Below are 72089 nucleotides of genomic sequence, written 5' to 3'. Positions count from 1 at the left end.
CCCCCCCTTTCAGCATAAGTCCGGTGTGTCAAGTCAATACGGGTAGACATTTTTCTTTTGTTATACGAGTCTTTTCAGCACCCATCCCCCACCCCCCCCCCCCCTTTTCAGCTTAAGTCTGGTGTGTCAAGTCAATACGGGTAGACCTTTTTCTTTTGTTGCGAGCCGGAGAGTTTGAGAACACGCATGTGGTCCCTACGTTCCCGGAGTAGGAGGTCGGGGATGACATGCACCCAATGTCTACGAAGAAAATAGGAGGACATTTCCCAAGCTGTTTCCAGCTGCGAGTATAGGCATTATTTCTTCCACCACGAGCGACGGCGACGACGACGACGACGACGACGACGTCGCCTGAATGTCGACGGTAGGGATGACGTTGAAGAGGACGTTCGGGCTGAGGAATCCTCTTCTTTATGTTCATGCTCTGGGTTGATCCATGGGGCAGTATTGGAAACATGGACCCTTTTTAGGGAGGGAGCAGTTTGAATACATTGACCAATTTAAATAAAGGGACTAATTGGCGTATAAGGGCCCATTAGAATACATGGACAGGTGGGGAAATATTGGTATCCCATTCTTTAGGATGGTCATGAAGTGTCGTATGAAGAACCGTCTGAAGAATCAGATTGGTGAAAGGAATCAGAGGAAGAATCATTGACAAAAGAGGGAGATGGGTAAGAAGATGAAGATTGGGGAGTATTGCTCGATTCAAGAGGAGGAGCAGCAGATGGAGAATGTGAGGAAGATGATGACGATGATGGAGAGGAGAGATAGCTAGGGAATAGAATAGAAGGGGAACGTGTTAGAGATGATGAAGAGGGTGAGATGGGAGAGGTGAGTGGAAGAGAAAAAGAAGGAGAGTGTGAAGGTTTAGACGATGTTAAACGAACTGTAGAGGGCGTTACAAGATATGTCGCAGGAGATGATGATGGTGGTGGTGATGGTGATGGTGATGCTGATGATGAAGAGGGTGAGATGGGAGAGGCGAGTGGAAGAGAAAAAGAAGGAGAGTATGAAGGATCAGACGATGTTAAACGATCCGTAGAGGGCGTTACAAGATATGTCGCAAAAGATGATGATGGTGGTGGTGATGGTGATGATGATGATGAAGAGGGTGAGATGCGAGAGGCGAGTGGAAGAGAAAAAGAAGGAGAGTATGAAGGATCAGACGATGTTAAACGATCCGTAGAGGGCGTTACAAGATATGTCGCAAAAGATGATGATGGTGGTGGTGATGGTGATGATGATGATGAAGAGGGTGAGATGGGAGAGGCAAGTGGAAGAGAAAAAGAAGGAGAATAAGAAGGATTAGACGATGTTAAACTACCTGTAGAGGGCGTTACAAGATATGTCGCAAGAGAAGATGATGGTAATGGTGATGGTGATGGTGATGGTGGTGGTGATGGTGATGGTGATGATGATGGTGATGGTGATGGTGATGCTGATAATGAAGAGGGTGGGATGATCGAGGCGAGTGGAAGAGAAAAAGAAGGAGAGTATGAAGTATTAGACAATGTTAAACGATCTGTAGAGGGCGTTACAAGATATGTCGCAAGAGAAGATGATGGTAATGGTGATGGTGATGGTGATGGTGATGGTGGTGGTGATGGTGATGGTGATGCTGATGCTGATGCTGATGATGAATAGGGTGAGATGATCGAGGCGAGTGGAAGAGAAAAAGAAGGAGAGTATGAAGTATTAGACGATGTTAAACGATCTGTAGAGGGCGTTACAAGATATGTCGCAGGAGATGATGATGGTGGTGGTGATGCTGATGTTGATGATGAAGAGGGTGAGATGCGAGAGGCTAGTGGAAGAGAATAAGAAGGAGAGTATGAAGGATTAGATGATGTTAAACGATCTGTAGAGGGCGTTACAAGATATGTCGCAGGAGATGATGATGGTGGTGGTGATGCTGATGTTGATGATGAAGAGGGTGAGATGCGAGAGGCGAGTGGAAGAGAATAAGAAGGAGAGTATGAAGGATTAGACGATGTTAAACGATCCGTAGAGGGCGTTACAAGATATGTCGCAAAAGATGATGATGGTGGTGGTGATGGTGATGATGATGATGAAGAGGGTGAGATGGGAGAGGCAAGTGGAAGAGAAAAAGAAGGAGAGTATGAAGGATTAGACGATGTTAAACGATCCGTAGAGGGCGTTACAAGATATGTCGCAAAAGATGATGATGGTGGTGGTGATGGTGATGATGATGATGAAGAGGGTGAGATGGGAGAGGCAAGTGGAAGAGAAAAAGAAGGAGAATAAGAAGTATTAGACGATGTTAAACTACCTGTAGAGGGCGTTACAAGATATGTCGCAAGAGAAGATGATGGTAATGGTGATGGTGATGGTGGTGGTGATGGTGATGGTGATGATGATGGTGATGGTGATAGTGATGCTGATAATGAAGAGGGTGGGATGATCGAGGCGAGTGGAAGAGAAAAAGAAGGAGAGTATGAAGTATTAGACAATGTTAAACGATCTGTAGAGGGCGTTACAAGATATGTCGCAAGGGAGGATGATGGTGGTGGTGATGGTGATGGTGGTGGTGATGGTGATGGTGATGGTGATGGTGGTGGTGATGATGATGGTGGTGGTGATGCTGATGCTGATGATGGAGAGGGTGAGATGCGAGAGGCGGGTGGAAGAGAAAAAGAAGGAGAGTAAGAAGGATTAGACGATGTTAAACTAACTGTAGAGGGCGTTACAAGATATGTCGCAAGAGAAGATGATGGTAATGGTGATGGTGATGGTGGTGGTGATGGTGATGCTGATGCTGATGCTGATGCTGATGATGAATAGGGTGGGATGATCGAGGCGAGTGGAAGAGAAAAAGAAGGAGAGTATGAAGTATTAGACGATGTTAAACGATCTGTAGAGGGCGTTACAAGATATGTCGCAAGAGATGAGGATGGTGGTGATGATGCTGATGAAGAGGGTGAAGAGGGTGAGATGCGAGAGGCGAGTGGAAGAGAATAAGAAGGAGAGTATGAAGGATCAGACGATGTTAAACTAACTGTAGAGGGCGTTACAAGATATGTCGCAAAAGATGATGATGGTAATGGTGATGGTGATGGTGGTGGTGATGGTGATGCTGATGCTGATGCTGATGCTGATGATGAATAGGGTGAGATGATCGAGGCGAGTGGAAGAGAAAAAGAAGGAGAGTATGAAGTATTAGACGATGTTAAACGATCTGTAGAGGGCGTTGCAAGATATGTCGCAAGAGATGAGGATGGTGGTGATGATGCTGATGAAGAGGGTGAAGAGGGTGAGATGCGAGAGGCGAGTGGAAGAGAATAAGAAGGAGAGTATGAAGGATCAGATGATGTTAAACGGACTGTAGGGGGCGTTACAAGATATGTCGCAAGAGATGATGATGGTGGTGGTGATGCTGATGCTGATGATGAAGAGGGTGAGATGGGAGAGGCGAGTGGAAGAGAAAAAGAAGGAGAGTGTGAAGGATTAGACGATGTTAAACGAATTGTGGAGGGCGTTACAAGATATGTCGCAAGAGAAGATGATGGTGGTGGTGATGGTGATGGTGATGGTGATGCTGGTGTTGATGATAAAGAGGGTGAGATGGGAGAGGCGAGTGGAAGAGAATAAGAAGGAGAGTATGAAGGATCAGATGATGTTAAACGGACTGTAGGGGGCGTTACAAGATATGTCGCAAGAGATGATAATGATGATGGTGGTGGTGGTGATGGTGATGCTGATGGTGGTGGTGATGATGATGGTGGTGGTGATGCTGATGGTGATGCTGATGATGAAGAGGGTGAGATGGGAGAGGCAAGTGGAAGAGAAAAAGAAGGAGAGTATGAAGGATTAGACGATGTTAAACGAACTGTAGAGGGCGTTACAAGATATGTCGCAAGAGAAGATGATGGTGGTGGTGATGGTGATGGTGATGCTGATGATGAAGAGGGTGAGATGGGAGAGGCGAGTGGAAGAGAAAAAGAAGGAGAGTATGAAGGATTAGACGATGTTAAACGAACTGTAGAGGGCGTTACAAGATATGTCGCAAGAGATGATGATGGTGGTGGTGATGCTGATGCTGATGATGAAGAGGGTGAGATGGGAGAGGCGAGTGGAAGAGAAAAAGAAGGAGAGTATGAAGAATTAGACGATGTTAAACGATCTTTAGAGGGCGTTACAAGATATGTCGCAAGAGATGATGATGGTGGTGGTGATGCTGATGGTGGTGGTGGTGGGGTAGGAGTGTTCCAAGGACCGTTAGTCGAATGCGGTTGAGTTGTTAGTCTTTCGTCCACCTGCATTGTACCTGTAACCAATAATGATAATAATAACAATAATTACAGTGCTTATATAGCGCCTAACACTTACTTTGTCAGAAGTCTCTAAGCGCTCTACAATAATGCAGCATAATTACCCTGGCTTTAGCAGTGCAGCTGGTACGCGCGCTGCGTTTCAAGGAATAAATTCCTACCAGGTACCCATTTACTTCACCTGGGTGGAGTGTGGCAAAAGTAGATCAATGTCTTGCCAAAGGACATTAGTGCAGCGGCGGGAGTCGAACCGCGGACCTTGTGATCGACAGTCCGGCGACGTATCCATAATCCACTCGATATCCACCAATACGATAACATGGTAAAACAGAGGTGATAGGTATGGTAATAGTACATCGCTCACATTTAAGGTGTCTCAGTTTTAGAGAAGGTTCATTAGGACACGTTTAACTTCTTCAAATTTTCATTTCGCGGTGAGCAGCGATTTATATTTTATTCTAATTTCATTTGTCTAATTTCCGCCTTTCAACACAATTTTATGGCCTCTGCCTTAAAATTAAAAAGAGAAACTCAAAGGAGGCACATAGTGAGCTTTAAAAAAGCTTATCTTGAGACACACTTCCTTGGTCTATACGTTGGTCTGTCATATTTGAAATTGCGATATTTTTATCTTCCTGATGAGATGCTTTTTAGTATTTCTTAAATGCAAATCTATTTGTGATACGGTATATTTACCTGTATCCGGACACCTACCCCCTAGATATCCACCCGCCGGAGAACCACCCCCAGTGAACTACCCGGCTAGGACAACTACCCTCTAAGGCAACCACCCTCTAGGACGACTATCCCCGGGACAACTACCCCGGACAACTAACCCCCAGACAGCTACCCCCTAGGACAACTACTCCCTATGACAACTACCCCCCCCCCCCGGGCAACTACCACAGACAACTACCCCCTATTTTACGACAACCATCCTCTAGGATAACTACCCCCGGAAAGCTATATCCTAGGGGATAGTTGTCCGGGCGTAGTTGACTGGGGTGGTTATCCGTGGGTGGATGTCCAGGGGGTAGGTGTCCTAGAACCATGTATTTACCAATTTCGCAGTTTTCTCCCTTGAAACCCGGTGAACAATCGCACATGTACCCGTCAACTGTTTCTTCACATTTTCCATTCGTGCATGGTTTCTTGTAGCAATCTACAGAACAAGAAATATATGTATCATCACTTGCACCAGTACCGCCCTGGGCATTCCGTCACACTCACACTCACTCATGTGTGTGTTTTAAAGGGAGGGAAGGAGAGAAGTGTAGGGAGAGACAATGAGAAAGAAGAGAAAAGGAGAGAAGAGAAGAAAAGAGAAGAGAGAAAGAGAGAGAAAGAGGGGGAGAGAGAGAGAGAAAGAATAACATCCAACCTGGTAACCGGCATAGGAGATGTCGGTCGATGTTGTCCAAAACAGGTAGACAAAGCGGTTGTTTGAAGATCCGTTTTGGCAGGAGTTTTATCACGGTTCCGTCCGGGCTGATAATTGACTGGCATGAAATGTGTTGCGTTAGGGTCTTGGTAGTCTTCATCTGCGAAGTCAACGATGATGAAACCTCGCGTCGGGGTCTTGTTTCGATGTTTAAACCCCACATTCCAGCTGTTTGAAATAGAAGAAGTTATAGGCAGGATATGAGACCAATATTTTATATTTTTGCTACAATCATGATAAGAATACGTGTCTGAGCATAATCATTTGAGAATGCAGCATTGGAGGGGATGATTTACTCTTTCTCGAAATAAATTCCAACCAAGACAAAAATAATGATGACGCTAATGTTGATGATACGGTGGGTAATGTTGAGGATCAGAATGATTTTAATGAAGATGATGATGATGATGGTGATGATGATGATGATGGTGATGATGATGATGATGATGATGGTGATGATGATGATGATGATGGTGATGATGATGATGATGATGGTGATGATGATGATGATGGTGATGATGATGATGATGATGGTGATGATGATGGTGATGATGATGTTGATGATGGTGATGATGATGTTGATGATGGTGATGATGATGATGATGATGAAGATAATGATGATGATGACGATGATGAGAATGATGATGAAATGATGATGGCAATTGATATTATGGATTTAGGGGTTGGATCACGCTGCTAATCAATTCGAATTCGTGTCTTACCTGTCAAGGATACCGATAGCATGATACATGACGATAGCAGTATGATGCGTACATATTGAGCAGGTTGCTGAATGTGCTGGAAAAAAACGTGTTGCATGAAAAATTAAGAAATCATCTCCTTTGTAGACTAGTAGAATACACTTGGAAAAAAAATGGTGGCCAGGAATAGTAAATTTTGATATTATATTTCGATCAATTGTTTATGGATCAGAATAGATGGATAGATAGAAACGGTTTTTATCAAAAAGATCATCGCAGCCTATGGCTAAATTACGATCCTATACACAAAGATACAATACAATTGCAATTCAAAGTTGAAATAACACAAAATATTACATAAATCAAAATCAATTTTTTTTTTTTTTTTTTTTTAAATAAGATAGAGAAAGGGAGAGGTGTAGGAGAGGGACCCCGAAAGATGGTGGTATATTTAATGATATTAATATATAATATTTGTAAGGGGCTAAATCCACTTGAGATCAAGGCTAAAGGCACCCTAGTGACAAAATATAACAAATACATAACACAAAATGAAATCATATATAAAGCATCTGCATTATAAACATAATAACAGGGGTAGTGTTGCGTACCGACTACGCCGAGCTTACGCTGCCCTACGCTGGCCTACGTAACTATACGCTAAAGGGGCTTTCACACCGGGCCTTGCGTAGAGTTGCGTAGTGTTGCGTACCGACTACGCCGAGCTTACGCTATCCTACGCCGGCCTACGTAACTGTACGCTGAGGGACGCAAATGGGTACGCGAGATGGACGCACAAAATTAAACATGTTTAATTTTTTTCGCGTACTTTCTGTGTAGACACTAGACGCAGAAAGTAAGCATTTTTACGCAAGTCTACGCAACAGTACGCTATTGTACGCCATGCCTACGCAATAGCACGCAACCTTACGCCTGCTATACGCAATCGTTCGCGTAGGTACGCCACTTGCATACGCCGTTTGTACGCGGTGCCTATGCCCAGGGTACGTAACCATATGCATGTACGCCAGCCTACGCATAACCTACGCAGAGACCAGGCCGAAGTAACATGTTGTTCATGAATACGCAGCTTAATTTCGACGTACTCGGTACGCCACACTATGCAACCCTACGCAGATCCAGAACAAGGAATGCGTTGTTTTAGAGCATAAAGATCTAGACGCAATGTAAAGATTTATTGAAGTAATATTGTACAATACCAGCGAAACAAAAAAAAATCATTGTAATAAAGTGATAAATATTTGTTTTTCTTAAAATGAGAGCATGTTACACATTACACAAGTTTATGATTTAATTTTTGATATAATTATAAATTATAGGCCTATACCTATTTTGTTTTCAGACAACATGTCTCGTGGTATAATGTTTAATGTTGGGTATATAGAAATACTCACACAGTCATAAATATGTATCTTATTGAGAAGAAGAATAAATCAGAAAATATTGCACGCTTTTACAAAATTAATACATGATTTTGTTTCCTTCTTCAACGAGACGAGTTAACGATGTTGTTGACAAAGTTTTGATAAAATCAAGCAGTAGGTTTCAAAAATTTCATACTCACCTTATTTCTGTTATTAGCTGTATCCTTCCGCTTTATCCCCATCTCAAAGAGTTAGCCTATGCAATTTTGGTTTCTTCAGAAACTAAAGATTTTGTAAAACAACGACGTAAACACGGAGACAGTTTTCTCTGTCCTTTAAATCAGGTGAAACCTTTCAATTCTAGTCTTATCCTTCGATTCACTGGTGTCAACAGCAATACCAAGCTTAGTCTTCTTCACATGTCTGTGGTGTAATCATGACTGTCAAAACGTAGCTTTACTCTGTAGTTTCGGGTGAAAACGAAAAGTAATCATGATTTTTTTTTGCCATTAGTCACTGTTCCTAAATCAATATATTGATGGAAAATAATTATCCACACCATCCATTGGGTCGATTAGATATTCTTTAATAAATTGTAATAGTTCTCAATTTGATCATTAATTTCTGTTTGTTGATGCTGTCTATTTGGTGATATATCTTTCAAAGACCTACGACTTAATTGGCATAATCATGCCCGTATACGAGAATTAAACACACTTCACTTTATGAAAACCGCCTAGATAGAGTTGCACTAACTTCAGACACTCATCTACACACATTTCTCCCATTCAGGGTCTCTTGGAAGACGGCCCTCTGTCAGGCTCTTTAAATATTCAAAACGAACAGGTTTAGACGAGGAATTATGTTCCTATGTCGGGAAAATCTCTCACAAAGTCCACTGTTTGATAGTACAAAAAGTTATGGGTTAATATATTGTTTCTTGATGTTATTGTCAGCCTGCCGAAAGCTCTTCATTTCCAAATCTAAATAGCACTCTCAAAATAAGTAGATATATTCCAATTCAACCTCTGAAACAAAAAAATTCCATGACAAATTTTCCTAACAACACGCGATTCAACAACAAAAACTAAATAATTCGTATAGCAATATGACGCTCGACTTGCACATCATTGGCATGGAAGAAGAAAAAGACAATTCTTCACTCAAATAGTTTTGACTGTATACCGTGAAAGTTAAGATGATTAGCCGGAGCAGACGTGTTCTCTGAATGGCGGATTGAGGGAAAATGAAGATTTGTTGTAATCTCTAGTATACTGTGTATTTCATAGTTTTATTATTTAATCGCTTTTTGTACAGATATTATTGCCACTTATGAGACGATAACGATTGTACTCGAATCGACCAAGCAAAGACAGTGTATACTAATTATTGTAATGACAATGGCCATGATGGATGTCGGGATAACTATTAAACAGATTACTTGATATGGATTCTGGGTTTGATAATTTATAGACCGTCACTGTTTTACATCGCTTCACACGCTTTTGCATTTAATTACATCGATTAACAACTGGGCAATTATTGTGTTGGGCTTATTATTGCCACACCTTAATGGAATTTAGGAGAGTGGATAATTATGATGACAATAGACATGATGGGTGTCGAGGTACCCATTTAACAGATTACTTGATACCGATGCTGATATTCTAGACGAAGGGGATACAAATTATTTAGGGGAAATAATAAGATATTATGGTCTTTGAGCAGCGTATATCATTCTATTCCGCGAGAGAGTACACAATTTTCCCCACATACACTCATTTAACCATTAACCATTACAACACAAGACTCCAAGTATTCGAGTCGTTTACTTGAATTTCAAACTTCATAAAATGCCGTCCTTCTTCTTAATGTAGCTTATCTTGTAGGAAATAAATTCTTAAAATAATTATCATAGAGAACACTGGTGATATGAACACTGGTCTCCTGCGTTCCAAATTACCTCTCTAATTTATTGAAAATATTTCATTTTTCTTATGTTATTGTATGCTTCGTACATGTTTATCGAATGATATAATTGTACATGATTTTTCATTCAATTACTTTTGTAAATATTGTATTCATTGTATTTGTTATTGTTCGAAATTTTGTACTTTGACTTTGAATTTGTATATTTTTGAACGCAGAAATAAAATCAATCAAACAAACAAACAAATATGCAAGAATTGACATCATTGATGACAAATTACCATCAAGTACTGGCTTGTTGATAAAAGGAGGGGGAGGGGGAGGGGGTGGGCATGCACATGTCGAGGGAAAATATCATGTTATACCGGTAATATTGACATTATTTGCTTTTACAATTTCAGATGAACAATACTGGGTACATAATGAATGAGCTGACAGAGGTTCCTAAACTTTTTAAACAAAAAAGGGGGTTCGTAATCATTTCGATTTACCGAAAATACTCAATAAATTCTTAAATGTATAGATGGATAATTTTGGGATTCCATGCACACGTCATCCTTCCCCCATTCAAGCGGTGCCCATGTTATCATCGTTGAAGGTGGAAACTAGATTCTGCACAATGGAACAATGGAACATCTATTACCATGGTAAATACAAAATAAAAACATAATAACTCAGAAAAGAAAAATGGTAATAAATTAATGGGGACGCTTTTTCAGGCGCCAATGATGGGTTTGACAGACCATCACTGTTTCACATCACTTCACATGATTTCGATCGATTAGCCACTATGGGCAAATATTGCGTTGGGCTTATTATTGTCACGACTTAATGGAATTTAGAGGTCAAATAGAGTTTGATTAAAGGGATAGTTGAGTTCTGTTGCAGAGGGCGCTACACAAAATATTTTTTTGTGAGATAATGAAAAACTGAGTGTCAAATTTGAAAGAAAATACAATTTAAATGACAAAATCATCTTTGTTTGATCTAAATCGGTACAGATACGGCTGAAATATCCATAAATATAACGATTTCTTATTGTGTACCACCACAAATATTAGATAATTTTAAAAAGTCGTTGAAAAAACGAAATAGCGCCTTTTACGTCATATTTCAGCCAGTGCCGGTGTTGGCTTTTTTGTTGGCATTTTCGTGTTAGTTATTTTACGCACAACCAGCCGACCCATGTATTGTTATTTTTAATTAAATAATAAATTAACGGTCGCCGTATTTTTTTTAAAGTGGAGCTGAATTGGTATGATCGTATCGGCTAAAATTTCACACATTTTGGGGTCTAAAAATTACCTTCATAGCAATTTTAGGTTCTAAAAGGGCACTAGAAATGTCATAGATAAGAATAAGAGCAATAACCAGGCGCGGATCCAGGGGGGGGCCGAGCGGGCCTTGGCCCCCCCCCCCCCCCGCAAAAAAAAAAAAAAAAAAAAAAAAAGAGAGAAAAAGGAAAAGAAGGGAAAGGGAAAGGGGAGAGAAAGGGAAAGAAAGAAGAGGAAGAAGAAAAGAAAAGGGGGAAGAAGGAGATCGGGGGCCGAAAGGGCCTTGCCTCCAAAGCTGTTGACCCCCCCCCCCCCCATCAAAAAATAAGAGAGAAGGAAGGAAAGGGAAAGAAAAAGGAAAAGAGGAGATACTGGCGTACTGATACTGATTGCTCATCTGACCGTGATTAAATGCCTAAAACCCCAAAGCTTTCGGGGCTCTGCCCCCTGGATTCCACCTAGGGCCCTACGGCGGGCCCTTAGATGCTCATCTGACGGTAATTTAATGCCTAAAACCCCTCTTTTGGAGGGCTCCGCCCCCTGGACCCTACGCCAAATAGTGACCTTCCAGTGTCACAAAATAATAGGTATTTTAAAAAAATGCTCATCTGACCTTAATTAAACGCCTAAAACCCCTGAGTTTCCGGGGCCGGCTCCGCCGCCTCGACCCCATCAGGGCCCTAAGGCGGGCCCCTGAATGCTTATCTGACCGCGGTCCCCCCAAATCGGAAGAGGACATAGGAAGAAAAAGTAGCAGACAAAGAACATCTTTGAAATTCAGACAAGGATTAAGAGTATAGAGAACGGTACAGCGAATCGTCTTCTTTCTCTCATAATCTTATGAAACGTCAAAGCTTCCGCGCTTTGCGCGGGAGGGGGATTCTGAATTAAGACGAGGATTCAGAGGCGAGAACGGTAATACGAATCTTTAATGATTTAATGAAACGTAAAAGCTTCCGCGCTTCGCGCGGGATGGGGGGAAACTAAATTCCGACGAGGATTATTTTCGAGAACGGTACAACGAATCGTCTTCTTTCTCTAATGATTTAATGAAAATTAAAAGCTTGAATTAAGACGAGGATTTATAGTCGAGAACTGTACAGCCAATCGTCTTCTTTCTCTCATAATCTTATGAAACTTAAAAACTTCCGCGCTTCGCGCGGGAGGGGGGGAGACCTGAATTCAGACGAGGATTAAGAGTCGAGAACTGTACAGCCAATCGTCTTCTTTCTCTCATAATCTTATGGAACTTAAAAGCTTCCGCGCTTCGCGTGGGAGGGGGAGGGGGGGGGACCTGAATTCAGACGAGGATTAAGAGTCGAGAACTGTACAGCCAATCGTCTTCTTTCTCTCATAATCTTATGAAACTTAAAAACTTCCGCGCTTCGCGCGGGAGGGGGGGGGAGACCTGAATTCAGACGAGGATTAAGAGTCGAGAACTGTACAGCCAATCGTCTTCTTTCTCTCATAATCTTATGGAACTTAAAAGCTTCCGCGCTTCGCGTGGGAGGGGGAGGGGGGGACCTGAATTCAGACGAGGATTAAGAGTCGAGAACTGTACAGCCAATCGTCTTCTTTCTCTCACAATCTTATCAAACTTAAAAGCTTCCGCGCTTCGCACGGGAAGAGAGGGGGGGGACCTGAATTCAGACAAGGATTAAGAGTCGAGAACTCTATAACGAATCGTCTTCTTTCTTTAATAGTTTAATGAAACGTCAAAGCTTCCGCGCTTCGCGCAGGAGGGAGAGGGGGTGACTGAATTTAGACGAGGATTAAGAGTCGAGAACTGTACAGCCAATCGTCTTCTTTCTCTCACAATCTTATGAAACTTAAAAGCTTCCGCGCTTCGCACGGGAAGAGAGGGGGGGGGACCTGAATTCAGACAAGGATTAAGAGTCGAGAACTCTATAACGAATCGTCTTCTTTCTTTAATAGTTTAATGAAACGTCAAAGCTTCCGCGCTTCGCGCAGGAGGGAGAGGGGGTGACTGAATTTAGACGAGGATTAAGAGTCGAGAACTTTACAACGAATCGTCTTCTTTCTCTAATAATTTAATAAATCGTAAAATTTTCCGCGCTTCGCGCGGGAGGGGAAAAACTAAATTCATACGAGGATTAAGAGTCGAGAACGGTACAACGAATCGTCTTCTTTCTTCAATAGTTTAATGGGGAAAAACTAAATTCATACGAGGATTAAGAGTCGAGAACGGTACAACGAATCGTCTTCTTTCTTCAATAGTTTAATTGGGAAAAACTAAATTCATACGAGGATTAAGAGTCGAGAACTGTACAGCCAATCGTCTTCTTTCTCTCACAATCTTATGAAACTTAAAAGCTTCCGCGCTTCGCACGGGAAGAGAGGGGGGGGACCTGAATTCAGACAAGGATTAAGAGTCGAGAACTCTATAACGAATCGTCTTCTTTCTTTAATAGTTTAATGAAACGTCAAAGCTTCCGCGCTTCGCGCAGGAGGGAGAGGGGGTGACTGAATTTAGACGAGGATTAAGAGTCGAGAACTTTACAACGAATCGTCTTCTTTCTCTAATAATTTAATAAATCGTAAAATTTTCCGCGCTTCGCGCGGGAGGGGAAAAACTAAATTCAGACGAAGATTAATAGTCGAGAACGGTACAACGAATCGTCTTCTTTCTTTAATAGTTTAATGAAACGTCAAAGCTTCCGCGCTTTGCGCAGGAGGGGAGAGGGGCTGAATTTAGACAAGGATTAAGAGTCAAGAACTTTACAACGAATCGTCTTCTTTCTCTAATAATTTAATAAATCGTAAAATTTTCCGCGCTTCGCGCGGGAGGGGAAAAACTTAATTCAGACGAAGATTAAGAGTCGAGAACGGTACAACGAGTCGTCTTCTTTCTCGAATAATTTAATAAAACGTCAAAGCTTCCGCGTTTCGCGTTTGCACCGACCCCCCCCCCCCCCCCCCCCCCCCGCATTACGCCACTGTTGGTCACCATTACGTACCAATATTTGGCTCGCATAATTTGAAATTTGGGCCCCCCCCCCTAAGAAATCCTGGATCCGCGCCTGGCAATAACCATGCACTTTGAAGACATTTGCGGTCTGAAAACAGAACTCAACTATCCCTTTAAATTGATATATTGACCTGGATCTTTATTTCACTTTACCCCTTCACTTTTAGCTGCAATATTCGTGGAAGTTCTGATAATGATGTGAACAAACTTTCTCTCATAGCAGAAATAATAATTATTGAGCAATTTAATGTTAATTGACCCTTCATAAAAAGATGACTTGATATTCTTTATTCGATTTATGTAACTTTCACTTATATAATCTTTTTATTTTCTCTCCTTCGGGTCATGTTTCTATGAAAGGGTCAACATTCCTTTCAGTATTATTCTTTGATTTTATTTTTTTGATTGATTTAGTCAATACTCATGGGTTAGATTGCCTTTGTCAGCTAATATCTGTCTTCAAAGGGAGAGCTGTGTATTTCCGCTCTAATTTCAGGATGCATCCAGGAATATCTCTAGATCATTTTTGAATGGGGGTTTCGGACCTAATTTACTGACTAGAGTAGCCGAAAATGTTCAAATGAGCCACCCCCCATGGGGGCCCTGGGAACGATTTTTTTTCACCGGGGGTGCTGAGATATATATACGTATATATATATATTCTTCTTCTTTTTCTTCTCCTTCTTTCTTTCTTTTTCTAAGTCACTATGTCAAGGTGCATTTTCCGTCTGGTGCTAATATGTTCGTCTGAGTTATTGATCTTTGTGAAGATTAAATAGTTTACAGAATTATCATTTGGTCGTACAGAGGATTTTTTAATGTTGGGGGCCGGGGTAAAATGCAATGAATTATTGAAAATTTATTGCATTTTCTTTTTTCTTTTTTTAATTTGTGGGAAGTGCCCCTACCCTAGCCCCCGTTGCGTACAGTCATGGTTAAGTGGCCAAGCAATGGCCTCGTAACTGTGAGGCCCCAGGATCAAAACCGTGTCGATGTGCTATGCGCTTTTGTGGGGCATTAATCCTCATTACTGTCATCAAGGGCGTAGGTCCCCTAGTTGATAAGCATAGTAGCATACACATGCTTTAGCAGTCACGCAAAACAAACACTTGCAATTTATTTTTCAATAAAATCTGAGAATGTATTCTATTATCTAGATCTATTAGGAATAAATCATCGTCAAAAATTAATAATTCCATAAATTGGGGTAAAAAAATATATGAGCGACAGTGTATAATCACGAGAATTTCGATTTTTTTTTTTTTTTTTTTTTTTTTTTTTTTCTTCTTTCTTCTGTTTCTTTTTCTTCAAACTTAAAAATATCATCCCCAACATCAACGCCAAAACCCTGTTTCTAAATTGGTTATACTTTCACACAGTTTAATTTGTCACGGTCAGAGGCTCAACGCGAGTCCTTCTATTTGTTTGTTTGTTTGTTTGTTTTATTTCCACTTTTTCATATCAATACAAAGAAACATACAAATGAATATAATGAATAACATGTAAGTTTGACAAAGTTTGTTTCTAGTTTAAATAAAAGTTTCATACTGTTACAAAAGGAGGGAGTGGCACCGGTCTTTCTCGGAAACTGTATATGATCATGAGCAACCAGGTGTCCGAACTTTATATCTTTTATATATCGAAATCACATTTTTACCACACCCGTTCGCTCCACTCGTTCGCAACATTTAGAACAGGATAATTCTTACTTCTGAGCCATTATGAGATGCCAGAATCTCCTTTTATTAGTGCATCGAATTTATCGCACATGATGATTGTTGTATTCATGTATTCGACAGCGAGCTGCCAGCACGCTTTTATCTGGTGTGTTGATCATAAATAATTTTAAAAAATCATATTACTAGTGTCTTTATTTTGCTCACTCGATTTGCTCGCGCGCAAAATTTAGAAACCAATGTGCGTGTGTGTACAGGCACTACGAGTGTGAGTAAGAGTGATGCAAAATGAATCTTGTTGTAAATGGATTTAATTGGGGTGACGCGAAACTTGTTATTTCTGAAAAGGGTACCGTCACTAAAATAAAGGTTGAAAACGCTGCCTTAGACTCCTGAAAATAAAATAAAATACAAAAATAGTAATCAAATTTTATATTACAAAAAGGAGTTTATATACTTGGAGAATGTTTTTTTCTCTCCAATATTTCAATATTGATAAGTAAATCAATCTCCTACAGACGAAGGCAGGACAAAAATCCGGGGAAAATGGTTATTGAAAACAAAACTTGATCTGGAAAACTAGATCTGTTATAATAAAAAGTAACGATTTTCCAATTCATGAAGATCTCTTTCTACTGTGGAGACAAATGAACCTCTCAGCCAGATTAACTCTGTGCCTTATTAGGAGCTGGATTGGGATCTTCGCACTTCCTTTTCTTTTTGGGGGTGATTAATTGACCAACTGCTTGCATTTGCTGTTTTTTTTAATCCAATTACAAGTTGGACTCTTTCTACTTCACCCCAACAAGAAGTACTCCATGCACAAAGCCGTTGGGGTCGACTTCGACAAGCTTTCGTGAGTTTTGGTTGGTTGAGTTGGTAACGGTGCCACGTTAATAAAATTCAAGATGCCTCCTCAAAATCAACCGAGTGAACCAGCTCGTAGTCGATATGATATTTCGATCAAATCACTTCTTACGGACAGAAAGTACCTGTGGTTTTCTGCAACCGTCTTATTCATTACAGAGTTGTTTATGAATGTCACTGTGATCGAAAAAGTAAAGTGTAAGTTCAGTCATTTTCTCCTTCAGTCCCATTCATTGAGAAATTTGTTATCAGAAATAGACATGAGTTTTCATGCGTGCATTTGAGTGTTATGTATCATAATTACCCTACTATCAATCAAAAATGAGTATTTACGCCTGGGACAGAGTTTTATTATCATTGAGATCCGCAAGACATGACTCGCCAATTCCATTTGCTGATCAGTACTACAGTAGAGGCGCGAAAGGCGGACAAACCGCGTCCTAAAAATAGTAACAAATAAGGTCAAGGTAGGCACATTCATGGGGCACTAGAGGGCGCTTTGCGCGCGTACGAAAATCTGAATGGCCTTGCTGCGGTGGGTCGGCAATAATCAGCCCAAAACTTGGATATTGTTATCTGGTCTTACCCTTAACCATCCTATGTTATGTAGAAATAACATGCGAGTACGATAAGAGAAACATCGCGCCCATTACTGATGCAACTTTTAAAATATTAGCCTAGAAATGACCACCAAACGGAAAAAAAAATTTCCCGACAAATCTTCATAAAATCTGATTTATAAACAAGTCACATCTAGGTACACTAATACAAATACGATTTTCTGAAAATTCAGGTATTATTTTTTAAGTTTCTTTCAAGTATATTTCTGCGCATTGCAGCGCCAATGTTCTTCACTGCTTCAAAATCACCCTTGAAATTTTTTTTTTGCAACAAATTTGTTACGAGGTCCGCGAGTGTTCCCCATTCCTTGCGTGTTGAAAGTTTGACTCGCGCACGAAAAAATGGTCGAAAACAAAATGTCAAATGAAGAAATAAACAAGCTTTTGTATAGTTATAAGAGTTCTACCGAGGTTTCTTTGTCGATTTAATTTATTATATAGTCTCAATTAGAATTCAGAATTATCTCACTGAAAAGTTAAGAAACCGACGATGTTCTCAATCGTAGTTATTTTCATTTTGCCAGCAGCCGATCTAGCGTTGTTTGGGCAAAAAGCTAGGCTGCTGCCTTCCCATCGCAAACCTTTCCGAGTCCCGCTAAAATGGCGCGCTGCGGAGCTCCGAAGCTGCGTTGGTATCGCTGCAAACTCTCAGCTAGCCGGCTAGCTCCCCAAGACGGACCATTCGCGGTATGGCGAGATTGTGTGTGTGAGGTACGATTTTGGATTCGAGAAGGCACGTAATGCAACCGTGCGCGTCATATTCAGCTGTCGAATGTCTACGACCAATTTTACATGTACGATTTTTAGTACAGATACTTGGTCAGTTTTCTTCTTATATCTTTGGTTTTACAACATTTAAAAATATAATTTCTTCAAATTTGCTCCTGACTCGGTTCAGACTAATTGTGTGATGTGTTTTCAAGTCAATTTTTTTAATATATTTTTTTGCATGAATTTGCCTAGTCAAGGACAAGGATGATTTTTTTACCGTTGGGGCTCTGCAGGTGTTGGGCTCCGCAGGTGTTGGGCTCCCAATCTTTGTGCTGGCAATGCAAAAAAACGGATTCTGCGTAATAAAATACCCCCACTTCACCGTTTACTTTTATGGGTTGTCCGTCTTACCGAGGATTTATCATAACATGAAAGTATCTTTGCAAAGTAAGTGTGAAATAAATCTAGGAGCACCATCGCGGAATACGTTTTTCGCATCGCCATTGCGCGGATTGGAAATAAGAATCGTCCGCGAAATACGTTTTTCGCATCGCCATTGCGCGGATTGGAAATAAGAATCGTCCGCGAAATTGTGGACGATCCTTAGTGTGAACATAAAACATAGAACACAAAGTCACTGAGTGTGAACATAAAACACAAAGTCACCAAGTGTAAACATAAAATTTGTTTCATGACCATAGCCAGTGATGATGACATTGTGTCTTTATATCACAGATACTGAGATAGACTGGAAGGCGTACATGCAAGAAGTAGAAGGAGTCATCAATGGCACTTATGACTATATGGAACTCAAGGGTGATACAGGACCTCTGGTGTAAGTCAAAATCTAGTGAACTATCTTAACCCCTTCAGTGCAACCAAGCTTTTGATCCATTGTCTGAATTGTCATAGATAAACTTTGAACTTTGAAGTGCTCCAAATGTGATTCTAACCTGTTGACTACTGAACTTTCTAATTCCCATAGGCTTAAAGATAAAGACCAGTTATGGTCATGTGATTGCATTGTGAAAGAAACGTTGTGGAATCAATCAGAAACGGTTGACGATCTAGCATATAAGTATTGGTGTGTACTGCAAGGTTCTGGAATCATCAAAATGATAAGAAATTTGGCCCAGTCTTTGTAAAGTTACAAGCACTGTACACAGAAAGATGTATATGGGACTACGCACATGTGTGCGAGACATGCATTTATCTCTCACAGTCCAATAGATAAACTAATTTACCAAATATATCAATTAGTAGGCGGTTTCCCGGCAAATTTTTTATCATCATGTATTAGACATATTCTTTCACATGATTGGTAATAAAGAGCTTCCATTCCTTTTTTTGAAATTGGGGCGTTTTCAATACTGGTCTTTACCTTTAATACAAGGACCACACAGTTTCAGTAGGCAATGGGTTAAAAGGCTTGTTTAATCGGTATAAAACTTTATACTACTCCGTATCACAATGAGGCTTCCTGAAGTTCCTGTTCCTGTTGTAGGGGATTCAGATGTAGTGATTCTTTATTTAAAAAAATTGTACACACTGTAATTGATGGATAGGGTTTGATGTTAACAGCTCTGAATGGGTAAAAACCAGCAATAAGATGCTAATCTGCGTTATCATGAACCGACAAATCCGTCATGTATATCACTGTACAGATTGTTGGCACGACTGAGGGGAAAATGTGAATTCCTTCCTCAGCTCACTAACTAACAATATGTTCATAGTAAATAAGGATAGATAAAGCAACTGAAGGTGAAGATGTGATCATGAAGTCGAATTCAAATGTAGCATGCTTTTTGACTTTTGAGACACCAGAATTCACTCTTTTCTTTTTTACTTCTTAACTGAGGGCATATATTTGTTTCCCTTTTACTGAAAACCCATGTTTCTTTTTTTCCTTGTACATAAAAGGCAGTCATTTTTTAATATATTTTTGCAAGCTTGAGCATCAAAGAACCTTATTTTTGTAATAATGTTCTCCTGTAAATGACCATTTATGAACATTTCCTTCCAGTATATTTTCTTTCTTCTTTCCTTATCTGAAGGTACCCAGCTGGTTTTGTATACATCTTTATGGCTCTGTACTATGCTACTGAAGCAGGTACAAACATCAAGTTAGCCCAGTATATCTTCATGGCTCTCTACCTCATGAACCTAATCATGGTCTTCAAGATCTACATGAGGACAAAAAAGGTTGGTCCAGTAAAATACCGAAAAGCCACAAACTTTTGCTTATTCTGTGAATGGTCGAGATGATTCATGAAAGCTTCAAGCTGGAAAATGATAGACTTACAAAACTGATTTATTTCCAGTTCACAATGCATGTAGCTTTGGGTTTTATAATACCGGTACTACAATGCCTCTCAAGTTATGATCGCAAGAGACTTGCAAGGCAAGGTGCAATTTCCTAACCTATTCACTTATCGGTATTAATGTGTCAAGTGAAGTAAGCTCAAATTTGCTTAAAGGTAAAGACCAGTTATGGTCATGCGATTGCATTGTTAAAGAAACGTTGTGGAATCGATCAGAAAAGGTTGATCATCTAGCATCTAGCATCTGCAAGGTTCTGGAATCATCAAAATGATAAGAAATTTGACCCATTCTTCGTAAAGTTACAAGCACTATACACAGAAAGATGTATATGGGACTACCCTATATCTCTCACAGACCATGAGAGAAACAAATTTACCAAATATATGAATTATTAGGCGGTTTCCCGGCAAATTTTTTCATCATGTATTAGTCAAAACATATTCTTTCACATGATTGGTAATGAGAGCTTCCATTTCATTTTTTGAAATTGGGGCGTTTCCAATACTGGTCTTTACCTTTAAAAGATTCCTGCAGGAAACCAAAACGTATTACTGTGCTACATGAACAAGCCTTTATGGAATCTGAACAGAGTTTCTTCCTTTCTATTATTTGAAAACTGCCATGTAAAAGTCATGAATAAACACATTACTAAATTTCTTTTACATTCTTCCTTGCAGATACCACCGTATGTGTTTTTCTTCATGTGCTGTGCCTCCTACCGAGTTCATTCCATTTATGTGCTACGTCTCTTCAATGACCCAGTAGCCATGTACTTCCTCTATGTAGCCATCTGTTTGTTCATGGATAGACGCTGGACCATAGGGTGCTTTTTCTTCAGGTAGGAATATGGTTTGAATAACTTAGTAAATAGCTTAAAGGTATAGACCAGTTCTGGTCATGCGATTGCATTGTGAAAGAAACATTGTGGAATCGATCAGAAAAGGTTGATCATCTAGCATATAAGTATTGGTGTGTATTGCAAGGTTCTGGAATCATCAAAATGATAAGAAATTTGGCCCAGTCTTGGTAAATTTACATGTACAAGCACTGTACACAAAAAGATGTATATGGGACTTCGCGATATCTATCCAGCCCGGAATTCCGGATAGATATATTAATGTACCAAATATATCAATTAGAAGGTGGTTTCCCAGCAAAAGTTGTATCATCACGTATTAGTCAAAACATATTCTTTCACATGATTGGTAATAAGAGCTTCCATTTCATTTTTTGAGAGCGGGGCATTTCCAAAACTGTTCTGTACCTTTAACTGCAGAATACCCCACCATATGCATCAGTACAATGTACCAGGGTCATTATCTTTATTATGCCCAAGGATAAGGGTCAAGGTTAGGGTTCGTTGTGTGATGGGGGTAATTTGCTGTTGTTTCGTGAAATTTCCACCAGCTTTGCTCTAGCATTTAGGAAATAATTTTGTAACTAGGGTACAGTATTCTACAGTTGTGTGTTGGGTCCTGTCATAAGAAATAATAACTATTCATAGGAAGTAAAGCCAAAAAGGAAACAGATTAGGGAAAGTTTTAAAATATCAGATAATGAATGTAGTTTTATTTTTTGATAATCAAGCTCACTAAATGGTAAAGGTAATCTGACATTTGAAAATGATGTCTTACATTCTAGAGTAATTTCTATTTCCTTTATCATTGGTATAAGAATATTTTGATTTGTCTTTATGTACAGTAAGTTTATAATTGATGGCACAAAAAAGGCTGTGCCTGGTGTGGCAAATCTGTTGGGCCTGGTATTGGAAATGTTTCTTCTGCTTTCGGGACTTTGTTCTCAATCAAAGGGAGCAGGACAGACAGATATTTTGCTTGTAAGTTTGCACAGCCCAAGACTGATTTGGTATGCCCTGCAAAAACAACGAGGCAGTGAATGTGTGCGTCATTAGTTCAGAGATGCAAATCTGTACGTTTCATTGTATTAGTTTGATAAAAAAGTGAAATACAATCATTTTGTTGTTGTTGTTGAAATATCTGACTCTTGTTTTTGTTTTAATTGGTTTATAATGTTAGTTAATAGGAAAGTGGCTCATATTTCCATGAATATAATGCAAGTCTAAACTATAATTTGTTTCTCACTTCTACTTCTGTCTTGAACCAAATTCTCATTGGCCCAAAATATCCAAACAATTAAGTTGTATCATTATTTTCATTATGCATTTAATCACCATTTTCGCATCATAAGAATTATTACTGGTGCTTTACAATTTCTCATTTAATGTTAATGAAAGAGCAAACATTTTACTTGCCCGTTCTTACCAGTAATACCTTTTTCTGACATTTTACTGGCCTGGGGCCAACAGGCCAGTGTCAAGTTTTTCATGAAATCTGATTCTTTTAGTAGGCATTAATCAAATATGCATCGTTTATGAATATTAATGACTATGTGTTCCCTGTGGTGTAATTTTTCCAATATTAATATCTTTGTATCGTGATTTCTTTTGTTATTCATACAGTATAGCAGTAAGCGTCAAGATGAATGTCCTGCTGTTTGCTCCAGGTCTTCTCATTCTCCTTCTCACTCAATTTGGCTTCTGGTGGACTATACCCAGGCTTGCTGTATGTGCTTTAGTCCAGGTATGATTTAAAGGCATCATTTAACAATGTTTCCTGTTTTACATATCTGAGATGCATGGCCCTTTCGTGTTATCAGTGTGTGTGAAAATGGTGTTATATTGAAACCTTAAAAAAATTGTGCTTCAAAATGTCCATGAAGTGCCTCAAAAAAGTAAAAAAAATCTTTGAGTGACCAGTTTTACCATACACGTTTTCCCCAATAGACTGTAGTTTTATAAAAACCTTTGGAAAAATGGTAATTGAAATTTCGATTTCCATTCATAAATATCTGGATAATCATACAAGAGATTGGCTTGTAGAAGTCCTGGGTTAATAATTACGATTGCAGCATGAGCTAAATCCAAGATTTTGTTTATAATCTAAGGCAAAGATACCCAATCCCTTTAAAAGACACATAAGCATAGCTTCTCATGAAGAATTTGAGTAACAATACAATGGGTTAAGAATATTTTCTCCCACCCTCCCTTATCCAGCTGCACCATACACAGTTCTTTTACCTGTATCTTTACAAACTTTATTCCACCACACATTTTCTTTGAACAGCTTGGTCTTGCTTGGCCCTTCTTAGTAGCCAATCCTGAAGCTTACATCCTGCGGTCGTTTGAGCTCAGCCGACAGTTCTTCTATAAGTGGACGGTCAACTGGCGACTCATTCCAGAAGAGCTGTTCTTAAATCGCTACTTTCAGTTGAGTCTTGTCTTTCTTCACCTCCTCGTGCTGTTTCTCTTCGTTGTCCATCGCTGGAACAGGTGAGATAAGTACTGATAGGTAGTCTTTGAAGTTATTAGTCTAGGATGCAAAATCAAGAGGATGCGCTATGGCTCAGTGGTAGAGCGGTGGTCTCGCAACCGGCAGGTCCTGGGTTCGAATCCAAGTCGATGCGCTACTGCCCTTTGGTAAGGCATTAATCCTCATTACCAAATCCTGTCAGTCCTCTGGTTACTTACTTACAAGCACATGCTTTCATAGCAGTCATGTAAAACAAACAAACAAACAATCCAAAGTGTTCTGGACATGATGATAACCAAGAAAAGCGAACCATCTGCGAATCCGCCCCCCTCCTCCCTTCAAATGAATTTTGTAGGTATTTACAGCTGTTATTGCCATGTTTTTGCGACTAGGACGTTGAACCAAATTTTGAAAAGGAGACAATTTCCTTCTTATATTCTGAATATTAATTTTGCTTGAACATTTTTAATGTGTTCTTATAGATGTACAACATTTAGACTCATTTTGAAGAATAATTTCAAATCGATGTAGTGTCTACACATCGCCTCATGCAGTGGTAATTCTCGCTATTGCCAATATATTAAACTTACCCTTTTGTTACATTTAAGCCCCATTTCAAATGCACTCTGGGATATTTATTGGAAGGGTTGCTTTGTGCGAAACAACCTGTTTGAAAATTACCTATATCAGGTCTTGATTAGCTCCATGACAACCCTTTTAAAACCAGTATAGATTAAAGGTAAAGACCAGTTTTGGAAACGCCCGCCCTCTCAAAAAATGAAATGGAAGCTCTTATTACCAATCATGCCTGTGAAAGAATATGTTTTGACTAATACGTGATGATACAAATTTTGCTGAGAAACTACCTTTATAATTGATATATTTGGTAAATTAGTTTATCTATTAGGATGTGATAGATATTACGCACGTGCCGCGCACGTGTGCGTAGTCCCATATACATCTTTCTGTGTACAGTGCTTGTAACTTTACCAAGACCGGGCCAAGTTTCTTATGATTTTGATGATTCCAGAACCTTGCAGTACACACCAATACTTATATGCTAGATGATCAACCTTTTCTGATCGATTCCACAACGTTTATTTCACAATGCGATCACATGACCAGAACTGGTCTTTATCTTTAATCTTGCACCGGAAATGGTTAAATAATCTTGAAATCTGTGGTATATCTAGCTCATGATAAACACAATGTGACACAGGAAGATTAATTGTGTGGCATATAAAGAGTTAACTCATATCAGAGGTGCCGTGGTCGAGTGGTTGAGTCGCCGGACTGTCGATCATAGGTCTGTGGTTCAAAACCCGCCGCGAGCCTAATGTCCTTTGGCAAGACATTGATCTACATAACATTTGCCACACCCAACCCAGGTGATGTAAGCGGATGCCTGGCAGGAATTAATTCTTTGAAAAGCTAGAGCGCCGCAATGGCAGCACAGCTAAAGCCAGGGTAATAATCTCCAAGTTTGGAAGTGCTTTAATAGTGATTCTAATAAGCGCTATATATAAACTGGGTATCATCATTATTATTATTATTATTATCATGGACCATATTTATTCACTGTTTGTTTTCTCTTTGTATCATTTCCAGGAGAAATGGGGGTATCTTTGCGCTCCTGAAGGCCCCATCCTTGCGTGAAAAGAGTGTCCTGAATGAGAACTATATCCTTTATAAACCAAGAATTGCTATAATATGTCGGGAGTGTGGTACGTGTATGCTTTAAGCCCTTCTGTAAATGAATATCTATCTTAAATACATTTCCAAAAGGCAAACATCTAAGTTTTAATTACACTTATTTACTTTGATGCTAACTTTGGCATACAAAACAATATCCTTATTAGGGATATATTCTACAACACATAACATGTACACCCATTTCGATTCAAAGATAACCAGAACTATCGTAGTCATTCTTAGTCCAATTTCACTGTACAACATTAAAGAAAATTTTAAGCTGGATTCGCCTCCAACAGCAAAAAAGGGGTTAAGCAAGCTTGTACTTGTAATCTACTCAGCATCAATTGTAGGACAGTTCAGTTTAAGTTTATTTATATATTTAACATGTTGTATAATACATCATTACATTTGGCATGTTACATTTTTGTAATCATTTTTTGGATGCATTTATACAAACAAAACGAATAATACATAAGACTAAGTTAAATAAAGGAAGAAATATGATGGAGCCTAAAGAGAAAGCAATGCTTGTAGGTCATAGGCTCCGGAAGTTATAACAATGATATAGTCTTGTGTTTATTAAATAACGTAATTGAATTAAATTGAAATTATTATGAAGAAAAGATAAACAATATTCATATACTTAGCAATATTTATATTACATTTTCAGCATCAATTGTAGGACAGTCCAGGGATCAATTAGCAATGAACTCTGGCAGTACTATAATGATAATGACAATTTGATAATGAATAATGGTAATGATAATTCGATATACCTGTAATATGTAATATGTCTTATTTGAGCGTGATGCAATTTTAATACTTCAGCATCAACTTCAGGTGGTGCTGTAAAGCGCTGCTGTGGTTTTCACGAGAGCACGCCATGCAACTCTTTCACCTTCCATTTGTGTTGCACCTTTCATTCCTTGTCCAGACACTTTCTTGATATCATCAGTCCAAGATATTGGTGGACGACCTCTACCCCGTTTTCCTTCGACTGCTCCTTGCAGTATTTGCTTCTCAACACCTTCAGATCTTAAATATAACGAAATCTGACACCTAATATATCAAATCTCACTAGAATTGTACTTGGTTCTGTGATACAATGCTTGCTTGCTATTCTCCTTGACTCCACTGTACATATAGTAGGTACCCTCTTCACATCTAACTTCGTTGGCATGGTTTTCAGTCGTACCCTTCACTATCAGTTCTATGTCTGGTATTTCCACACTCTGCCTTATCTCCTGTGGACCACAGACTACTCAGACATGATAAGGTAAGATTTCAAGCCCCACTGTCCTACTTGTAGCTACTTGCTCCCTCTATATAGAAAACTTCCCTAATCGGTGCCTGTTGGTCCCCCATGATCCTCTTTTTCTTATGTTAGTTGAGAGCTGAGTTAATGCGATAGCCACCTGTCAGTGACCTCGCTGTGTGGTCTAATCCCTTCTGGCCCAGTAGTGTTGACGGTCTTTAAAAGGACGCACATCCACAAGAGTAATGTCACACACAACCTTTGGTAGCACGAAAAGACACCTTTGGAACTCAAAAGGCATAATTGTGGAAAAATCATGATTTATGGCATTGTGGTTGTTCATCTTACAAGAACATGGAACTGGTAATATGCCTCTATGGACTTGATTAGGCTAAATCATATAATGTATATGTCAGTCAGATATGCCAGATTGTAACTTTAAATCCACCTTCGGGACCAAAGTTGATGCCTTTTTTTTTCTTTCCTGGCATGTGTTTTTACTGCCAATACATTTCACTAGGCTATCTTACGACAATAACTCCAGATTATCAATTGTACACATAGCATGACAAAATGTTGAGTAGTCAATATATGTTCGTGGAAGACACACTTGTATTATAATTAAGTCTGGAGAGGATAGCCCAAGTAAAGTCTCATATCTCCTTTCGCTTTTTCTTGTGAAAGAGTCAAGATAGCTGCCCTCTAGGTGAATGACCACAATACTTAATCTATTAATCGGGAAATTACAGATGGAAAAATCATTTTATTTGGCCCAAAACTTGTAATCTTTAACTCTGCATTCACTATAGATTGAAAACCCAGACTGTCTCATTGTTTGGATGAAATGGAACATAACACTGTAAGTGTGACAAACATTGACTGTGGCAGTCCACTGATTCTTCCATTAGTTGACTGAAGCTGGTAAAGTATAACCTAATCTGAATATTCATTTATGTAAAATTATTTTCGGGTGTTAATTTTTTATCTAAATATATGACCTCTTCTCTCTTATTGCAGATTATTGATTCTTGGAGTCATAGAACTTTGTTGGAACACCTACCCTTCGACGGCGCTTAGCTCTGGCGCCCTCCATTGTTGTCATCTGCTTATTCTCGTCGGCCTGTGGCGCAATAAGGAGGAGAGGAGAAGGGCTGCAGCTCGTTCACAGATGACACAAGACATCAAAGATGAATAAGTACTATCATTTTGAAGTATATTTGGTATAATTTTGACAAAATTTATTTGGAAGATTTCTGCTTGCCATATGCCTTGTCCGTCGGAGTTAAGGAACGTCCCTGTCTTGGCATTGTGCATTCTTTATGTAGTATACTGAATATAGTCATACATTAAGCAGAAGACAGTGGGAGGAGATGTAAAAATCACTGCACAATGAATTTTATTCATTCATTTTCTTGGCCCTTTAAATGAAACAATCATTAAAAATCATAAAATCTCCAAAACAACAACTCAAATTTAACATGTATATTATCTACAGTAATTTATTTGTTCATGTTGTGACATCCCCAATTTCTATGTACCGGTTATACTTTACTTTGAGTTTTTTAACAAATACATCTAATTTCACCAAGATGCTGCGTTGCGTTTGAGACGAAATCTCTAACTTATGTTATTTCTATCTGAACGATGACCTACATGTAGAGATCTAAAACTGTAGTACATTTTCTTCAGTGCAAACACAGTCTATGCTCAGATGCTGCAATTTTTCAAATAAACTGAAGTAATTTTGGCTTGGTATGCATTTCTTCTCACAAAAATTAGATTAAGTGTCATTTTGAGGGTTATTTTTTTGTAGTCAGTCCTTTTTGCTTAGGTTTTTCAGTATCAGGGTTTTATTTATTTTTTGTCATGTCATGTTAAAGATTTTTTTTAAATATTCAAATTGATCAGTTTTGTTACTGTTAAATATAAAGATCAGTTCTGGTCATGCAATTGCATCTTGAAAGAAATGTGGAATCGATCAGAAAAAGGGTGAGTAAGTATTGGTGTCTACTGCAAGGTTCTGGAATCATCAAAATGATAATAAATTTTTGCCCAGTCTTGGTAAAGTTACAAGCACTGTACACAGAAAGGTGTATATGGGACTATGCGACACGTGCGTTATATCTATCAGGTCCAAATAGATATAAAAATGTCCCAAATATATCAATTAGTAGGCGGTTTCTCAGCAAAATTTGTATGATCACGTATTTGTCAAAACATATTCTTTCACATGATAGGTAATAAGAGCTTGCATTTCATTTTTTGAGAGGGGGGCGTTTCCAATACTGGTCTTTACCTTTAAGTAGATGTAGAAATGAAAAAAAAGGTGGAAAAAAGACAAAATCATGTTATGGTGTTTTTAGCTTGGCAAAGAAGAATCATTAAGTCAAATTAACAAAATCTATGTGCTACATGTTTATGATCATAATATTTTGTATTTGAATCATGACAATGCTAACATTAATTCAATGATTTGTTTTGATGAACTGTCAATACATGTTTGATCAAAATTAAGAGATTTGGGTGTCAAATATTGGAATAGTAATCAGGTTTTGACGCTGGATAATGTTAGAGCTACTTTATCATTTGAAAATCTTGATAGAATTTCCAAGGAAATTTGTCCTAAAAACAATGGGAAGCTAGATTATGTGGCTGGTGTTAGTTGTTTAGAATTCCTTTGAAAATACCTTTTATAACCAAATGTTAATCATTTTTATTTACCATATAAAGTCTTTCAGGGATGACCTTTGTAATATCCAAAGGCAAATTTATAATCAATTGAACTACATGTACCGTTATGTCCATGTTATAAGGTCAGCAGAATAAACAAGTGTTCATTTATACATACTATATAGAATCAAAGTACTGGTAATAAGAGAGAACAAGCTGGTGTTAACAAACAAAAATTGAAATATTGTAGAAGAGCCTCTCATAGTGTGCAAACAATATGAGGGTCTGCAATAAAGCCCTGGAGACTTTTTACATGTAGCTTGTTATATCAAATTTGTCAGTAATCAAATTATTGTGCCACTTCCTGCCAGAACTTACATCTGAATTGAGAAACAGTATTATCATGTTGGAAACAAGGTTTATATACCAGTAAATATATGTATACAGATAGTAGGTATACATGTGGATGTGTCGTGGTATAGTGGCTCATTCACTCGACTCCCATTCAATTGGCCGAGTATTCAAATCTCAGTCTGGCCCTAACTTCCTTTGGTAAGGCATTAATCCACACTTGCCACCCTCCACCGAGGGGTAAATGGGTACCTGGCGATTGCTGGGGTAATAATAATTGCAGGGCCCTAAGGAAGAACAGTATTGAAGCTGATGGGGCTTCTCTGGGTATACAAAATTACTATTATTAAAACGTTCATAAAGTGATCGTATAAGATTTATATTACAAATTGGACCCCTTTTAAGATTGGTCTTTAAGTATTGAGAGAGAGTTATTGTTAATTTAAAGATGGAGTCAATTTGAAAAGCATACACTATTTTTCAAGCTGATTATATAATTAATCATGTATTAAAAATTACACTTAGGAAAATTTCTTGTGAGAATTTGGTATTTGATGTGACCAAATGAATTCCTGTACAATGTTTTAATCATAAAGTGATGCGTATCAAGATTTTGAGCAAATAAATGATGATATTTTCTCAATTTCAATTCAATTGCTGCAAAATTGTGTTATTTATACCTAGTGTACATCTGCTTTGCATAAAGATACATGGTTGCAGTTATTTCAAAGTGGCGCAAACTGTTCTCGCCATTTTAAATTACTAACAGACAGAATTTCTGGACATCGAATGATAGGTAGATTTTAATAACTTTAATACAGAAAGCACTTACCGGTCTAAGGATACATCTTCATCTAACACTATTGTAAATTTCACAATTCACCAAGCAAGAATCAATTTCAAATCAAACCAAAATAAACATGTTGTACTTTGATTATTGTTCATATAATCTGTATCATTTTATTTTGCAAAGCAAGACATATTCATATGCACATAATACTTGTACAGAAATAAAGGCAAGAAAGCATTTCTTGAATAAAACACCATGAAATAACGACAGTATTCTGATATAAACTCCTCAAAAGAAGATCTTGAAGTCAAGTTTTAGCATTGATATCTCTCTCGTTTGTTTATTTTCATACTATCATTGAAAATCCTCTTTATTCCCCTTTATTGTCAATAGATTATTCATCATTTGTTTAGACAATGTATTATGTTTTGAAGAAATAACAATTGCATTTTGCAAAATTTTACTTTTGACTTGGCCCAATATTCAGGTGAACTGCACATTCTGTGATTACATAATCATTAGAAATGGTGCGTCATTGTAAAGGAGAATAAACAGGCTTTTCAATGATACCAATGTCATATATAATATTATAACGAGAAATATCGAAAATTATATCGCTAGTGATATTAGTTTGTCTCGCAATGTGGTCAATAAGGAAACTAAAAGATCACAACGTTTTGTTTGCCGCTGCAACGCTTAAACTAGAATTGCAGAACTTTTTTTGAAGAGTTTAGATTGCCCCTCCTTAATGACAGAACAAAGTAAAGGCTTCACAGTAATATATACAAACTAATATGTTCCTTGCATGAAACATACCCGCTAATACCTGTATGTAGATTGTTTGAAATGCTGAATGCCCTCTCTTTTTTCCTCTCCCTTTAAAAGATTCCAATGAAAGCATATTTATATGAAGAGATGTGCTCAAAGTAGATGATTGTGTGATGTGCTTGTGTATGCAGTCAGACCACAATATATGCCAAGATATTTAATCATCTTACAATACTTCTTTTTCAAGATGTGTCAGTGCACTGTACAAAGCGTGTCACTTGTCATATTATACTTTCCTCAACAAATATTGACATTATGTATACAAAAGTGAACACACTGGTCTTTCTTTTAAAGGGAAATTTACTTTACTTTAAAAACACAAAGGTTTTAAATATTATGCAACCCGGACTTTAACAACTAACCAAATGCAGGTTTACATTTTTTTCTGAAGAATACAATTACTGAATGGGGGGGGGGGGGTCACTATTGTTTTCTCCAGACCCAAAGACTTTACCATACTAAATTGTTGTCTGTGTGTCTGTCAGTCAGTCTTTCAGCTCATCTGTTTGTCAGTTTGTACATAAGTCTGTCCCGCTCACTTATTTATTATTTCGGTCATTTAAGGGGAAGTACTGTTATGCATGTAGGGGGAGGGGGGGGGAGGTACTCTAGGTCAGAGGTCACAGCAGTCCTTGAACATCACATCATGAATTTACATGAAAAGTACCTTACTTTAATAAAAGACATGTACTTTCTCAAATTGTATTAAACATTAAAAGACACTACATGTATGTCCCTTTTGCAGCCAACATCAAATTCTGTAGAATTTTGCAGATGAGGAATTATGAATATGTCATGTATGTCCTACCTGTAAAATTTAAATGCTAGCAGTGTCCTAATATTCAAATTATGCAAGGAAACCCGTTTACTTGCTAGACTTCACCGTCAGACACTATTGAGTGACTGACTGGCTTTTTTTTCTTCTTTGGTAATAACATACATAAAATGAGCTGTAAAGTGTACTTGAGCATTTGTCTACATGTTTAACTCATTTCTTGTAATGGCCAAAATTAAACTGATTGAATCTTTGCGCAGCATAAAACGTACGACCATTCTGTACAGTGGTCTGAAAATCAGACTATTACTTACTGGCTATATAGCTCTTAAGTCAATTCGACAACTAATAGTCGTTATTTTCCCACTTAACAACATTTTCAAGCCCCCCCCCCCTTTTTTTAGGGAAGTTCTAAATTAGTATTATCTCTCAAATGCTGTTGGAATTAAACCTTTTCATTTTTGGGGCCTGCAAATGGGACATAGTACCTTTAATATAAATACCAATTATTTCATTTAAATTCCTTATTGTGGAAAAAGATAATAGATTATTGTGTCCCTTTGCAGCTACATGTCATACCAAAAGACGTTAAAAGATGGGAGTTGTTGCTACCTTGTTTGGCGTTCAACAATAAGGGATAGAGCAACGTCGATCTGGTGCTGCTCAGTGGCTGCAGGGCTCACGATCAATTGGGCAAAAAGAATTTCTGTTTCGGTTTAATAAAATTTGGAGTGGACTATTAGGCTATTATTATTCTTATTTATGTAGAAGAGCTTTAACTCTGTTTTAAATGATGACTTAACACCCTTTTTGCTCCAAAAGGACAACTGAATATTAAAACCCAATGTTTTGAATAAAAAGAATAGATAGGAAAGACTGAAGGGGGTTGGTGACTACAAAAAGATATTTGATACACAATTCAAAGTTTTGTTCTTACATTTATTTCCTAGATGTTGTTCGCAAAGCATGATAAACAATTAAACATTATTTTCAAAATTTTGTTCCTGAAAATTGATAAACGTTCATGTTTTGTTCTTTTATCTTCAGTCAATCCCGACCGCTGATTCATAAAGGCATAAATTGTATCCAGTACTAAATGGGTTTTAACCTATAACAATAAAATGAACATATACATGTATAGTGTACACATCTTGGGTAACCTGACGTTTGCTCCAGTGACAATTGCTTTTGGCTTCATTTCATCCAAGTTTAGGGTTGCTATTGGGTTTTGGTTAGGTTTAGGGTTAGGTATTGTTTTGGGCCTAGGATTTAAGCTAGGGACTTGGTTAGTGTAGGAACTTCTAGTTGAGCAATTATCACAGGAACATATATCATATAACCCATCTTGTACATGAAACGTAATATACTGAGAACATATAGAATGTTTGAATTCAATGAATAATGTGCCAGTAAAGTGCTGTACTCATACTTTGCTATATGCATCGCTAATATACATTTAACAACAACAAAAACATGTGAAATTTGTACAAAAACTAGAATGCTACACTATACTTTCTGTATCAGCTGAACCTTACTCGTCGTTGATGTAGCATTGTTATCTTGCTTGTTACGGGGAGGGAGAATTTTTTTAAAGATTTTACTTCATAAATACGATAAACAGTCCCTTAATCTCTATTTATATGTATATTTATTTCAATTGATATTGTAAGTATTTTTGTTACCTTTGCTTGATAAGGGCTTGTGTTGTATGCTACTGTTCATTAACATATATTTTGTTGTTGTTGTTCTCTTAAAGCCATTAACTACTGAATTATTTCATTCCCATTTGCTTAATACAGGGACCAATCAATTTCTGTAGGCAGGCAATTAGTAAAATTATAAATGTGAGTTTCTAAAACGTCAAAAACGTTATCTGTTTGGAGCCAAAAGGGAATTACCTGGTAAGCAATTTTGTTCAACACAATTAACGTCCTTTTGGCAGCAAACAGATGATGTATAGTAGGTGTGAAAAGTAGTAGAACCACTCACAAAATAAGTGGATGATAACAATGCTACATCACATAGGACCATGGCGATACTTTTTACAACTTCTTCCTAAAACAATATGAACATATATATCTACTATGGTTTAAAATGGAATGAGTATCAGAAGTATGTACAATACAAACAAGCATCAAAATTTGATGATTGTTTCAAACACACCCTCGAACCATCTCTAGAACTCATCCGATTCATTTCCACTCCCTGAATAGTAAATAATCATCTCAAGAACAAGTTCAAATATAAAAATAAATAATTCATCTTTTGATCTCTTTTTTGCATTAGAAGTAAATCACTGATTTCTGAGCTTAAAGCACCTGACTTGCACAATAATTTCTCTCTCCAGACTGGACTATTTAAAGATCAGATTTTGTTCATGCTAAAATTAGAAGTATTGAAATATTCCAAACAACCGTTGGAAAGTTAATTTGTACTATCATATGTGAGAGTTTGAACAGAGGAAAATGTAGAAAGTTGCAACCAGTGAAAAGGCAGGAATCAGCACAAAGTTATACTCTCAATGCAATTGTTCTGTATTTTACAATCAATTTGTCACAATCCGGCCCAGGTATTTGTTTGCCTATCCAATCTTAATTCTTAATTCTCCATAGAATTTACAATTATATCCCGTTTAATACACATGCTCCATCTTGCCTCCTTATAAGCTTTCCCAACTTCTTTTATATTTACAATTTGGTCCATGTCATGATACGTGAAAGATGAAAATAGGAAAACAAAATATAGACGGAAAACAGTGATTAAAATGAAATACTGATAAGTACACAAGAAGATGACATTTATCTTCTACAGAATGTACAGTCACTATACAAGTACCAACAATGTTCAACATTGAACTAAGCATATTGTACAGAACTACGTTAAATTGTTCAATGAAAATTAAATTATAAGATATATTTACATTTTGTGAAAGGCAGACATTTAGAAAAGGCATTTTTCGCCATTCTTTTCTGTGTTCAGTTGCACATTTTCTTCCTTTAACAAGAGAGTTTAGATATGTACATTGCATGAACCCTTTGAAATTGATAATACATTTTTACAAATAAACTGTATTGCACTAGCAAAGAAATTACATTGCACAAAAGAATATCATGTTGGTCAGTAAATAATTGCATTAGCATAAGTCGCTATCACTTTTAAACAAATGTTAACTTGACTAAAAATTACACTTTCCCGAAACCAAACTCAATTTTTTTTAAGATTACTTGTTGTAACAGGTCTACAGGTACCGGTACATGGATTTTCAAAGAGAGCATAATTTATCTTTGAGATCGCAATTATCCATTCAAAAATATATTTTTCCCTACATGAACATTGCATAAAAATCAGATGCATAAAACAAAAGTGATATTTTTGTAACAACAATAAGATTGACAATGTAAAATGCTGTTCAAAATTTTGTTCCAATATACTTTCATGAGAATGCTTCATTACATGCTTCCCATTAGGGGTATATACCCTTCATTATATATGTACAGTTTGTATATAGCACAATGTAAGTCACAACTGAATGCAATTGCACTTTCCCTTCTAATGTATACATACACAGAAAGAACAAGAAATGTACAAACCTTACCGTTAATTGACCACTCTTTATAATGCTAGAAATTAATCTACACTTTTCTATATGTTGTAAAATTTGATCATATCACTACATCTGTACATGTTTTAAGTTAAGTCTATACTCTAATTCATACAAAGAAAACTATGAATACATTAAATGGCACAACCAAACTACAAAGGGTGGTATTCTCGAAAGTGCACTAACTTTAGTCCATGGTTTAATTCACCGACTAAGTATGGAATGCCAAGTGTCCATATGAATATATTTCTGATTAATTTGATATGTCCCTAAATAACCATGATAAAGTAATTATATCATAGTTATATTGTTGTTTATTAATTATGTTATTACATTTCATTTTAATTTAGTGACAGATTAAATTATTCAAAAACATATTCATAAGGACACTTGGCATTTCATACTTAGTTGATGGATTAAACCATGGACTAAAGTATAGTCCGCTTTCGAGAATACCACCCAAACAGTTTCTTCAAGATGGATTTAATATGACATTAACATACTGGCACTTTGGATACCTTGCTCAATCAGCCAGTGTCTAATATTTCCTTGAGAGAACGATAAGTTGTCTTGCAGATGCTTTGAGTTCTGCTAGATCTATCCCGCTGGCACTTGGTATTGGCTGCTCACTGAGCCAATGGTCTGCCTTAGCAGCCAGTAGCTCCCATTCATTAAAGAATGAGGCACAGTTATGTTCCAGCCAGACTAGAGCTAAAGCTGTGGCCCACAGCCTCTGCTGCTGAGACTCGTCTGGCGACAGATGGCGCATCTCTTTCCGAAGCTGCTGCACGGCGGCGAATCTCTCGCGGCGCCTACGACTGGGGCTGAAATTGGCAGCCGTCACGCTGTCCAGTTTCTTTGGTAGAGGGATGCCTCGCATGGCCGCAGCACCGGCTGGAGTTGGGGAAAGTGAGCGAACGCTCGCAAGAGATTCTGGCCTGCGATTGGCTGCTTTGAGCGTGTTGGAGTCCTGGCGTGCGTTCCCATTGGCCGGTCGGGCTGGGTGGGAATCCTCTGGGGAAGAAGTCGACTTCACAGTGATGTACCCACTCTCTGACTGGGACAACGACTCTGATATAATGCTTGCATTATCTGGTGGACTAACACCAGCTGATGCCTCATTGCCAGGGGCTTCGGCACTCCACTTCGAATTATCAACGCTTGCCTCTACATCTGGTGTCTGAAGACTACTTCCTTGGGAGCTACCGGCGTAAAAAGTTCTCAAGTGTGGTCCAGCCAGCGGACTGATCGCGTTCGGAATCATGGCTTCATAGTTCACAGGCACATCGCAGAACAGACAGGCACGTCTTAACTTTTCCAGTGGGATGTCGATGGCTTCCGCAAGCTCATAGTCCAACTCCCATGCCCCCGAGGCAAGTTGAAGGTTGACTAAGGCATGCAGTTCAACACATTCCATGCTGAGGGTTCTTCCTACACAGAATTCCGTCACATCGACTGCACGGAATAGAGGGCGCTTTGATGGACTGTTGCTGAGTCTTGATCGTAGTCGATTGAGACGAGAACCTAGCTGCCAGGAACGTGGCTTTGAAGCAGGATTTATCCCATATGGTTTCTCAAAGGACCCTGGTAAAAGAATGTAAGTAGAGATGATATAACAATGTTTTGATAACATCACATTTACAGAGTTTTGAAATCAGTGTTGGATTTTTTTTTTTAAAGAAAAGACCATATCCATTACAATTACAATGAACACTTACAAGACCTATGGAAATGTTCTTCAGGAAAGAAATTTCTTCAAAGATAAAAATAGATTATAAGTTGTCATATCTCCATACATGACGTTAATGATTAAGGGGACTGTTGGTTTGCAGAAGTGACGGTTCTACTACTCTTACATATTTCTTGAATGCCTCTAAAGAATATTATACCGGTAGAATTGTGATTGTCTAATAATCATTCAAAGTGAATAGAAATGAATGGATTAACAATGTAAGTGGTAAGAGTAGATGGTTTATAACAATCATTCAGAAACTAGAATAGTTGTGAGACTTACATGCATAGAAGTCTCCACTACACTGAGAGGACCACGGAGAATGGGGGCCTAGACCCCCGGGAGGTCCAGGGGGGTCCAGGGATTGACCATCCAGACCTGCAGGCATAGGAACCGGTTGAGAGGGGAGTGAACTGGGTGACTCAGATCGCCCTATAGGGTTGGAGTAGGGTTGGAGTGGGGGATGGAGAGGGGTGGAGTGGGTGTTGGGAGAGGGGTGGAGTGGGGGTTGGGAGAGGGGTGGAGTGGGGAGAGGGGGTGGTAGAGGGGAGGAGTGGGGGATGGGAGAGGGGAGGAGTGAGGGATGGGAGAGGGGAGGAGTGGGGGTTGGGAGAGGGGTGGAGTGGGGGTTGGGAGAGGGGTGGAGTGGGGGTTGGGAGAGGGGTGGAGTGGGGGTTGGGAGAGGGGGGAGAGGGGGTGGTAGAGGGGAGGAGTGGGGGATGGGAGAGGGGAGGAGTGGGGGATGGGAGAGGGGAGGAGTGGGGGATGGGAGAGGGGTGGAGTGGGGGTTGGGAGAGGGGTGGAGTGGGGGTTCGGAGAGGGGTGGAGTGGGGGGAGGGGGGTGAGAGAGGGGAGGAGTGGGGGTGGGAGAGGGGTGGAGTGGGGGATGGGAGAGGGGTGGAGTGGGGGAGGGGGTGGGAGAGGGGAGGAGTGGGGGTGGTAGAGGGGAGGAGTGGGGGTGGGAGAGGGGTGGAGTGGGGGATGGGAGAGGGGTGGAGTGGGGGAAGGGGTGGGAGAGGGGAGGAGTGGGGTGGTAGAGGGGAGGGGTGGGGGTGGGAGAGGGGTGGAGTGGGGGTGGGAGAGGGGTGGAGTGGGGGTGGTAGAGGGGAGGAGTGGGGGTGGGAGAGGGTGGGAGAGGGGTGGAGTGGGGGATGGGAGAGGGGTGAACAGATGCGAGTGGGAGGGTACGTGAGTGGAAGCAGGATGGGCACAGAGAAGGGTTTAAAGAAAGTGAAAGGGTGTATTGATATGTTCGGGGATGATAGAAGTACAGAGGGAATACATACATGAAGTAGAGAGAAGTGAACAGGGTCAATGGTAGAGGACAAAGGGTGACAATTAAAGCAAGAATTTAGAAAGTGCCAAAGAGGTAGTAAGGGAATTCAGATGAACACATACTCACAAAAAAGGAAGATCGTAAAATTGACAATTTTCATGGACAGTGATTTTGGAGGAGACGTTTTTTTTTTACAAAAGTGGTTGTTTAGATATCAGAATAATCAAAACGATGTTGGTACGATAGAATAAGCAAGGTATGAGGAAAAAGCGATTGATTGGCAGACAAAACAAAACAATTACATGTAAAACACAAATTTTAGGTTATGAGTTATGGACAGGAAACGCATGGAAGAGGTTACAATTTAACAAAATTCAAAGAAAGGGATCAAAGATAACGGGTGGATCGGAGTTCGGTATGGTCAAAAGAAAAGCAGAGAAATAATACAACATGTGAGTATATAAAACATCAAAAAGCTCATGCTACCCAGTTAACAAGGGTTTCAGATCTTTGTGTTTTGTTGGTAATACAGATATTATGGAGATTTATGATTATATTTAACAGTGCTGCATGGTGCAATTTGATTGAAAAACAAATTGGTTGCAACTTAAAATGACTGGAGGAAGTGCTTTTGAACTTTTGCCATAATGATTTAAAATATGTTTTCGTTAATAATGTACCTCATTAAATTTTTAACTGAACTAAAAAAAGTTTTTTTTTTGTTGACATCATGTACATCTATGACGAGAAAGTTACAGGACTTCTTCCTTTTATCCTCTTGTTTTCTCAGTCCATTCATCTCTACACTCACTTACTACCCCCTCTGATCTCTCTCTCTCTCTCTCTCTCTCTCTCTCCCTCTCTCTCTCCCTCTCCTTCTCTAACTCTCTCTTTCTCTCTAACTTTCTTTCTCAAACTCTTTCTCTAACTCTCTCTCTCTCTCTCTCTCTATGTATCTAGCATGTCATAAACAGTCTGAATGCAACTCTTGCATCCATAAAACTGATCTATGACATTACTAAGATCAAATTTATTTTCTTTAGATTTAGGTTGAAGTAATTTTCTGAAGATCAAAAAGGTTAACATCAAGAGAACAACATAAATGAGAAAATGTTGAAGAAGAATACATTTACAATACGGAACTCACTAGTGGTAAAGCTAGAAATAAATATATTGTTAAACCAAGAGAAATAGGAAGGTGAAAGAATGAACTAAATGAATAACACATGTATGTACACTAATTTTGTTATCATGATAAAAGGGGATTGTGGTTAATTTAACACAAGCTATCATTAATGGCATTTGTTGCCCTTTCCTCATTGCAACCTCCCCTCCCCCTTGCATTGTAAGTTGGAGTACTCAGTGGTCATGATTAATCTAGTAATATAGAAATTATTCTAACCATATCCAGAGGAGAAGGCCTCGTCTTCTGAATCGGTGAATGATGATGAATACTGTTTGCCCATCACGTTGTAGCCCCAGAAACGAGCAGCTCGTCGCTGGAATGGATGCGCCGCCTTGGGTTGGCTAGGCATGATCTGAAAGGCAGACATCATTGCAAACAGAATACAAAGTCAAGGGGCTTGTTGTTAATGGCTACTCTATCTTTAAAACAAAGAAATCCCTATAATAATGGTCATGAGCAGTGTTATTCTGAAAGCCAGTATATTTTTAACAATAGAGTGAGCTCTTTTGTGTCTTGTGAAAAATTTAAATTGCACAGAAAATTGACTAGGTGCTTATACAGCTGTTGACAGACATCTACATGCAAGAACTATCCTCTAATTCAATTTGATCTAATTTTCAAATGATATTTTTTCTCATTTATTCTGGAAAATGCATATATAGCGGTAGTTTTCAGAAAACAGCCCATATAGTCAATAATTTATTATTTTTGTGAAGTCTGAAACCTGTTTCACAACATAACTTCAATTTCAATTTCAATTTATTGTCAAATATTGGAAATTTGTTTGACTCACATTTTACAAACGTACAACGAATCAAAATAAGTTTACATACATAATATATTGTATACTTTGACATAGAAATGTGTCTTAATTGGCACCATCACACATGTAGCACAGTTATTCCTTAACTTTTTGACCCAATTCATGACCCAAACCAGCGCTCTGTTGTCATGCAGTTCTGTTACCCTCTTTGATCAACTGGGCATTCGATCACTACCCCACAAACCCCCAATTAACTCATGTGTGATTCATATGGCCCTCAGATTCAAGGGGACCAATTGCCTGAAAAGATTTAAAGATATACCTGGTAACTTTATATCCCAAGAAATGAATGAGACATTTCATTCCAATTATTAAGCTACGATGTCCCTCGGATATAGGAAGTTAAATGGAGGCCCCGTGTACAGGAGAGTCACCACCCTTGCATGTTAAGAACCCATTGCACTATTCGTATAAGAGTAGGGGGAAAACCCTGGTGTAGTGGTCCACCTGCACACCCCAATCAGACCGAGTATATACGGCATCTGCAAGAATCTTCAGTATTGAAGGAGGCAGATTATCTTAAAGGGAGTGTATCATGGGAATTACTGGTTGAAGCCATCTACGTCTTCTTTTGGACAACTGCACGTAAACGAATGGACTTGATTAACTGGGTCAGCGTGCGCTAACCTGGGTCAGTGCGCGCTAGCATTGGCGAAACAGACCAAAGTTCTCCTCACGCTTCGGTTTCGCATATGTTGCACGCACGCGAATGCTGCGGTTGTGTCGTCCGTAGTCCTATACCCGATTGGCCCTGGGTAGGGCCAGGGGAAAGACACATAGTCTCGTCATGACACACTCCCTTTAAAGAAGTAGCCCAATGAACTCACAACTACTGGTGATGGCAGGGGTTCTAGGGTCTCCAAATCTAGGGAGACGAAGGCTGTGTGACGACAAATCACATGACTTGCTTGGCTCAGATCCACCATCTTGCTTCGAAGCTTGAAGATGTCATCTGTCGATGGTTGATGAACTAGGGAGGAATTAAGGAGAATGGTATGAACAAATTGAGCCCCAAGTCATACTGATGAGATAAAAAACAGATCAACAAAAGACCAGATAAAGAATTACATTAATCTGAATGGATGGCTAAGATTCTGTTGGTTGCTGGTCATATTGGAGTTGGTCAAATGATGGGACTTCAATCGATTAGAGCAATAATAGTCACGGGAAATTTTTCAGTTCATTCCAAATCTATCCCAGGTCATTTTCTTAATTTGTAAGGATCTGCTTTTCACACAATTTTATGAAGCTTGCTAATTTGATATATTTTATATATATAAGCTTGCTTATTTATGATTCATTGCCAGAAAAATACTTATTGTACTTCATATTATTACTGTTGTCGAAAAACTGTATACTTACATGAATGCAGAAGAAAATCAAATCAAATAATCTACTCATGGTTTTGAAGTACTTGAAATAAATCTTTTTGAAATTATACTAAGAAGTTTACCATCATCCATGAGGTATCCCATGCTCTGTATATCATAGTCCATGAGCAGGCATCCAGCAGCTAGCTGATGTATCGTCTCTTCCCAAGCATCATCATCCTCCGTCGGCCCCCTCCACTCCCCAGACACCAAGGTTGTAATATCAAAGGGCACCTCACACCGTATGGGACGACCGCAGAACAGCCCCGTCACGATGACACACCCCTGCCCAGACCGATTAGCGATGTTGATTAGCTCGCCGTCATCCATCAAGACGGCGTTGCTCAGAGACATCTGGACGTCCGCATCAAAGAGTTCTTCCCCTTCGGCATCGATGTAGTCATCCCAGGCAGGGCTGGCTGGTTCAAAGTCAAAGCTGTTGAGGTGAGAGCGGTCATGACGCTGACCACTTAGGTGACGTCTCCTTCCATTCAGGTGACTTTCAGATTGTCTGTCAATTACAGGAAAACAGGAATTACGAGATTGGATGAGCAATCAATATATGTCTTATTTTCTATATTTCTGCAATATGATTATATAACAACTTGAATCACAATATATTATATAACAACTTCAATCACAATAGACTATAATAAGAGGTACATTTAGGAAGGTGAAGTAATTTCCTATTTGACTTCTTATACCCAATTTTCGCAATGGAATGAAATCATTAAAACTGGTATTAACTCTTAAATATCCACCTGTCTATGAACTTACTTGCGCAGGGAGTTAAGGAATTAAAAAAAGCTTTGCACTAGATTTCTTTTCAAAAATCAATTAAAAAATATTATTGATTTTTCATCAAAATACAATATTTCTGCTGAACAAGGTTGTTCAAAACATTAAAACTGGTATTTACTCTTAAATATCCACCTGTCTATGAACTTACTTGCGCAGGGAGTTAAGGAATTAAAAAAAGCTTTGCACTAGATTTCTTTTCAAAAATCAATGAAAAATATTATTGATTTTTCATCAAAATACAATATTTCTGCTGAACAAGGTTGTTCAAAACATTAAAACTGGTATTTACTCTTAAATATCCACCTGTCTATGAACTTACTTGCGCAGGGAGTTAAGGAATTAAAAAAAGCTTTGCACTAGATTTCTTTTCAAAAATCAATGAAAAATATTATTGATTTTTCATCAAAATACACTATTTCTGCTGAACAAGGTTGTTCAAAACATTAAAACTGGTATTTACTCTTAAATATCCACCTGTCTATGAACTTACTTGCGCGGGGAGTTAATGAATTAAAAAAAGCTTTGCACTAGATTTCTTTTTAAAAATCAATCAAAATATATTATTGATTTTCCATTGAAATACACAAATATTTCAGCTGAGAAGTATCTGCTGAACAAGGTTGTTCAAAACATTAAAACAAATTCTCCTCCTTTGCTATCTTCCCCAAATTACTTTGAATTTATCAAACTTTATGATTGAAAAATTATACTTCTTCTCTATAATGAAAAGTAATCAATGAATTGACAACTCCCCCAAAGTGAAGAGGATGAGATAAAAGAAGAAATAACAAGATCAAATGAATCATTAATAAACAATGTCTACTGTTTTATCAATCTTAATTAGGAGATTAAGGAGATCAGACATTGCTTCCGCATCCAGTTTCAGAAGCATGGGTATATTTATGGATCTTGACATACATACATGCTCATGATGAACAATAAAATAAGGAAAAGAAAATTATAGAAATGAACATTCATCTACTGAAAATTTGCATATTTAAGTTCTTCTTAAAATAGTCGATCAAAGTGGGAGAGCAAAAAATGAAGGGAGGGTGATCCATACTTTGAAGCCAAAATAAGAGAAACTATACACTCCCCCGATTCTGAGTTGCCATGTGGTAATCGGAGTAGTGTAGGATAATTGGAAGAATGGAGTTGATAGTGTGATCAGGTTGGTGTGTTCAAAAGAATGCATGGATGATATGTTGCAAAGTTATTTAAACATTTGTAGACTCTGAAGGTTCTCGAGTACAGATAGAGTTTAATTTAGAAAATGTAATTTTTGGTTTTGAAGACAAAAAAAAAGGATGCTTTGAATTGCATGGTGACTTTGATTAAGCATCAGCTATTCGTACAAAACCTTAATAACAAAATTCAAAATTTTAGTTCTTTGAAGAAAAAAATTGTTCAATATTATGATGACAAGAAATATATTCATTCTATATCTAGTATGTATAACAAATTTGTTACTAAATGGCAGTCACTTCAACATTTGTTTCTATGAACAACAAGGAGAAAATGTTAAGAGTATTTTTTTTCATTTGAGTTAAAGAAAGACTTCATTTCATTGATTTGTAAAATGTTTTGTTTGACTCAATAAAAAGCCTATAGACTCTAAAAGAAACTTTATATGAGATAAGCTTTATCAAGGGTAACAATTAGGTGCAATTATTGTACGTCTGAGCAAGGGGAATGCAGATTCTTGCCTTCCTCTGTCCAGAGCTAAAATATCTGATAACAATTTTTTAATACAACTCAGTGTTAATGAAAATAAAATAAACAGAAGGCTACAATCTATTCTCATTATAGTATAAATCTCTTGAGAGAGATTGGGTTTACAGCTAATTAGAATTGTAACAAATGTGTGCTGGATATACATGTATATAGGCAACTCCCTTGATGCAAATAGACAGTAATAATGGAATATTAAATTTACCTTGAGAAGGGAGAAAGCCTCGCTAGGGAAATAGGTTCTAAATATAATGAGCCATATGGCATTGAGGCTGCATTCAAAATTTGCCTGTCGGCTTAGAGCCAGAAGGTCATTAATTCATATCATTTCAAAAAGGGTTATTTAGTGTCTTTAAAATATAATTGCTTGTCATTGTATTTTGTTTGTTATAGCGCTCAGAGACTTCAGTGGAAAGCACTTTATAAGGACCATTTTATTGGTAGTATTATTATTGTTATCAACAGGTTTGTATAGTCTGCTGAGGGCCTTAAGCCATTATTTCATATTGATCACTTAACAAAAGATTAATGTCTTTATAGCTCTCAAGAGAGAATAAGCCTTTTCGTAAATACTATCTGCGCATGGGCAGATCGATAAAGGTCATTTCTGATAAAATTGTAAAACCCACCGACAGGAATACGTGCTCATGTTATGTAATCATTATTCATGTGTGCACCTATGGTACATTATTATAATACAAGAAGGCAAACAAAAGCTTTTCATGAAGCACATACATGTACATGACTTTGGCATTGATTATTCTAAAATACACAAAGTGGGACTTCTCCATGAGTAAAAGATCTGTGGATATTTGCGGTCATTTGACCCATGTGCTAACTACGAAATGGTCTATACTCTACATCCTATGCTGAGACGGTCACAAGGCCATTTATATCATTTAACCAAAAGAAATACCTTCTTACTCTCAAAAATTGATACACCATCTGCTAAGAGCCAAAAAAACATTATTCCATATAATTTTCATGGAAGGATAACTGCCTTTCTGGCTCTCAATTAAAATATATCACCTATTAAGAGGCAATAAAGGATGTTAACTCATACACGTTTACATGGAGTTAATACCGTCTGGTTCTCAAAGAAAAGATAATTTGCCAAAACAATTCAAGTTATCTCATAAACGTGATGCGTGAATGACTGTGATGAGGGTTAGGAATAGATATTCTCTAGAGATAAGGAAAAGAAAGGAAAGAAACCTGCATTACCTCCTGTCTGCAGCATCTAATGTATTGAGTAATCTTTGTAAGGACGTCGGGTCTGCAGCTAATGAATTATCTGGCATTGATACTGCCCTCGTTCGTCTCGATGTGGAGAGCTCTTGTACTCGCTGTTGAGCCTGTATAGAATGAAAATACAGGGAAATTTGTCACTGTTTAATGAGGGAGAGAAGGAAATGATATATAGAAGGGAAGAATTAATAAAGTGAAGATTAGGGAAAATGTTATGTTGGCTGCCCGCAAAAAGGCCAATACGGTCATTGACATTACAAAGCTCTCAAGGCTTCCTTGCCATTTGGGATGAACTCAAATCATTGGGTCGGCGTTTCCAGTCGAGTGGTCACGTTACACGACCTCTCGTAAAATGAGAAAGGTAGATGATGTGAAGATGCGCGATAAGGATGCGACTGTTTTTAGATTTGCTGTAGGGTTTTCACAAAGTGTTGGGTAAATTGGACCATACCATTTTCAGATGAGATGTTTTATTTTACAGACATTACCCCCAACATTTTGTGAATAAAGGTCAGGTAATGCGACCACCCGACCCAATGAGTCAAAGTAAGCCTAACATTTGGGATAAGAGTAGACTAAGGGAGCATGTTGTTTTTATAAAATACAATTGTTTTGGAATAAAAACTCCTAACAAAGTAACATCTTGCAAGGAGCTTTTATAGCCATATCAACAACCCTCATATCTCAATATACATGTACATACCGGGTCAGTTGTAGAGTTGTTGCTTTCTGGATGTGAGTGAACTTCACAGGCATCTCCTACATCAGGACAGCCGCAGAGTAGACCGTTGGACTGGCACTTCTGGGGTAGGTTCTGTAGTTTGAGGGGGAGTGGTGGCTCTGGAAAGTCAAAAGAGAATTCAAGTCACTAAGTGACTTGGTAACATTGTTGAAGGTCTGTGAAAATACCTGCTTAATTTTTGTATGAAATGTAATTACTTATTATATTCCTTCTACTGTACTAAATAATAATAATAGCTAGTTCTTATATAGCACTTTTCAGGACTGAAGGCACATTCTCCAATAACCCTCTAACATGGACAAAATCCTGAACAAATTCTCAAACCACAAAGACATTTATGGTTTTCTTTGAAGGCGTCACCGTGCAACACCCTCTAACAGTAAATTCTCCCATCCATTTCTGAAATTTCCCAACCGTATTTCCATGAAAATAAGACATAAAAAAGGCTTTTAAAAATGTCAACACTTAACTGTCTGGAATGGTATAAAGAATCACTTCATTGCTTTGTGACAATTTCATTCACCTAAAGTGTAATTAGATTGATAGAATATGGTTGGGAGAATTAAGGAATCGATCAGATCAGTTTTCCCCAATATGTTTCATTAATAATAGTCTGTTTTCAATTTCACTCAAACTTTCAGATTATATTTAACTGTACATCTAGCATTGAATTCACTACCTTAGCACCATTTTCTCTCATCTGAACAATGTTACCAATTCCCTTAGATATATATTGCATATCATCCATGTGCATCCTTATTTCATATAAGGAAGAGTCAAGTAGGTTGAAAAAGTAATTATTTTCCATTGTATGTTATAATGCTATCTTTAGTAGATATGAATGAAGTTAGAGACTAAATATTGATTGTTAAAAGGGAAGTCCTACTCCCTGACTTTGAGTCGTTTTCAATAAAAGCCAGAATGAGATAACAGGTCAATCAAAGTGAAGGATTCAATTAATGATTTAAAAAGTTATAATTTTGTCTAGTGGTAATCCATCAAGCACGATTGCGCAACTCTCATGGACCTCCCTTGCAAGCATTGCTCCATTATTTTGTCAAGGGGGTGGGGTCGGGAAGTTTTGGGGGTACTAAAAATTGTGAAAAATATGCTTTTTTGTTGTTGCTGATAGAGGAATAGATCTCTGTCATAGAAAAAGGGGGTGTTTATACACAGTCATGAGGAAAAACTTGGGAGAAATGGAATCTAATGATCATTTTTGGATATATCTTATTTTTGTTTCCTTACCCCTGTCCCTATTCTGCCTAGCAGTCTTGAGAGGTGATCCTGTATTATTGGTCCCAGCTGAGACACTCTCCTCCGTCCTCTCACTGCTTGACCCCCTGGACAGGGTGTGATCCAGGAACGGGTTGGTCCTCTTGATGGAGTCACCTCGGAGCAGCACTGACGCCAGGGTGCTCTGTAACCGGGCGGTGTCGCAGAGGAGGGCGTATATCACGATGGGTTCACCCCTACTGATAGGGGCATGGTGGTGGTTGATGGGGGCTTGGATGAGCTCCATGCCGGCTGGTAAGATCCATTCTGCGGTGATGTCACTGATGGTGGGTTGGAGAGCATGACGGACAACGGTCATCACCTGTCAAAGTGGCAGAGTGGGAGATAGTCAGAGAGAGAGAGTTTGCATTAAGTGAATATAGTACATTTCACACCTATATTGGTAGCAATGACTAAATATGAAGACTATGTACATGCACTTAGAAATGGAAGAAGAGAAAAGCAGAAATGTTAGGCAAATATTAAAAATACAACAGATGAATTGACCATTATATATCTGCTTGGTCTTTCCTCTCTCTGAATCCATCTGCCCCCCCCCCCCCCCCCCCCCGTCCCCTCTTTTTTTTCACTTTCTTTTCTTTCTCTCTGTGGCTTTCTTGGTCTGTCTCTCTGTTCCTGTCTGTCTCTCTGTCTCTGTCTCTCTATCTATTTCTCACTCCCTCTCCTTTTCTCTCCTTTCTCTCCCTTTAAACTCTCTATCTGAAAGCCTTTCTATCCGCATATGACTTTCTCTGAAAATGTCTAATTAAAAAGGGAATAAACAATGCTCCAAATTTCTTTTCATTTTTATTACACCTGCTCCCTCATTTGAACCCATTTGAAACGAGCACACCTTACATCATGATCCTATAAGATCAAAGGTGTTATCATGCTGTGGCTGTCCTCAAATTAGGTGTCCCCACTCATATTACCTATGTCACCTGATGTTGTTATCATCAAGAAAATTGGAAAACCCTAAGGACATGGATACACCTTGTCAGTTTGTGAAAAATATAAATGCATCACAAATTTAGCATTTCCAAGTATGATTAAGTTTTTGTCAGCATCCTCTCCCGATAATGTCAATAACTAGAACAGGCTGGTTGAAAATGAACTGGAAAGCGTTCATCTACAATTTAAAGGTATCTTGTTAACAAATTGGTCAAAAGAAATTCTTTCTCCATGAATGCAGAGTAAAATCCTGAGGGTTTGGTGGGAAGGAGGGGGGTGGGAAGGAGGGGAGGGGAGATGAGGGAGGGGGGGGGGAGTCGCATCAATCATGTTGGGCTAAGAAATCTTTGGTGGGAAGTTCAAGCCATCACCTGGAGAGATGAAAATACAGAGGAGGTTTTTATTCTCCAAGATATAAAAAAGGGTTCCAGAATTATGAAAGCAGATATCATAGAAAGAAGTATTGTCAAAAATTATGAACGGGAAACGGCACTCTGATTTATAAACTTGTCTTGCCAAGTAATATTTGAGGACGTGAGTTTTTTTTTAACACTCGATGGAACATCAAGGTTTAAAGGCACGATCATACAAATAAATGCCCAACAAAAGGTGAAAGAGATGCTAACGCTGCCACTGTATTGACAAAGGTTTGAATTCATCAAGGGTTGCATTTATCTTGAAACGGCAAGAATAATAGACTCTCCATGCATCTTGCTCGCTCGGCAACTCGGCTCTCTGAATCCATAATGTCAAGCATCACTTTACCGCGCTAAAATCAATTGCTCTGGGAATAGAGATACCGGGAAGCCTAGCCTGCTAATGAAAAGCTATCTGTTCCTCCAAGGTGCCTGACTTGTTACTAATGACAAGTTAGACACAAGTCCATCGGGCATTCGCATGAGATAAGGAAAACTTTCAAGAAAGAGCTAGTGCGTGTATAATCATTGTAAAGCATTGGGCGGGCATGTTCGTCAGAGATAAGAATATCAAAATGAAGGTTCATCCTCTAACAAAATAGATAGTGCGAGGTCATAAACCTTTTCTTACAGTAGTGTGACAATTGTTGATTTGATGTGTCGGTGTGCATGTAGTGGGGTTATTTGTCCTCTTATATATATTTTGATGTAGATTGTACAGCGCATACAGAATTAAGTATTAATTATTATGCTTGCATGCATGAGCAGAGAGAGCAAATGTCACTGAATTAGATCAGCACACTTTTATCGCTGGACAACATAGGCCTGGTACAACAAGTGGTATGCTGTATAAGATATACATTCAAGAAAAGGGAGATGTAAGGGTTGAATCCTTAAAAGTATAGACCAGTTTTTGTAAAATTGCAGTTCAAGGGTTTTGGATGCAAAATATCCATTCAATATTGTTTAAATATTGCCTTCAGAGGTTTAGATGGCAATACTTTAACCTAAATTTGCAAAAAAGCAGAAATATATGCCAAAATGTTCAATGTTTAAGAGCATTTGCGATATCTCTCCAGGCCAGATCAATATGATAATTTACCAAATATATCAATTGGTAGGCGGTTTCCTGGCAAAATTTGTATCATCACGTATTAGTCAAAACATGATTGGTAATAAAAGCTTCCATTTTTTTTTTGAGAGAGGGGGGCGTTTCCAAATCTGGCCTATACCTGTAAGTTAGCAACACAAAGTGAGCAAAATGCAAACAAAAAAAGTCATGTTCAGACTGGTTTGTGCTAAATTTTGCTATATTATGAACTTCTTTATATAATCCTTTTAATATTAAATATAGTGATATCAGATTGATAAACAAGAGAGTGAAAGAAAAAATCATTGCTGATCTGAATTCAGTTTTTATAATCTTTGTGGCCCTCTTGATGACCATTTCCCTTGACTTATATCAACAAAAAAGTGGTGGTCAAAATATTTATAACATTGTTGAACTGTTGTTCATTTCAATTCTAAGATGCAGATCAACTTTAAAATCTATTAGCATAATATCAATTTTTATACTTCTTTTTGTCAAAGAAGTTGATATCAATACAAAGAATAATCTCTCGTTCATGCATGTGTTAATATCTCAGCAGAGATGGAATTGCTCAAACTTTTTGTTTTAAAGTCAGAAATGTTTGATTTTCTCCAATCTCAAGTGGAATATCAATCACGCTCAACACTAGCTCTCATACAAAAACCACAATTAGGTTATTTTTAACCACCTTCTAGAATTTCATCTCGAACATGCAGTTTTCAAGGAAAATGACAAAATAACAAGAGAAGGACAAAATGGATGGCCGATGATAATCACTCACGATGCCCGGGAAACCACAAAGTTATTGGTAAATGCATTTTTTTTTAGAAATGGGAATTCTATTGTATAGCATATAAAAAAAAATGGGATGGCATTTAGGATGTTTGTCGATGTCTGTTATTTCACAGGGGTAAAACAACATGCCCTTGTTTATACTTTCTTAATATAAATAACTGCTGGAGGAGTAGCTAAATTAGAAAATCAGATTTCAGAATAAAAAGATGTAATCAAAGTAAAGATGTTGTCATGTACTACTCAAAATTAAATTTGCCCTTGGCGCTATTTTCCATTACCTGTAATTTGTTTCAGATTTGGGGTTCTGATAACTTTTGAGTTTGACAGCATTTCACGACCTTTTTCACGAGTATCTCCCAAGACCCCTCAACCCACATCTACTGAGAGCCAGAAGGCCATTAACTCATATCTTTCACCTTAGATTGAATGCCCTTCTGCCTCTCAACCGAGTGATTTGGGATATAAAAAGTAATACTGGGTATTGGTTATACCCTTTAAAAACACCATTATCACAATTCAGGGTCATTTTGGCAGTGAAACATAATTGCTTTTTGTTTTGTTTTGTTCCGCTTGAAATAGTCAGTTTTTTATATCCCTAAAATAAATTAAAAATCCTGCCAAAGATTTATACTTCATTGGAACAAGGAGGAAATGTGTAAAAGCTAGAAACTGATGATAATAATTGTGAGCCGACAGGTAAGAGAAACCAGGATACGAATGTAAAAAGATTAGAAAATTGTAAACGTAACTAAGAATATAGCGAGAAGAAACCAGGATAGAATTGAACTAAAAAAGGTTGCAAATCTATAAAGACCATGAAAATTAGGTCACTGTGTACATGTATTTAAAAGAAAATTAAGGGATATCAAAATAACGAGAAAAAGTGATTATCAACCAAAGTTAATATTACTGGAGCTACTTATCCAGCTCTCGATCTACAAAAGCCAACATAATCCATCGTCTCAAAAACAGGTAGCAGCCAAACACTTGTCAAAAAACACATTATGGGTAATCTTGATGCTTCTGAAAACAGCTTATATTCCTTGTTTTCTGATGCTGGGTTTCCAGGAAACACAGACAGCAATCCATTTTGCGATGAGATGAATGATAATCGATGCCTTGGGCGCTATGTCTAGCTACATGTAACAAATTCTATGTCGTCTTTAAACATGTTTTCATCCTCGTTTTTTGGTCAACCCTCAGCTGGAGTTATATTTTTGTTTCTCTCCTATAATTTTGTGTTTGTAGAAATATATTTCTCCTCTCCGAGGCAGAATGATTTGGGCAAGGTCGTTTTGCAAAGTAGTGACGTTGCCTACGGAACTAAGAAAGGGAATCCATTAGTGATATCCACAAAGGGATCATTTCTCACCATAACATTCACATTTTTAGAAGCCAAACTGAGAAAAATAGTGGCGTATCCAGTATCATATACATGGACCTGGTGAAATAAATACCCACCTCTTTTTATCTGCCCGGGGAAAAAAGAAAATGAATTTTATAGTGGGTCTATGTACAAGAGGTTAACTAGATATTACAACCAACTCTTACTCTACCCCTTTGATCTGGGAGGATCTCCCCCCCCCCCCCCCTGTTTATCAATTTCTGGGTATGCCACTGGACATCACCAATTACAAAATGTACAACTCTGACTGTGATTGCATTGGATACAGATATTGCCAAAGGTTCTGAAGGAAAGAAATGTATTTTTCATAAAGCAATTCATTCATTTTGATCTTGTTTGAAGTATTTTTTTTTTTAAAGAGTGATGCTTCAGTATTAATGACATGAATTCTTTCTTTCGTGTGCATTTATGTGCAGATAATATAAGTAAAGAGATTTGGGTAATTTATATTGAATTAATCATCATATGAAATTTCTTGTTCAAATTTATTTGATATTATATTAAAGTAAAATGTAGGCCACAAGACAACTTTAAAAAAGACAATTGACCTACAAAAAAAATAGAGGTTGTGCCAATTTGATTTCAACCGCTTATTCTTTTTTTTTTTAAGAACTCTATTTCCAAGAAGCATTCACAAAAATCCATACTAGAACCAATCCCATTGAATTCAATTTACTATTTTTGAAATAAAGGAATGTCTCAAGTGATTGGAATTTGCAATTCTCTCTTGGGGAAAACCTAATGGAAAATTTAATTTACCTAGCTATATGTAATGTATCCAAAGAAATTGTATTACTCTTTTTTTTCACAACCTTGTTTTTTAAACTTATGGTGAATGGCTTAACTTATAGAGACAATCAATGGCTGCCAAGTATATGGACAGCAAAAGAGAACAAACAGAACGTCTTGTTATGATTCAACATTTTGTTACAGTTTTGTATCCAATGGATAAGGATATAAATAGGTAAGTTATAAACCATCACTGTTGGCAATTAAGGCAGTATAGGGCTAAATGTAGGCAAGCAAAGAAGCAGATTAGTTACTGTCTTTCTGCCAGTGCTCTGACATTAACTCTGGGCCTTATTTTATCAGAGAAGTTTAGGATTAGGGTTAGGGTTGCAATTTATTTTGTTTTGGTTACATGTAGGTTGGTAAGGAATAGAGCTATAGGTATAGTATTTGGCCAAGTGATAAAGTAAGGAATTTAGTTAGTTTATCGTATTGACAGTGGAGTAGGGTATATCTGCAATATAACTTACAAGGACATTCCAGAGGCAGAGTTGAGATCAGAATGAACAAAATATATCAGCCTGTTGATATCTTATTATTGAAGAAAGTGGATATTTTTAGATTGTACATCGCCGCCGGGGAGAGCTGAATGTGGTGGGGTTATTTTGCATTAGTTATCATCCAATTGACCTTTTGATTGAATTCCAAAGAATCTGACAAATTTTTTATTACATTTGTTTTCTTCATTTAAATAATATGTCAGTTGAGAGCAGGAAGGGAATTAAATCAGTTTTTATATATATATGAGGTAATGTCCTTCTGGCTCCAAACAAATGATATGTAAGTTTATAAACATCATCATTTTGACCATGTATTCTTTTATTTGTATTTGTATTTATTAACATTTATTTCCTTCTCAACAGTACAATATGAAACACAATGTATATATAAATGATATATGTAACAATTATTTCAACATAGAGTATACAGTAAATAATTCAGATACGGAAGGAGGCGAAAACTCGTAAAGCATAGCTTGAGTGGGGAACGCCCATAATAAATTAACATAGTTACCGAAAGAACATTATAGATATTATTATGAAAATTACATTTTATATACAGTAACAGAAAAATGATAGGAAAGAAAAAAAATAGTAAATGGAACAGAGAGAAGAAAAGAAAAAATGAGGAGAGAATTAAGTATAGGAAGGCATGTTGACTTATAAAGAGAAAGTTACCTCAATTGGGCTGTGCATGTGTCTGTGATTACATAATAAAAATAACGAAGTACTACAATTTTAAAATAGACAGCGGGTACATATCATTACAAACAAGTAAAATCATCAAACAAACAACAGCTTTATCCGACAGCATTGTCCTGGGAATATACGTATATATGATACTAGCAACAGCTGAGGCATGTACGTAAGTGATCAAAATACAAACATGTCATTGAATTGAATTCCACAAGAGGTCATTTCACACATATTTATGAAATATGTGTCATATCAGTTAAAGATGCATAATATCTGATTTTATTGGAGGAAGGGGTAGGGCAAGAACATTTCTATTCAAAATTGCTGTAAAGTTATCATTTTTTTCTTCATGAAGGAATTTCATTTGCAGTGCACATTATGAATGAAATATAGCAGAGCTGGTATAATATATTGCTGTCCTTACATCTATATAATCTTTGGTTTCTTTCTATTTTTGTAACTCATGTTAGTATATGATTCTTTTATAGAAGATCAATAAACTTTTTAATTATCATACTTGTAAAGTGCACAGAGACTTCAAATATTTTGCAGTATTAAATAAATAAGTTTATTATCAAATTTTTGCTATAAACAGATAATTGGATTTCAGCATGTGGGTCCTACCTTTGTGTGTTTGTGTGAGGGGGAATGGAGAAGGGGAGGGGCACTATTATTAAAGGGGATGAAATGCAAGAGAACAAGGTCAATAAATGAGGAAAGGGTGTTTGCCTCTTGCCCCTTATTTTGCCCCTTTTATTGCACTTTTAATTCAATTGCCCCCCCCCCCTCCCCTGAGATCTAAATAATTGTCTATGAGATGAATATGATGAACACACACTAGCATTCCCATATTGTAAAGAATCCCATTAATACTGTACATGGCCTTTAATATTTGATATTTACTTTTTAACATTTAATTCTATTATTATCATTCAAGCCCCCCCCCCCCCCAACCCCACCCCAATTCCAAAAGCTATATCTATGAGAGGAATACGATCATATCATGCTCTCATGTTGTTGTGACTTTCGAATCATCAATGCTGTACATGGCCCTTTAATACTGGATGTTGACGGTGAATGGTGTAACCTACCTTACTCTGCATGCGTTCCCCTGTGGCGATAAACTCCGCCCGCCCTCTACCCGCTGACGCGATGCCTCGGATGAGACGCCGTGATGAGTTCTCCCCGACACCAAAAGCGTGCACCCTGTCAGAAGGGAACAAGATAAGTCAATGAGAGGAGATAAGTGAGATTACGTGAGGGGGATTCGATCGAGGCGGAAGAGGAAACGGAAAGCAGAACATGGGGGAAAGAGGAAGAGTGGAGGAGCGTGGGGGGTTGGGGGTAAGGACCAATGTGCATTAGTGAAGATTAGAAGAAGGAGGGTCAAGCAAAGAAAAAGAAAGAAATTGAGTATGCATAGGATGCATGAAATGAGATAGAGACAAAAAAGGGAATATGAGAATGACGTGAGAGAGAAGAAGAGAAAAGAGGAGACAGGGAGAGACTGATATAATGAATAGTAGAAGGAAGAGAAATGTAAAGAAAGGGAGGGATATACTCTTTGGTGAAATAATTCGAGAATCTGATGGATGTTTCCCTAACAGAGATATACAGATTTGTGGTGAAAGGAAGAAATCAAAAAAAGATAAATATGGGCATTTAAAAAAGAAGCAAGAGAGAAGAAGAGGGGGAGACATAGAGAGAGAGAGAGAGAGAGAGAGAGAGAGAGAGAGAGAGAGAGAGACGGGAAGGAGCAGACAGAAATACAGATAACTGTTTGCAAAATCTTTGTCTGATTATAAAGGATAAACAAAATGCAATGGGAAAATAGATATTTGTGAAGAACTGAAAGAGAAAGTTAGTCCAAATCAGAAAGCAAGATCATGAACAAGATATTAAGGAAGAGAGAATTAGTATGCAAACTGATATTTCATTTTGCATTGAGGATATCCACTCAAGATATCTAATCATTCCGTTTACTGTGAACTTTAAAATGAAATTGATAAGCAAAGTTAGAAGAACAAAACAACTACTTTTATCAATGGGAAAACAAAAAATCAGTAGTACAGGACGCCACCCTCGGGAAAGAACAGATCCTACATGCGTATGAAATACACCTTTCTTTCCTCAAGTATGACGTCATTCGGCTGAGAGGAAAGTAGCATGTAGGGTTTCCTTAATCATCATTGACGTCTAAAAAGAATTGAGACTCTTGCTTGAGACATCCGAGACGTCATATTATTCACAAACTCGTTCTACACTCCACACATTTATGTGAAAGAGAGAGAGAGAGAGAGAGAGAGAGAGAGAGAGAAAGCAGGGCATTATATACTATAACCCTCAGAGCAATGGGATACAGGACGAAAGCCTAAAACAGCTTGTTTTTCCTCCTAAAACTACTTATACTCATACAGTGTCTCCCCCTCACCCTCTTTTCTCTGTCTATGACTGTTTGTCTCTTCTCTCTCTCTCTCTCTCTCTTCCTTCATCTCTCGTGGGTTATCCTGTTCAAGCTAACTTATTTTTGATCTGTTATTATAAATAATAATAATAATAATAATGTAACTTATATCGCGCCAAATCACCTCTGTGGAGTGCTCGAGGCGCGTGTAAACAGGAAAAACGATCAAGACTTGAAAAGGAATGTTTTGAGATGAGTTTTGAAAGAATCAGAAGATAAACATTTTACATTATTGTATATTGTTGTATGTTGGAAGCTTGTCGAATAAAAAAAAATTTAAAAATCTCTTTCTTTCTCTCTCTCTCTCTCTCTCTCTCTCATAATCTGCAGAAGAGTGAAAGCATAGGCACATACACTCACCAGAAGTTAAAGAATAACTATCTATCTGTCTCTCTCTCTCTCTCTCTATCCCTCTCTCTCTCTCTCTCTTGCCCTCTTCCCTTTCTCCCTTCCTCCCTCCTTCATCTCTCTCCCCCTTTCTCTATCCACCTTTCTCTCCATCTCACTGTTCCTCTCAGTGTCAATCTCCCTCATTTGGCTTTTTCCTGCCTATCTCTTTAACCAGAATCATCATTAATCTTCACCACATTAGAGTAATCAACTCAATCAAATATTGACTATAACATCCTTAGGTGGTTTTTATATGACATCAACAGCTTACCAACATTTCTGTTCTTCTTCTTCATCTGTATTTGTCCTTCAGTGCCTTTTACCAAGGTTCAGACAAGTTTTTTTTTTTCCATTCTCATTTCCCTTGACACTCTCTCTAATAAGAATGATTATTACTGTTAAACAACTCATTTCTATCAAAATATTGACTCTTATACCACTGGGTATTTTAGACAGCATCGCATCATTGTTTGCCTTTTATTTGTCTTGTCTCTCTATCCTTCCCCTTTTCCCCTTTTCTGTCTCTCTATCTCTCTCTGAATTTCTTCCATGTTTTCGTTTTCATTGTTATTTCCCCTCAAACTCTCTCAAATAAGAATGATAATTAAGCTATAAAAATAATGTGTCATTATACCAATCAAAATGGTCACAGGTTTGTGTAGTCTTTTTCCCAGTCCTCTTCCTTTCTATTCTGCTATTTCTTCATCTTCATTTATTATATCTATCTCTCTTTCTTAAATTTGACATAAATATCTAATCATCTTTTATATTTAAAAAATTGGTTCTCACCAAGGATGTTAAGTTTTGCTTTGTCTTTTCACTTCTCTATGTCTTCTCTCTCTCTCTCTCTCTCTCTCTCTCTCACACACACACACACACAGACACACACACTAACACATTAACATTTTTGTCATACTTATTTACTGTTTCTCTTTTACCTGTGAGCAGGATGATCATAGATATAACAAAGATTTATGTCCTCCAATTTTCTCTCTCTTTTTGTTTAACTGACATTTCCTTCCGTCTTTACTTTTCTTGCATCTCTCTCTCTGTTAGCAAATTGATCTCTCTCTCTCTCTCTCTCTCTCTCTCTCTCTCTCTCTCCCTCTCCCTCCCCCTCTCCCCCCTCTCCCCCTCTCTCTCTCTCTCTCTCTCTCTCTCTCTCTCTCTCTCGCTCTCTTTCTCTCTCTTTATCTCTGTCTCTGTTTCACAAACACTTTCCTTCCATCTTTGTTGCATCTCTCTTACTCTGTAAGCAGAATGATCATTAATATAAGAAAGATTTATGTCTTTGTCTAGGATCCTCTTAGGAGGACACTGGTAAGGTTCACATTCGTTTAATGCCTGCCTCTCTATACATCAATCCCTACTTTTATCTCAGTTTCTCCCTCATTTTCTCATTAATTCTTTTCCCCCGGCTCTTGGTAACCAGAATGATCATTAATGTAAAAACAATTTAAGTCTTCTCTTCAATCACGAAGTTGACTTTGATTCCTCCGAGAAGTTGTGGCATGACGTCAACGTGGGAGTGCACATGTGTTGTATCCCTGTCCTCGTCTGTGTGTTTCTGACCCTCTTTGTTTCTCTCTGTGTGTTGGACAACTAATGCATTTTTGCTTTTGCTAGTTAGATAATAGCATCAGCATAGTAAAAATCTTGTTAAAAAGTTCTCATATAAGAACAAAAATTAGTTCATGAAACTTCAAGAGTGTGTTTGTCTCTCTCCCTCTCATCCCCCCCCCCCTTCCTCAATCTCTCTCTCTCTCTCTCTCTCCCTCCCTCTCTCTCTCCCTCTCTCTCACTCTCTTTCTACCTAAATTTCCCTTCATTCTACTCTGTTTTTTTTATCTTCCGCAATTTCATTTTTCTCATCATCTCTTTCCTAGACACTTTTAGTTACTAAAAGATCAACGTTAAGCAGATGTAAGATATAATCCCAATGAAAATCAATTCAAATTCTGCACTGATCTGACAGCATCAGTGTAGCAGCTCACAGTAGTTTCTGCTTTCTTTCCATATGCACTCCCTCCCTCCTTCTCTGTCCATCTTTGTCGGACCTCTAACTCTCACTTTTTCCCTCACCTTCTCACTTATCTGTAATGGCAGAGATGGGAGAGATCATTAATGTCAGCACATTCATTACCCTGTCCCAACAGAGAATCAAAACAATGTGCCAGTACATTCATTATGCTTTTCTTCCTTCCTTTGCTGTGCACTCAGTTCCCCATCTACCCATACTCTTTCCTTATCTCCTACACATGTCTCTCTCTCCCCCCCCCCCCCCCCCCTCTCCCCCTCTCTCTCTCTCTCTCTCTTGATCCCCTTCTCTCTTTCTCTCTCTCTCTCTCTTTCCCCCAACCATAATAATCACTCCGTATTATATCCAATCGCAGTGATTACGAATGTTGAGAGATACATCTTGTGATGGTATAAAACAACAACATTTTGGCAGTATACATTCATTTTGTCTCTCTCCTTTCTATCACAGGCTTCCATTTTCCCTCTCATTCTATCCCATTCTCTTTCCCTTTCTCCAATTCCCCTAAATGTTTCTAACTCTAACAATGTGTTTACTCCTCTCACTCTATCTCCAGTCTTCTCCTTCATTATACTTCATTATCTTGTATGGAAGTGATCATTAATGCTTACACATACATTACCTTGTGATGGTGGAAAATAACAATGTACCGGTAATAGTGCGCCTTCATTTTGTCTTTCTTCTTTCATTCACAAGTCTGCAGCACCTATTTTCCCATTCTTTCCATCACTTTCTCTTTTCCTTTCACTACTGCTCTTAAATTGCTCCCACTCCATTTCAATTGTTTTCCTCTCTTGATCTTCCCTCTACATCCAAATGGGAGTGATCATTGATATCAGCAGAAACATTACTTGGCGAAGGTATGGGTGATGATAATGACAGAACACATTAATTTTGTCAAGTCTCCCCTTACTTATCTAAATCTTCCGCCCACTCTCTCCCCATCCCTTATCATTGCATATTCTCTTATTCCCTCTTATTCTCCATTAAGCCATGTGATGTGTTATATCTATCTCTCTCCCTCCATCTCTCTCTCTCTCTATCTTTATCTCTCCTCTCTATACACCCCTCTGCTACCATTATACATTCTCTCTTATTCTCTATCAAGCCATTTTGATGTGTTCATATCTACTGATGATTATATCCATTATCTCTCTTTTACTTTCAATACCCCCCCCCCCCCCCTCTCTCTCTCTCTCTTCATGCAGACACAAATATTTGATTTCCATTGCACTTCTCTTCTTAACCCCTCTCTATTTCACCAAATCTCTCTCTCTCTCTCTCTCTCTCTCTATTCCTCACTTTCTATCCCCCTCCCTCCTACCAAAACATGTTCCCCCATTTTCTCTATCAAATTCTCTATCACACCATTTTGATGTGTTGATATTTACTGCTGATTGTATACATGATTTCTCTTTTATTTTCAATATCCTTCTGTCCCTCTCTCTTCCTGCACACACAAACATTTAATGATATTTACATTCTACATGTATCTGCATACATTCAAAACAATTCCATTAGAATAATGACAAGACAATAAGTCCAAAAAGGATAAGTACCTATACCTAAGTATGTTTATTTTTAAAGCAATCAGCTACAGCTAGACGTGATCTCATCCATGCCTATTTGTTAAGTGTGTTGTTCTCTGTGGACTTGAATAACATCACTAGATCAATATGATGGTGGAATAGGCAGGATTTCTGCTTGGTTGGCGCCCGAGGATGCACGTGTCTTGCATGGCTACCTCTCAGCCTTGCTGTGTGACAGCGGTTACCCCCAAAGGAGGGAGTAAACATTTTAAGGAGAAGGGGAGTGGTCCATCTTTATATGGGGGCATAGGGTGGAGGAGAGAAAATGTGAGAGTGAAAGGGTAACCCTGATAGGAGGGAGTGAACTTTGGGAAGAGAAGGGCAGAGGTGCAGGTATGGGGGCACAGGGCAGAGAGAATGGTGGGGGGGGAGGGGGGGCAGAGAAAAAAAGTAGAGTAGAGAGTGAGGTACCCCTGCGACGCTTACTCTTTCAAGAGTTAGACTAAACAGACAAAAACACTCACATGTTTCTCCAGCTTACATGGTAAACCATTCCTGCATGAAATTTGGCTTGATATAACGCTTTAAAACAGTGATATTTCTATACTTGTCACAAAACAGATCCTTGTTGCAAGGATTTACGATCCATCTTAAGTTATTATGAAATTCTAATTAAGACAACCCTTTTAACATATTGCAACTGATTCCTGAGAGATATACACTGTCAAGTTAGGATTTTCTCTCATAAATTTTGTAGTTGTCACAGACAGGCCTAGATATATCATAATCAACAGCACTACAGAGGCATGAAACATATTGTCCGCTAGCTACAAGATTTTTTAAAATTTCACTGACAATTTTTAGCTGTATCGGTCATGTTGGTCTATAATAAAAAAGAGAATAAGGAGTGGAGAAGTGTTTTAAAAAGGAGTTGTGAAAATAAATGAACATTTCAAGAAAAACAGAATGAAAGTCCTGTTTTGCAGTTAAATATTGTTGGAACATAAAGTAAGATGTTGACAAACTAAATAAAATGCACCTTCCTCTCTCTCTTTTATTTTACCATTAAAGTCAAACCTGCTTTAGTGACCACCAGTCTACAAAGACCACCTGTCTACAAAGACCACCTGTCTACAACAAGCACATTTTTTGTTTCCCTGGGCGGTCGCTGTAGACAGGTTTGACTGCATATAGACATTTTATATTTTCGGTTCAGCAAATATTTATGCAGCCTTGAGCATCCATCATTATTTTTTCCTTGGGGGGGGGGAGACGATGTGAAGAGTTTCTTTTCATTCAGTGGCCTTTATAATCCAATGTTCATGACAGCAAATCCATAAAACGAGCACAAACTGTTTTTATAAAGCACTTTACCAGTCCGCATACGCAACCAAAGCGCTTACGAGTTACGATTCTGCACTTTAAAGGGTACACTCTCCACTCCATTGGGAGCATTCCAGCAAATCACCCTTTTACATGAGCACACATGCTAATCAAATCACATTGACATTACATCCTACCGGTACCAATATAAACCTGGGTGGAGAGGAGCAATGTAGATGTAATGCCTTGCTCAGGGACATAAGTGCCATTGAATTGAACCCACAACCTTTGCATTCCCAGTCGAGCAAATAAACCAGTCGACTACGACACCTCCACATGCTTCAAACCACACGCAAGCCTTTCACAACAACACCTCTCTGAACAAGACCCTTGTAAATGTCAGTGTAGATAGCAATGCCACAAGAATTGATTCAGTGGTAACATAACCCAATCGCATTTGTAGCTCTGAATAATGTATGAGCATGAAATGTATCTACCAAGTTATAATTGGTAAAAAGATCCATTTCATTTCTACTGTAATCATATTGATCTGATATCAATGAGGTAAACCTAACATGTAAAGCGTAACTGACAGATAGTGACTTTGTTTTATATTCCCTTGTGGAGGTGACGTGGTATTGTGGTTTATTCACCTGACTCTCAATACAAGGGTAAAGGTACAAATCCCAGCCCGGCACTAATGTCTTCTATCAAGACATTAATCCACATTTACCACTCTCCGCTCAGGTGTAAATGGGTACCTGGCAATTGCTCAGGTGTAAATGGGTACCTGGCAATTGCTCAGGTGTAAATGGGTACCTGGCAATTGCTCAGGTCATAATAATTGGCAGGGTCTTCAAGAAGAATAGAACTGATGCTAACGAGGCTTCCCTAAACAAAATCATAAGTATAACAATGCACTAACATTATTATTGTTGTTGCCTTTAAAACAGAATCTAATTTTCCAATCTGTGTCTTTTTTTTTGACAGATTGCCATTTAGTACAATGTTTGATTATCTCAATAAGAAATATTATTGAACCTGTTATTTTTGTCCTATGTGAAACCGAAACTGTTCAACAAAACAGATATTCTTTTTTAGCCGATTAAATAACTTCCCATTTTCTTTATGTGAATTTGAATGCTGGACATTCCTTTTATTTTAGAAGTTCTAATTTTGTTGTTATTGTTGTTTTAGTTTTAAGGGTGTGTGTCATTCAATTATGAATATTTACGCCGTATACCTGTATTGGCTAGTCTTTGGAATTTGATCCTTTAACACAATTATCTATTAAAAAAAATATTCTAGGGTTTTCCTCTAATAATCACCAGGGAGACGAGCGCAGTTGTTATCAATACAAACAGACACTAACTTCATAAAATAACATTTTTTTAAAAATCTATAAACACAATGATGCGAGCCACACACTTGTTTTAGGAGTGTATTTATACTGTCATAACACCATATAGAGTTGAAACAATATTTCTTTACCTTTTTTCATGAAATGATCATGAAAATATGACTTATTCTTGATAGATAAAGTTTATATCTTCCTTCGAACTTAATTGGTCGATCTTTCTGAATCTTTAGATCAATAAAGCTCTCAGAAAATATGAACTTTATACATTGAGAATAAACCATATTGTCACAATAATTTAATGAAAAGAGGTAAAGAAAGATTACTCCAACTTTATGGACATGACAGCGTATACGCACCATATTGTAAACCAAACTAGTTTTTAGGAATGTATGTACAGTACACGCCGAAAATCTCCGCAACACGATTTACACGATTCAAAATTTACACGATTCGACTGCTCGCGGGAATCGTGTAACCATTTATTTTTACACGATTCGTTTTTTGCCAATGAAGCGAAATTTGAATCGTGTAAACGTGTAATCGTGTAAAATTACACGATTCCTCAATTCAGGTCGAATCGTGTAATCGTGTAATCTTCCCGCCGAAAATCTCCGCAACACGATTACACGATTCAAAATTTACACGATTCGATTGCTCGCTGGAATTGTGTTACAATTTATTTTCAGTGGTGATGGTGAGCAGGTTAAGGATGTCTAGTTCAGTAAAAGCAAGAAGTTACTTCTTGGTTGAACGAGGACAAGTGGACGATACGAGCGGATAGCTAACATTACGCTTTCTTTCTCTTGTATATATTTTTAATTGCAGTGTCTTGTCTCTAGTTTTATTATAGACTGTTTGAAAGTTAAAAAAATCAGTCCACTTCCCGAAAAGCACTCTCGGATTTAATCCTCGGTGAGAAAAAAAGAAAAAAGCGATGAACGACGAAGGAAGGGGGAATTTTGTTATTCCTAAGTTGTAAATAAGTAAAAATGATTACAAAATGTAAAGGAGGGCTAACATAATTAAGTATGTTGTGATACTCTTACATTACAAGGCTGTACCAATTAGAATTATGTTCACCAGCTCATTCGTTACTATGCCCTTGTAAAAAAAAACCATGGATCCATGGTACGGTAAAACCATGGTTTTACCGTACCATGGATCCATTGTAAACCATGAAATAACAGGAGTAAATTGGAACAGACATATTATGGTTTTACCATGGATTTTCCATGGATTTTCCATGGTTAAACTGTGGTTTTTCCATGGTAAAACCAAGGTGTTACCACGGTAAAACCGCAAAGTACCGCAAAGTACCGCAAAGTAAAACCATGGTTTAACCATGGTTTCACCATGGTTTCACCTTGGTTTCACCATGGTATGACCACGGCAAAACCATGGTAAAACTACAGTAAAACCATGGTTTTACCATAATATGTCTGTTCCAATTTACTCCTGTTATTTCATGGTTTACAATGGATCAATGGTACAGTAAAACCATGGTTTTACCACGGTTAAACCGCAAAGTACCGCAAAGTAAAACCATGGTTTAACCATGGTTTCACCTTGGTTTCACCATGGTATGACCACGGCAAAACCATGGTGAAACTACAGTAAAACCATGGTTTTACCATAATATGTCTGTTCCAATTTACTCCTGTTATTTCATGGTTTACACTGGATCCATGGTACAGTAAAGCCATGGTTTCACCTTGGTTTCACCATGGTATGACCACGGCAAAACCATGGTAAAACTACAGTAAAACCATGGTTTTACCATAATATGTCTGTTCCAATTTACTCCTGTTATTTCATGGTTTACAATGGATCCACGGTACAGTAAAACCATGGTTTAACCATGGTTTCACCATGGTATTACAGTACACCATAGTATTACAGTTTCACCATGGTATTACCACCTTGATAACATGGTACTACAATGGATCCACGGTACAGTCAAACAATGGTATTACCATGTTTTCTCCGTCGTTTAACCATAATTTCACCATGGCTTTTAGGTACAAACCATGGTGAATCCAAGGTGAAACTTCTGAAATGTAAATCATTTATAGAAAAGAGAAGCTATTTTAAATGTGTAAGAAATACATAATATATGTTTGATATCAGTGATGGGAGACACAATGAATGACCTGCCAAAAGAAATGAAAAATTGTGTTGAAAAAGATGAATACTTTTAATAAAATGTATGTCACACACGTTTTAGAGTAATACATGTAAATGTGTTTAAACATCCTAGTCTTTAGACGTAAAGTGGCAAGACTTTATGCATGTTCAAATAAATATTTGTAATAAACTGTCTTACCGGTACACATAAAAAGTTAATTAGTAAACTGTTTGTAAACAGCACACACTTAGCAAGCTTATATGTATGAGGTATAGGCTAATGAGGAATAAAAAGGAAAGACTAAAATATTTCAATTAAGAGTACCATTACACTGACCACAACACCATAAAGCTGTCAGTAATAAGAACAAATATGGCAAGGTATCTGAGTATGCAAGATTTTTTTTTTCCTGAGTTGAGGTCCTATTGCATATATTGTAATAATAAAAACTGTAAAGAGGGCATGACCCCAAAAAATCACACAAATATACAAAGATAATTTTACCAACTGCAAACATTTGATTTGTTTGAAAGGTAACAAGTTGTATCCCAATTATAGGTATTTGGCTAGTCAGTCAAAACAAGTTCTTCCCCTTCTTGTTTGTACCCTTTATTGTAATGCATTTCAGATGGTCTCTATTTTAACTCTATAATTCCAGCAATTGTTTGATACAAAAAACCTATAACTATATTTCTTCAATTGAAATTGAAATGTACTGTTTGAGAGGGGAAAAAATTGTAATTAACACTGACTTAATGAGACAAACATAACAAACTTACAAATGGTAATGAACATCTTGCAAATAACTGGATCAATATGGACATATGTTTATAAAATGCCTTTTCACACCTATACACCCATATCCCTCCCTACACACAATAACAAGACCATCTCCTTGAATAATTGAACAAAATGGCCTAAGGATCAGAATTAAAAGCCTTTTATTTCAACCACTTCTATACTAAAAGCCACCCACCCCTCCCAAAAAGACTTTAAACCTGAGTAACAATAAATATAGGATGTACCCTGAAACCCTTACAAGCAGGTATAACAATTGTAAAAGAGGAAATATGGCCCATCTTGTTCAACTTTTGGAACTATTAACAATGTGTTCATTTGAAAACTTATATAATTTTTTTGGGTTACTGTGTTACAATCATTTGTTACAAAACGATACTGGACAATGTCATATGTGACCTTACACCACAAAATGACCAATAGGTCAAAAAAAGGATTGTGCTGATTTTCACATGACATTAAAGTAGAAGTCAATATCTTAAAATGGTGCATAATTTTTCAAATAAGTAAACCCTCTCAAAACGAGCACCCAAGATTTAGAACATTGCTGAAGCAGATTTAAAGTCAAAGTCAGGGAGAAAATGGGCCACTACAAAGAACAGCTTCTATTGAAATGCTGTAAAATTATCATTTTCATTTGATTAAAACAAATATCATATTTACATACATGTACACATGATTTCCGACGCTTAAAATTACGCAGAGGATTTAAGATACCCTCATTAGGAAATACCAAAATCCTGAATCTCATATTTTGAACAAAATTAGACTATTTTAGCTAGGTTACATATAAAAGAATGTAACATAACTAAGTCATCCGATGGTAAAGAGGAAACTTACTAAAGATGACATTTTAACCAGGCAAGTGGAATCTTACTACCGGTACTCTTAATTACAAAGTAATTATAGCAAATACATATTTTCTTGAACACAAGCTAGTTTCAGCACACAATGAAAGATTACACTAAGTGAATACATTTTAGCAAAATTGTTGGCATCGGCAAGTGAACGGATGAGTAAGTAACTCGATATTTTCACATTTAATAGAAGAAAAAAAATTGTAACATGAAAACAATCTTATTTGGTCTTCCATCAGCTTTTGTTTGAAGAGCACAATAAACAATGTCATTTAAAACTGGTGAAACTGGTAGATATATGTGAACCAATATTGAACAGCTTAAAAATAAAGTCAAGTTCTGGTCATGCGATTGCATTGTGAAAGAAACGTTGTGGAATCGATCAGGACAGGTTGATCATCTAGCATATAAAAGTATTGGTGTGTACTGCAAGGTTCTGGAATCATCAAAATTATAAGAAATTTGGTCTAGTCTTGGTAAGGTTACAAGCACTGTACACAGAAAGATGTGAATATGGGACTACATGAACATGTGGCGTAAAAATCGAACCTCAATATATAATTTTACATGCCATGTTTAGAATATTAAGGCATTTGATTGAAGATCCATGCTTTTCAGGGCACATTTTTATCTGATGTACTGCCACACTTACATAATACAATGATAAAGCTCACACTTTTTTTTCACCTCTTCCCAGAACTCAACCTTCTCTCTAAACATGAATATCTAAATAGATGGAAAGTCTCAAACGCTGGCAAATTTTTGGGCTTATACATGTATACATGTACATATCAGTTGTGTAAACCAAATTATTATAATGTAAATCTAATCTGAATGAAAGATATTCCTAACACGAAAACAAGCATTTTTATATTTTTGCTGATAAAATACTGGTAAAACTGGCAGATAAATGTGAACCATTATTGAACAGCTTAATAATGACTATAAAGTGCTGCGTCATACCAGTAGCAAGGCTATCTGGAAAGTTTTGATGAGATGTCATGACAAAAATAAATATTCTAAAAAAGAATTCTTTAAAATTTTGTATTGATGAATTATACGCGTGAAGGTAAAGGTATAATTTTACTATACATAGAGAAGTTCACTTCAACAACAAAAAATATCAACAAAATTCAACCAAAAAAAACATGGCGTCCGAGTATTCGACTGTAAGCCTGGGAGTGTACTCGAGTACTTCATTACACGGTTATGCACAGCCTTACTTTAATAAGTGTTAAAGTACAAGTCCACTCCACTGAAAAGTTGAGTCGATTAGATAGACAAAGATCTGTACAGCCCCAAAATAACTTGGTTTTGGAAAATGGTGCTCAGACTTATTTTTAATAATTTTGTTTAAAGCCCCACTGTCCTACTTGTAGCTACTTGCTCCCTCTATATAGAAAACTTCCCCAATCGGTGCCTGTTGATCCCCCATGATCCTCTTTTTCTTATGTTAGTTGAGAGCTGAGTTAATGAGATAGCCACCTGTCAGTGACCTCGCTGTGTGGTCAAATCCCTTCTGGCCCAGTAGTATTGACGGTCTTTAAAGGCCATCTGTACTAGTTTGGCCAGAAGGGATTAGACCACACGGTGAGATCACTGACAGGTGGCTATCTCATCAACTCGGCTCTCAAATAACATAAGAAATAGAGGATCATGGGGAACCAACAGGCACCGATTGGGGAAGTTTTCTATATAGAGGGAGCAAGTAGCTAAAAGGAGTGCAGTAAGGCTTTAATGAGCAAAAAACAAGTGAATGATCGAGCCGGTTCCTCTCACAATGCATTGCGCGACATTTTTTGTGACGTAGGGTCCTCACAACACAGACAGAGGCGTATACGTCACATCTGTGCGGCAAATTTAAAAGTTTTGCTCGAAAAAAAGCTGTGTATTGAAGATTACTTTCTCAGATTCCTTCCGACCGAACAAAGGTGACAGGGTCGATTGTACTGGATGTACTTGCTGAATGTTTGCTGGTCAGCATAACTGGTATAATTTTGAAAAGCTCTCCTCTATAGGGATCCCATACAGATGAATTCTCAAACTCTCACCCATGTCTTGCATAATTTCCGTGAAGTTTGTTGGACAGTTTAGTCTTACAAATCAAGACTGCATGTTCACTGGAACAGTCCATGTTGATGACTTTCCCGCAGCCGAAGATACCCTGAAAAATAAAAATAAATATTAGCACATTGTAGAATTGTATTATATGCTCTCAAATCAAATATAGCGAAAATTATGAGTTGATATTAGCAACATGTACACTCTACAAATGTACCTCCCCCTTTGAAAGCACCCCCTATCTCCTGTGTGTAGTTTTAATACGGGCCAGATTTTTTAAACAACCTATTTAAGTCAATATGGGCCAGACTTTGTTGCGTTAAAGTACCCCTTTACCAGAGATTTGGGGTACACGAACGTGCTCAGAGCCCGTTTATGAAAGTGATTCAAACAGCGCTGTTTACTCGAAATTGCTGAATAGTCTCTATGCATGAATCGAAGAAACAAAGCCCTTCTCAACCTCTTATATAGGCCTATACAGCAATTTAGACAAACGGCGCCTAGAGTAAAGGAGGGGGTAATCGACCATCACCAGTTTTCGGCCGGTCCTTTGGATGCATAGTAAAATTCCTTTAAAATACATCCCATGATAGCATATCACATATTCCACACATGCCATACCATGCCAGAGTCACTGAAGAACCACATTTGCAATGGAAAATATATCCTAAAATATCACATTTTAGCGATGTAATCAGCGGTCCCGCTAACCGAATCTGAAAAATCGAGTATCTTACGCATGTCTGTAAGAAATATGGGTACCATAAAATGAGCTTTATTTCAAGTATTTTTCATATTTAGAGCCCGATTTTGTGTGAGTCCCAAGCTAAAAAGTATCTCATCGCATGTATTAAATCAATGCAGCCGAACACCGCAACGCACACACGATATCTCTGTCCAATTCAGATTCCAATTTCCGATCACCGCAGAACTAGTTTTCGGCATGGCGAGCTCCGGCTCGGGATACCTGCTCCGCCCGCTAGTACTATAGATCAGCGGGGAAACGCACGACGCGGGCGCGCTTCCTATTGACTTTGTACATACGACCGAAAACTGTCTCGCTAGGTCGATAACTGTCTCCGAAACAGTGAAAATTGAAATGGATATTGTCATGGCAATTCATGATTTTTTTTCTGGGATTCTTTGTTTGTTTGAATAATAATATTTGCTTCATGATTTGAACAAGAAATGATAATAGGAAGTAAAGAGTCCTAAAATAGGATTTTGTCTTAAGTGGCCGAAAACCCCCCTCCTATCATGAATATTAATATTTGCTCCGCCGTGACCGCGCATGCGTACTTTCTCCTCGCCATGTTAAATCAACGAACATGGATGAATCGTCGGGTTAGCACAAAGAATCACCCTTTTTCCCCCACGAGACTTCTTCATATTATGATTTCAAGTGGTTGGAAAGATGCCCAAAGGAGTAAAAAAAAAACATTGTTAAGTCTAGTCAAAGTTGTAATTAGACTACCTCTTTTTCAGTATTTACTTTGCGAAAACATGTGACCAAACCCGCTCAGCCGCTGTTTGAATCGTTTTCATAAACGGGCCACATCTGCATGAGCTTCGATGCCTTTGGCATCGGCGTCGGAGCTCCATGGAGTACGTTACTTTCATGGATGCAGTATTGTACAGTATGGAATATAATCTAGTAAATCTACTATCATCATCAATTGCAATCCGTTTGGTTTTTTTTCATGAACAAAATTTACAAAAAATCAAAAAGAAGAATGAGATTTATAACCAAATTTCTTAATTTTTACAGAAAGCATACCCAATTCTGTATCAAGCCTTAAATTATGTTTAATCTTATTACTCACCTCCTGGAGAAAATGTTGACCTTAAAGTATAGCTCCAGCAGCAAAGCAAAGTTGGTCGTTTTCTGCAGACCGATATTTTCCCACACATGAGTGGCTGTGTGGGACTGTACTGTAGTATGTAGACCAGTGTGACTGTCTGGTAAATTGAAATCTAGATCTACTTCGAGTTCTTCATGTTGTCCAATTCTTGCTCTGGAATACTCTTAGTCTCGTACAATTCTTCTTTCCTGGTGTAAATCTAACCCTTATCCCCTATATTCTGGGTTTTAAAGGAAGACAAATTTGGCGAAACGGCAAAGTAATGGCTGGAGTGAAGAAATTCAAAATTGGAAATACAGTGTGCATTCCACCACTAGATGGCAGCAAACACACTAATAATTGTATTTATTTTGGGGCAAATTGTTACAATTCCATATTATCGAATCAGTTCAAGGTCATCAAAACAATCGAGTAGTGCTGGTCATACATGTATTATGTATATAGTGGTCATAACTACATTGGTTACATGATAGTAGTTTTTTTAAATTTTTTTTAATACTCGTGTTGAGACCATGTCAAAAGTGTAGTTAACTACGGTCAGACCGTTGTTTGATTTGTGGTAAAACCATGGTTTAACCATGTTTTTATAACTATGGTATCAGAACAATTCTAAAACCATGGTTTAACTATGGTTTCGTAACCGTAGTTTGTCAACCTCGGTAAAACCATCGTTTTAACTATAGTTTCGTTACCATGGTTTACAACCATGGCAAAACCATGGTTTGCACATGATTTCTTTACCATGGTTTTTGTATCTTGGTAGAACTTTTAAAAATGGTTTCGTTACCTAGTTTTTTGTACAGTTGTAAAACTATGGTTAAACCATGGTTTCATAGCCGTGGTTTTTCAACCGTGGTAAAACCATGGTTTCATCCACGGTTCAATAGCCATGGTTTTTCAACTGTGGTAAAACCATGGTTTTTAACCATGGTTTAGTTACAGTGGTTTTCGACCA

At 37.8% G+C, this 72089-nt stretch overlaps 4 protein-coding genes and 1 long non-coding RNA gene across 5 annotated transcripts; 2 read left to right on the top strand and 3 right to left on the bottom strand.

Annotated features, from left to right (window-relative positions):
• Positions 1–708: 708 nt before the first annotated feature.
• On the bottom strand, positions 709–2351 carry LOC115924731 (putative protein TPRXL; the record flags this gene model as incomplete). The annotated part of the gene is made up of 2 exons (XM_030987511.1): positions 709–774; positions 1587–2351. Coding segments are annotated over 2 exons (831 nt in total), but the record flags the coding sequence as incomplete, so codon positions are not given.
• Positions 2352–3786: 1435 nt separating this feature from the next.
• On the top strand, positions 3787–4257 carry LOC115924730 (sodium/potassium/calcium exchanger 1-like). The gene has a single exon (XM_030987510.1). The coding sequence runs from the start codon at positions 3787–3789 to the stop codon at positions 4255–4257; it is 471 nt and encodes a 156-aa protein (XP_030843370.1).
• Positions 4258–16534: 12277 nt separating this feature from the next.
• LOC576672 (dol-P-Man:Man(5)GlcNAc(2)-PP-Dol alpha-1,3-mannosyltransferase) lies at positions 16535–28473 on the top strand. The gene is made up of 9 exons (XM_030987242.1): positions 16535–16752; positions 18621–18720; positions 19940–20087; positions 20885–21045; positions 22687–22807; positions 23351–23556; positions 25145–25215; positions 26372–26507; positions 27504–28473. The coding sequence occupies exons 1-9, from the start codon at positions 16596–16598 to the stop codon at positions 27679–27681; spliced, it is 1278 nt and encodes a 425-aa protein (XP_030843102.1). The 5' UTR covers positions 16535–16595; the 3' UTR covers positions 27682–28473.
• Positions 28474–35866: 7393 nt separating this feature from the next.
• Positions 35867–56473, bottom strand: LOC100888979 (von Willebrand factor A domain-containing protein 5B1). The gene is made up of 10 exons (XM_030987509.1): positions 56448–56473; positions 55419–55533; positions 47659–48007; positions 46372–46508; positions 45645–45775; positions 41972–42399; positions 41346–41488; positions 39912–40047; positions 37516–37611; positions 35867–37085 (listed from the first exon to the last, which is right to left on the bottom strand). Exons 1-10 carry the CDS (start codon positions 56471–56473, stop codon positions 36040–36042), a joined length of 2607 nt encoding a protein of 868 aa, XP_030843369.1. The 3' UTR covers positions 35867–36039.
• Positions 56474–68913: 12440 nt separating this feature from the next.
• Positions 68914–71642, bottom strand: LOC115924627. Its single transcript, XR_004064394.1, has 2 exons — positions 71096–71642; positions 68914–69375 (listed from the first exon to the last, which is right to left on the bottom strand). It is a non-coding gene; the product is annotated as an uncharacterized LOC115924627 (long non-coding RNA).
• Positions 71643–72089: the final 447 nt, after the last annotated feature.

Source organism: Strongylocentrotus purpuratus, unplaced genomic scaffold (assembly GCF_000002235.5).
Source record: "Strongylocentrotus purpuratus isolate Spur 01 unplaced genomic scaffold, Spur_5.0 spur5_scaffold_16, whole genome shotgun sequence".
In the NCBI taxonomy this organism is placed as follows: domain Eukaryota; kingdom Metazoa; phylum Echinodermata; class Echinoidea; order Camarodonta; family Strongylocentrotidae; genus Strongylocentrotus; species Strongylocentrotus purpuratus.
This window is presented reverse-complemented; position numbering and strand designations above follow the sequence as displayed.

Coding starts and splice junctions, on each gene's coding strand:
- LOC115924730 (XM_030987510.1), top strand. CDS start 3,787: ATGGGAGAGGCAAGTGGAAGAGAAAAAGAAGGAGAGTATGAAGGATTA.
- LOC576672 (XM_030987242.1), top strand. CDS start 16,596: ATGCCTCCTCAAAATCAACCGAGTGAACCAGCTCGTAGTCGATATGAT. Junction 20,088..20,884: donor TCTACATGAGGACAAAAAAG/GTTGGTCCAGTA, acceptor TCTTCCTTGCAG/ATACCACCGTATGTGTTTTT. Junction 26,508..27,503: donor GACTACTCAGACATGATAAG/GTAAGATTTCAA, acceptor CTCTTATTGCAG/ATTATTGATTCTTGGAGTCA.
- LOC100888979 (XM_030987509.1), bottom strand. CDS start 56,473: ATGACGTCATACTTGAGGAAAGAAAG. Junction 48,008..55,418: donor GGGAACGCATGCAGAGTAAG/GTAGGTTACACC, acceptor CCACTTTGACAG/GTGATGACCGTTGTCCGTCA. Junction 40,048..41,345: donor CCCTGCCATCACCAGTAGTT/GTGAGTTCATTG, acceptor TCTGCCTTTCAG/ATCATGCCTAGCCAACCCAA.